This window comes from Eleutherodactylus coqui, unplaced genomic scaffold (assembly GCF_035609145.1).
Source record: "Eleutherodactylus coqui strain aEleCoq1 unplaced genomic scaffold, aEleCoq1.hap1 HAP1_SCAFFOLD_73, whole genome shotgun sequence".
NCBI lineage: Eukaryota > Metazoa > Chordata > Amphibia > Anura > Eleutherodactylidae > Eleutherodactylus > Eleutherodactylus coqui.
Genome location: NW_027102266.1, coordinates 76,886 through 148,974, shown reverse-complemented (window position 1 = coordinate 148,974; position 72,089 = coordinate 76,886). Strand labels below are relative to the sequence as shown.

Sequence of the window (72,089 nt, the reverse complement as noted above, 5' to 3'; positions counted from 1 at the left end):
AATTCTGAATGAATGAAGGCTGTAATTCTGGAAGTACTGATCAGGTGACCATGACCTGACAACCAGGATCGCTCATTCATCCACTGGAACAGCAAATGATTCTTCTCTTGGACGGGTGCAGTCACACAGCGTCCCACCCTGCGCCCCGCCACACAGCGCCCTCACCCAACAGGCAGCCGCACAGCGCATTCACCCTGCACGCAGCCACACAGTGCCCCCCAGCTCTACAGAGAGATGCTGCAATGAAGCAAGCATTATCCTCCATTTGCTGTGACAACAATTCTGAAAGAATGAAGGCTGTAATTCTGGAAGTACTGATCATGTGACCATGACCTGACAACCAGGATCGCTCATTCATCCACTGGAACAGCAAATGATTCTTCCCTTGGACGGGTGCAGTCACACAGCGTCCCACACTGCGCCCCGCCACACAGCGCCCTCACCCAACAGGCAGCCGCACAGCGCATTCACCCAGCACGCAGCCACACAGCGCCCCCCAGCTCTACAGAGAGATGCTGCAATGAAGCAAGCATTATCCTCCATTTGCTGCGACAACAATTCTGAATGAATGAAGGCTGTAATTCTGGAAGTACTGATCATGTGACCATGACCTGACAACCAGGATCGCTCATTCATCCACTGGAACAGCAAATGATTCTTCCCTTGGACGGGTGCAGTCACACAGCGTCCCACCCTGCGCCCCGCCACACAGCGCCCTCACCCAACAGGCAGCCGCACAGCGCATTCACCCAGCACGCAGCCACACAGCGCCCCCCAGCTCTACAGAGAGATGCTGCAATGAAGCAAGCATTATCCTCCATTTGCTGCGACAACAATTCTGAATGAATGAAGGCTGTAATTCTGGAAGTACTGATCATGTGACCATGACCTGACAACCAGGATCTCTCATTCATCCACTGAAACAGCAAATGATTCTTCCCTCGGACTATAAGGGGGGTGCAGTCACACAGCGTCCCACCCTGTACCCTGCCGTACAGCGCCCTCACCCTGCACCCCGCCACACAACACCCTCACCCTGAACCCCGCCATACAGCGCCGTCACCATGCACCCCGCCACACAGCGTCTACTAGCTGTACACCCAGCCAGCAACTTCATTTGGACACCCACACAGCGCGCCCCCCCAGCTCTACATGTACAATGCCCACCACCATCACACTATCATCAGCGGCTCTGATCCAGGGTTCTAGGACTGATCGCCTTTTCCCGGGGTCAAGAAGGAATTTTTTCCCTGTGACACAAATTGGCTAAAAGTGTCGAGGGATTTTTCGCTTTCTTCTGGATCTGCAGCCTTAGGGAAGCCATAACACTAAAATGTTGAAAACCTTAAATAAATAAAGTCTTTTATAATTGATACTTCTCTTAAGTTTTTATTTTGGAGCATGCGAGAATTTATTTTCTGGTGTCTAATTTCTGGTGAAGGCTGATTTTAGACAATACTTTCTAAATAAACCATTTCTTAAATTTATGGAATTGAATCCAAATACATATGGGTGAGAAAATGGTTGTTTGCAGCAAAGTTGTAGCTAGACGGAGGTCAGGGAGGGATCAGAGGGGGCATGTGCCCCAGGTGCCAGGGGGGGGGGGGCCTTGGTGAGGTATGTAAATGAGGGATGAGAAAGGGCATGTGCCCCAGGTGCCAGGGGGGCCTTGATGAGGTATGTAAATGACGGATGAGAGGGAGCACGTGCCCCAGGTGCCGGGGGAAGCCTTGGTGAGGTATGTAAATGAGGGATGAGAGGGAGCACGTGCCCCAGGTGCCAGGGGGAGGCCTTGGTAAGGTATGTAAATGCAGGGCAAGTGCAACAAACTGAATATTTGCCCCATGTGAAGGCAATTACAGCTCTGGTTTCCACAAAGATATGAATATTAACACGTAAGCCACAAACTGCAGTGCAGCCTGTACGGCAAGCCCAAGGGAAGATATTGTATGTGTAAACCCAGGATCAGAGACACTTGAGATGATCACAGATCCTGGGCATAACCAGACAACCAACCCATCATGTCCTCCTTCCTGATGTGAAGCGATACACTGATTAGTAACATGTAGGGTGGTGAATCCCAAGTGGTTCCCCATTAAGAAAACAACTGCAACCACATTTAGTGTAAACAACGCAACTTTACTAAATGCAACCGCCAACAAGTGGTACAGAAACCTAAAGAAAAGCTTAAACGTTGCAAGCTTATAATACGAGAAAGACTGTTTGTTCTCCTCTACTCTGTTCCTGCTTACTTCACAGGAGCCCCCGTAGAGCATGTTGCTTCATAGAGGCCTGATTGTCCTATAATCCCCAATAGTGTCCACATCCCTAAATTAGGCCACTCCCACTAGCCAATCAATCCCATGATACAGCTCTTCCCCAGCACGCATGCTCGCTATCTCTGGCAGTTCCATAGGGATGTAGAAGAAGCAATGTGTATGCTTGACCGCCACTCCATTCATCCATGAAAAACAAAGGACCCCAATTCTTTTCATTAGTAGGTGTACTAGCAACTGGACCTTCACTGATTAAACACTTATTCCCTCATCCTGTGTATAGGGGATAAGTTATAATCTTGGTAGAACCCCTTTAAGGCCCTGGGACCAGAACTGAACTTCATGTGTAGCAGTAAGGAGAGCTCTAAGGCCTCATGTCCACTAGCTAAATGGAATTGCGGAATCCGCAGCGGATTTTGCCCATAGGGAATCATTGGCCATCCACGGTCCGTTAAATTGAATTTTGCACCTGCGGATGGCATTTTAAAAGAATTGCATTTTTCATGCGCGGGAGAAAAAAAGCGGCATGCTCGATTCTGCCGCGCATTCCGCGCGGATCGGCAACATTGCTATCACATTGATAGCAATGTGTGCGGATATCTGCATGCAAAAAAAATACCACTTAAAGCAAATCCGCGGCAGATTCTGCGCGGATTGTATTTTTCAAGTGGACATGAGGCCTTAGGCTTTGTCCGACACTTCTATGTACCCAGTTGTGTGTCCGCATGGCCTCAGCTGGGGTGGTAGAGATGGCCATAAACATTATATATAAGACGTTTAGTTCAAATTAGTTTTCCATACTAAAGCATTTCAACCTTTTTAAAAGTTACCTTATCTTAACATTTCTCACCTGAACCCATAAAAACATTAAAAGAAGTGCAGGGTAGTTCTGTTGCTGAACTGGAAATAGCTGAACCCACAGAAGCCCTGTGCAACATATAATCACTTTGGTCAAAACTCCCTAAACCACTTAGGGGCACCTCACAGTGTGAAGTGAAATACATTTGAACCCGTTCTTCTACCCTAAACCACCAGGAAAACTAGGAGATAAATGTACGAGGCTGGGAGACCGACCACCGGGACCTCCAGTGATCACGAGAATGGCAGTACCCTAGCCCCCTTGTGAATGGAGTTATACTGCTAATGTGTGAGCACGGCTCTATTTCCATGGAACTGATAGATAGCCAACCATTTACTACCTTGTTCAAGCTGCAATTGATAAAATATCAATATATATAGAATATATACATCAAAAGTATATGTAAGGAATATGTTGGCAATTAAAGGGTTATTCCGTGCTTTTACCATTGATGACCTATCCCCAGGATAGAGCACCAACAGTCAACCAGCGGGGATCCGCCGCTCAGGATCCCCGCTACATTAGTTTATCCTCTGGCTCACTGTCAGTACAGCGGGGCTGGATATAGTCATTGGTAGTCAAGGCTAGAAATGCAATAGATGGCTTCCCCCCTCACCAAAACCAACAGGAGCGATGCCTCCCATTTCACCTTTGGCTCTGACTGCAATGAGAATCCGGAAGTGTAATTGAAAGCATCACTCCCACTGATCTCAATGGGAATGAAGCCACCCACCACACTCCTGACCCAGACCACCAATGACAATGTCCAGCCTGCTGCACTGACAAGCCGGACAATCAGCTGATCGGCGGCGAATCGAAGTGGCGGACCCCAGCTGGTCAACCACTGACAACCCATCCCGGGGACATCACATCCTCAGCATTAGCCTGCAATACCCCCTTATAGTGGAAGGATTGATTTTGGGACCCACTGACACAAGAGAAAGGACAATAAAGCAGACAGAAGTATTAAAAACAAATAAAAAGGTCCCTTCCATTTCTGGTCTATAGCGGTCCCCAAAAACTGCCATCGCTCTAGAGACCCAGAGCCCATTGTAAATGAAGCCCTGGATTTCTATCGAGGCAGGAGTCACGTCAAATCAGGGTAAAGGTCCCAGGCATCTCATCAGATCCATAGGCGAGCCTGCTGCCCATATACTCTCAGCCCGTCTTATATACTATTTACAAAAATGGTCTACACGCTCGTGTGCACATAGACATTTTATTGTTCATCGTGCTGACTCATCTTAATTCACTATTACCACTGGGGCCGCTATGGGGGGTTGGGGGGCACTATTACTACTTGGGCAATTGTGGGGGTCGCAGTTACTGCAGAGGCCACTGTGTGGGGGGTCACTATTACTGCAGAGGCCACTGTGGGGGGGGGGGTCACTATTACTGCAGAGGCCACTGTGGGGGGGGGGTCACTATTACTGCAGAGGCCACTGTGGGGGGGTCACTATTACTGCAGAGGCCACTGTGGGGGGGGGGGGGGTCACTATTACAGCAGAGGCCACTGTGGGAGGGGGGGGGGTCACTATTACTGCAGAGGCCACTGTGGGGGGGGGGGGTCACTATTACTGCAGAGGCCACTGTGGGGGGGGGCACTATTACTGCAGAGGCCACTGTGGGGGGGGGCACTATTACTGCAGAGGCCACTGTGGGGGGTCACTAAACTGCAGAGGCCACTGTGGGGGGTCACTAAACTGCAGAGACCACTGTGGGGGGAACACTTACTGCAGAGGCCACTGTGGGGGTCCCTTTGGGGGAACACCATTACTGCAGAGGCCACTGTGGGGAACACTATTACTGCAGAGGCCACGGTGGGGAACACTATTACTGCAGAGGCCACTGTGGGGAACACTATTACTGCAGAGGCCACTGTGGGGAACACTACTACTGCAGAGGCCACTGTGGGGAACACTATTACTACAGAGGCCACTGTGGGGAACACTATTACTGCAGAGGCCACTGTGGGGGGGGGGGGGTCACTATTACTGCAGAGGCCACTGTGGGGGGTCACTAAACTGCAGAGGCCACTGTGGGGGGTCACTAAACTGCAGAGACCACTGTGGGGGGAACACTTACTGCAGAGGCCACTGTGGGGGTCCCTTTGGGGGAACACCATTACTGCAGAGGCCACTGTGGGGAACACTATTACTGCAGAGGCCACTGTGGGGAACGCTATTACTGCAGAGGCCACTGTGGGGAACGCTATTACTGCAGAGGCCACTGTGGGGAACGCTATTACTGCAGAGGCCACTGTGGGGAACGCTATTACTGCAGAGGCCACTGTGGGGAACGCTATTACTGCAGAGGCCACTGTGGGGAACGCTATTACTGCAGAGACCACTGCGGGGAACGCTATTACTGCAGAGACCACTGCGGGGAACGCTATTACTGCAGAGGCCACTGCGGGGAACGCTATTACTGCAGAGGCCACTGCGGGGAACGCTATTACTGCAGAGGCCACTGCGGGGAACACTTACTACTGGGGCCACTGCGGGGAACACTTACTACTGGGGCCACTGCGGGGAACACTTACTACTGGGGCCACTGCGGGGAACACTATTACTACTGGGGCCACTGTGGGGAACACTTACTACTGGGGCCACTGTGGGGAACACTTACTACTGGGGCCACTGTGGGGAACACTTACTACTGGGGCCACTGTGGGGAACACGTACTACTGGGGCCACTGTGGGGAACACGTACTACTGGGGCCACTGTGGGGAACACTTACTACTGGGGCCACTGTGGGGAACACTTACTACTGGGGCCACTGTGGGGAACACTTACTACTGGGGCCACTGTGGGGAACACTTACTACTGGGGCCACTGTGGGGAACACTTACTACTGGGGCCACTGTGGGGAACACTTACTACTGGGGCCACTGTGGGGAACACTTACTACTGGGGCCACTGTGGGGAACACTTACTACTGGGGCCACTGTGGGGAACACTTACTACTGGGGCCACTGTGGGGAACACTTACTACTGGGGCCACTGTGGGGAACACTTACTACTGGGGCCACTGTGGGGAACACTTACTACTGGGGCCACTGTGGGGAACACGTACTACTGGGGCCACTGTGGGGAACACGTACTACTGGGGCCACTGTGGGGAACACGTACTACTGGGGCCACTGTGGGGAACACGTACTACTGGGGCCACTGTGGGGAACACGTACTACTGGGGCCACTGTGGGGAACACGTACTACTGGGGCCACTGTGGGGAACACGTACTACTGGGGCCACTGTGGGGAACACGTACTACTGGGGCCACTGTGGGGAACACGTACTACTGGGGCCACTGTGGGGAACACGTACTACTGGGGCCACTGTGGGGAACACGTACTACTGGGGCTGACGCCAGGAGCAGCGGCACGAGACGGAGGTACGAGCGGGGGGCTGAAGGGGACAGCGGAGCAGCTCAGCAGCCGATACCAGCGCCGAAGCAGGTGCGGGGGCAGCAAGGAGAAGGCCGGAGCGCAGTAGCCGGCGCCAAGAGGCCACCAGGAGTCCAGCGCCAGCAGCAGCGGAGGGGACCAGAACGGAGCAGCTGAGACAGGAGGGCAGAGTGAGCGGCCGCCGGGACAGCGGGTGACGTCACCAGGAGGAGTGGAGGAGCTGATAAGTATCTTCTGTGTGTGTTTGTGAGCTAAGTGTGTGTCCTCTGTGTATCTGGTTATTTGTGTCTTCTGTGTGTGTGTGTGTCTGGGGGTCTAAGTGTTTGTGAGGGGGGTAAAAAAAAAAAAAAATTTGTGACCGGTTGTGCATAAGTCTCAGCGGGTAAGAGGTTGCGTGAGAGCGGCAGCGTGAGTAGTTGCACAGAGGCAGCAGCGTGTGAGCGGTTGCAGCAGTGGGTGAGCGGTTGCAGCAGCGGGTGAGGGGTTGCAGCAGCGGGTGAGGGGTTGCAGCAGCGGGTGAGGGGTTGCAGCAGCGGGTCAGCGGTTGCAGCAGCGGGTCAGCGGTTGCAGCAGCGGGTCAGCGGTTGCAGCAGCGGGTCAGCGGTTGAGCGGTTGCAGCAGCGTGTGAGCGGTTGTAGCAGCGTGTGAGCGGAGTGTGATCAAGTCTATCTTCACTACTTCCACAAGTAAATTGTAGATCCCCATTAGGATGAGCTCCATGTCTGGCAATGTCATCCAGTGTGCTACTTGTGCAATGTATGCGGTCCTTGATCAGCCGATCGAGGGGGGCATACTGTTGCGCAAGATGCGTGCACGTCGCACATTTAGAAGCCCAAATTCTGGATCTAAATGGGCAACTGGCAACACTGAGAGCCATTGACATCATGGAAAGGAGTTTGGTGCTCACTGAGCAGACACTCGCTGGGGTAGAGGCGGGGGCGGATGGTAGTACGGAAGTGCAGGGGGAGCAGGCAGTCAGCTGGGTGTCAGATAGAAGGAGGCGTAGAGGGAATAGATGCAGGGAGGCTGGTCCTGAACTGGCACAACCCAACATGTCTGCAACGTTGGCAGATGAGGGCGATGCCATTACAGAGCCAGCACCGCTGCAGCACGACATGCCCTCTGAACGCCAGGGGGATGACTGCTCCAGTGAGACGGGGATGGGGAGCGCAGGGCAGGCTAGACAGGTTCTAGTGGTGGGGGACTCAATTAGGGGGACAGAGAGGGCAATCTGCCATAAAGACCGGGATCGTCGAACGGTGTGTTGTCTTCCTTGCGCTCGAGTTCGACACATCGCGGATCGGATTGACAGATTACTGGGAGGGGCTGGTGAGGATCCAGCGGTCATGGTGCACGTTGGCACCAATGAACAAGTTAGAGGTCAATGGAGGGCCCTCAAAAATGATTTCAGGGACTTCGGGTCCAAGCTTAGGGCGAGGACCTCCAGGGTACTTTTCTCGGAAATACTACCTGTACCTAAAGCCACACTAGAAAGGCAGCAGGATCTTAGGGAGGTAAACAAGTGGCTCCGGAGTTGGTGTAAGAAGGAGGGATTTGTGTTCCTGGAGAACTGGGCTGACTTTGCTGTCGGCTACAGGCTCTACCGTAGGGACGGGCTGCATCTTAATGGGGAGGGTGCAGCTGTGCTGGGGGATAAGATGGCTAGAAGGCTGGAGGAGTGTTTAAACTAGGGACTGGGGGTGGGGGGGGGGGGGTAAAATGAGAAATAGTGGGGTAGCCAGTGTAACTAGCGATCCGGGTCCAAGCAAAGGGAATGGGGGGGGTCGAGCAGGGGGTGGGGTTAGTACAGATAGAATTGATAGATCAGCCATAAGTACGAATAGCAACAAAACAAATTTAAAAAACAAAAAAAATTATATAAATTGTATGACCACGAATGCAAGAAGTCTGATTGGTAAAGTGGGTGAGCTTGAAGCGAGAATGACTGATGAAAACTATGATATAGTCGGAATTACGGAAACATGGCTTGATGATAAGTGCGATTGGGCGGTGAATTTGCAGGGGTACAATCTCTTCAGAAGAGACTGAAGGAACCAGAAAGGGGGAGGGGTATGTCTGTACGTCAAATCGAACTTGAAGCCGAGGCTACGGGAGGATATAGGGGTAGGAGACGAACAGGTGGAATCTCTGTGGGTAGAAATACAGGGAGGAAAAAATAACAAAATCCTGATAGGGGTCTTCTATAGAGCACCAAAAGCAACAGAAGAAACTGAAAACTTACTACTAAGGCAGATAGAAGAGGTGTCAAAGCGAAACAAAGTAATTATCATGGGGGACTTTAATTATCCAGATATAACATGGGAGAACGAAACCTGCAAATCTCACAGGGGTGATAAATTCTTGAGAGTAATTAAAGACAATTACCTGAACCAACTTGTGCAGGAACCAACAAGAAGGAGGGCCATTCTGGACCTAGTACTAACCAACAAACCGGACCGTATAAAGGGGGTGCAGGTTGAGGGGCACTTGGGGAACAGTGACCACAATATAATCAACTTCCAGCTGTCAATCAATAGGAAGCCTTATCAGGGAGTGACAAAGAAACTAAACTTTAGTAAAGCAAAATTTGATGAGCTTAGAACTATCGGTAACATTAATTGGGACAACATCCTCAAAAATATCAGTACGGAGGACAAATGGGAAAAGTTCAAAAGAATCCTAATCGCCTCATGTGAACAGTTCATTCCCTTTAAAAATAAAAGAAACTCAACTAAAAGGAAACCAATGTGGCTCGACAAGACGGTAAGCGGGGCAATAAACGAAAAAAAGAAAGCGTTCAAACTACTAAAGCAACAAGGCAGCGAAGAAGCGCTAAAAACATACAGGGAAAAAAACAAAATATGCAAAGATATGATCAAAACTGCCAAGGAGGAAGCAGAAAGACGGATCGCCAAAGAGAGCAAAAACAACCCGAAGCTATTTTTCAACTACATTAACAGCAAAAGGATTTGCAGGGAGAGCGCTGGCCCTTTAAAAAACAATGCAGGAGAAATCATTGATGATGACGAAGGGAAAGCAAATCTACTAAACAGTTTCTTCTCAAGTGTATTCACAAAAGAAAAGGAAATGCCACACGAGATGCAGGGGAATAAAATGAACCCCTCACAAAAGATCTCATACCTAACGCAGGAGGAGGTGCGGAAGCGGCTAAAGAAAACTAAAATTGATAAATCGCCGGGCCCAGATCGATTACACCCAAGGATACTAAGGGAACTAAGTGACGAGATAGCTAGGCCACTATACCTAATATTTCTAGACACTATCAAGACCGGTGTAGTACCATTGGATTGGCGCATTGCCAACGTGGTTCCAATTTACAAAAAAGGGAGCAAAAGTGAGCCTGGTAACTACAGGCCAGTAAGTCTCACTTCAGTAATGGGAAAAATTTTCTAGGGGATTCTGAGAGACGCCATCGATGAGTACCTCAAGGAGAATAAGGGAATAACTCCTCACCAGCATGGATTCATGAAGGGTCGCTCATGTCAGACAAATCTGATCAGTTTCTACGATGAAGTAAGCTCTTAGCTGTACCAGGGAGAATCTATTGATCTTGTATATCTGGACTTCTCTAAAGCCTTTGACACCGTGCCACATAATAGGCTAATATACAAAATGAGGCAGCTCGGACTAGGCGAAAACGTGTGTAAGTGGGTAAAAAATTGGCTCAATGATAGAAAGCAGAGGGTGGTAATAAATGGTGCGTACTTTGATTGGACCACAGTCGCTAGCGGGGTGCCACAGGGTTCAGTATTAGTCCCCACTCTGTTCAACATATTTATCAATGACATGATAGAGGGGCTGCACAGCAAAATATCAATATTTGCAGATGACACAAAATTATACAGCATAATTAATGCAACGGAGGACAATGTGCGGCTACAAATGGACCTGGATAAGCTAGGGGCTTGGGCAGAAAAATGGCAAATGAAGTTCAATGTTGAAAAATGTAAGACTATGCACATGGGCAGGAGAAACGGATGTCACAAATATTCACTTAATGGGGTACCACTAGGGAAAAGTGATATGGAAAAGGATCTGGGGGTATTAGTGGATAATAGACTAAACTGGAGTAACCAATGCCAGTCAGCTGCTGCAAAGGCAAATAAAGTCTTGGGGTGCATTAAAAGAGGTATAGGGGCGAAGGACGAGAACATTATCCTTCCATTATATAAGGCACTTGTCAGGCCTCACATGGAATACTGCGTACAATTCTGGTCACCGGTGCTCAGGAAAGATGTCACAGTGCTTGAGGGGGTTCAAAGAAGGGCAACTAAACTAATACATGGAATGACGGGACTGGAATACCCAGAGAGGCTATCCAAATTGGGACTATTTACTCTAGAAAAAAGAAGGTTAAGAGGCGACCAAATAACCATGTATAAGTACATGAGGGGACAACACATGAATCTCTCCCGCGATCTGTTTACACCCAGGACCACGACGGTAACAAGAGGACATCCGCTACGATTAGAGGAAAGTAGGTTTCATCACCAACATAGAAGGGGATTCTTTACTGTAAGAGCAGTTAGACTGTGGAACTCTCTACCGGAGGAAGTGGTGATGGCAAAATCCATAGAGGAGTTTAAAAGGGGACTTGATGTCTTTCTGGAGAAGAAGGATATTACAGGATATAAATATTAGGTTAAGTGTCAATCCGGGTATACAGGCAGGTAGGAACTATTAGGGGTTGATCCAGGGAACAGTCTGATTGCCATTAGGGAGTCGGGAAGGAATTTTTTCCCCAAAAGGGCTAATTGGCTTCTGGCCTTGGGTTTTTTTGCCTTCCTCTGGATCAACACAGTAGGATAGACAGGCTGGACTAGATGGACATTGTCTTCATTCAGCCTTACATACTATGGTACTATGTTACTGTGGAGAACACGGACTACTGGGGCACTGTGGAGAACACGGACTACTGGGGCCACTGTGGAGAACACTTACTACTGGGGCCACTGTGGAGAACACTTACTACTGGGGCCACTGTGGAAAACACTTACTACTGGGGCCACTGTGGGGAACACTTACTACTGGGGCCACTGTGGGGAACACTTACTACTGGGGCCACTGTGGGGAACACTTACTACTGGGGCCACTGTGGGGAACACTTACTACTGGGGCCACTGTGGGGAACACTTACTACTGGGGCCACTGTGGGGAACACTTACTACTGGGGCCACTGTGGGGAACACTTACTACTGGGGCCACTGTGGGGAACACTTACTACTGGGGCCACTGTGGGGAACACTTACTACTGGGGCCACTGTGGGGAACACTTACTACTGGGGCCACTGTGGGGAACACTTACTACTGGGGCCACTGTGGGGAACACTTACTACTGGGGCCACTGTGGGGAACACTTACTACTGGGGCCACTGTGGGGAACACTTACTACTGGGGCCACTGTGGGGAACACTTACTACTGGGGCCACTGTGGGGAACACTTACTACTGGGGCCACTGTGGGGAACACTTACTACTGGGGCCACTGTGGGGAACACTTACTACTGGGGCCACTGTGGGGAACACTTACTACTGGGGCCACTGTGGGGAACACTTACTACTGGGGCCACTGTGGGGAACACTTACTACTGGGGCCACTGTGGGGAACACTTACTACTGGGGCCACTGTGGGGAACACTTACTACTGGGGCCACTGTGGGGAACACTTACTACTGGGGCCACTGTGGGGAACACTTACTACTGGGGCCACTGTGGGGAACACTTACTACTGGGGCCACTGTGGGGAACACTTACTACTGGGGCCACTGTGGGGAACACTTACTACTGGGGCCACTGTGGGGAACACTTACTACTGGGGCCACTGTGGGGAACACTTACTACTGGGGCCACTGTGGGGAACACTTACTACTGGGGCCACTGTGGGGAACACTTACTACTGGGGCCACTGTGGGGAACACTTACTACTGGGGCCACTGTGGGGAACACTTACTACTGGGGCCACTGTGGGGAACACTTACTACTGGGGCCACTGTGGGGAACACTTACTACTGGGGCCACTGTGGGGAACACTTACTACTGGGGCCACTGTGGGGAACACTTACTACTGCGGCCACTGTGGGGAACACTTACTACTGCGGCCACTGTGGGGAACACTTACTACTGCGGCCACTGTGGGGAACACTTACTACTGCGGCCACTGTGGGGAACACTTACTACTGCGGCCACTGTGGGGAACACTTACTACTGCGGCCACTGTGGGGAACACTTACTACTGCGGCCACTGTGGGGAACACTTACTACTTGGGGCCACTCTGGGGAACACTTACTACTTGGGGCCACTGTGGGGAACACTTACTACTGCGGCCACTGTGGGGAACACTTACTACTTGGGGCCACTGTGGGGAACACTTACTACTTGGGGCCACTGTGGGGAACACTTACTACTTGGGGCCACTGTGGGGAACACTTACTACTTGGGGCCACTGTGGGGAACACTTACTACTTGGGGCCACTGTGGGGAACACTTACTACTTGGGGCCACTGTGGGGAACACTTACTACTTGGGGCCACTGTGGGGAACACTTACTACTTGGGGCCACTGTGGGGAACACTTACTACTTGGGGCCACTGTGGGGAACACTTACTACTTGGGGCCACTGTGGGGAACACTTACTACTTGGGGCCACTGTGGGGAACACTTACTACTTGGGGCCACTGTGGGGAACACTTACTACTTGGGGCCACTGTGGGGAACACTTACTACTTGGGGCCACTGTGGGGAACACTTACTACTTGGGGCCACTGTGGGGAACACTTAGTACTTGGGGCCACTGTGGGGAACACTTACTACTTGGGGCCACTGTGGGGAACACTTACTACTTGGGGCCACTGTGGGGAACACTTACTACTTGGGGCCACTGTGGGGAACACTTACTACTTGGGGCCACTGTGGGGAACACTTACTACTTGGGGCCACTGTGGGGAACACTTACTACTTGGGGCCACTGTGGGGAACACTTACTACGTGGGGCCACTGTGGGGAACACTTACTACTTGGGGCCACTGTGGGGAACACTTACTACTTGGGGCCACTGTGGGGAACACTTACTACTTGGGGCCACTGTGGGGAACACTTACTACTTGGGGCCACTGTGGGGAACACTTACTACTTGGGGCCACTGTGGGGAACACTTACTACTTGGGGCCACTGTGGGGAACACTTACTACTGGGACAACTGTGGGGAACACCTACTACTGGGGCCACTGTGGGGGGGGGTCACTATTACTGCAGAAGCCACTATGGAGGGGTCACTATTACAGCAGAAGCCACTGTGGGGGGGGTCACTATTACTGCAGAAGCCACAGTGGGGGGGGGGGTCACTATTACTGTAGAGGCCACTGTGGGGGGACACTATTACTGCAGAGGCCACTGTGGGGGGGTCACTATTACTGCAGAGGCCACTGTGGGGGGTCACTATTACTGCAGAGGCCACTGCGGGGGGTCACTATTACTGCAGAGGCCACTGCGGGGGGGGGGGGTCACTATTACTGCAGAGGCCACTGTGGGGGGGTCACTATTACTGCAGAGGCCACTGTGGGGGGTCACTATTACTACAGAAGCCACTGTGGGGGTCCCTTTGGGGGAACACTATTACTGCAGAGGCCACTGTGGGGGTCCCTTTGGGGGAACACTATTACTGCAGAGGCCACTGTGGGGGTCCTTTTGGGGGAACACTTACTACTTGGGGCCACTGTGGGGAACACTTACTACTGGGGCCACTGTGGGGAACACTTACTACTGGGGCCACTGTGGGGGGGGGGGTCACTATTACTGCAGAAGCCACTATGGGGGGTCACTATTACTGCAGAAGCCACTGTGGGGGGTCACTATTACTGCAGAAGCCACTGTGGGGGGACACTATTACTGCAGAGGCCACCTCTTTAAGACTCATCACATCCCCCATGTACTGTCTGCTGCTCCTCATCACATCCCCCATATAATGTCCTCTCACCTTATCCCATCCCCAATATACTGTCCTCTTCCTTCATCACATTCCCCATATACTGTCCTCTCCCCTCATCACAGCCCGCATATACTGTCCTCTCCCATCATCACATCGCTCATATACCTTCCTCTCCCTCATCACATCCCTCATATACTGTCCTCCCTCATCACATCCCCCCCATATACTGTCCTCCCTCATCACATCCCCCCATATACAGTCCTGCCTCATCACATCCCCCATATACTGTCCTCTTCCTTCATCACATCCCCCATATACTGTCCTCTCCACTCATAATATCCCTTATACTGTCCTCTCTCCCTTTATCACATCCCCCATATACTGTCCTCTCCACTCATAATATCCCTTATACTGTCCTCTCTCCCCTTATCACATCCCCCATATACTTTACTTTCTTTCTCATCACATCCCCACATACTAACCTTTTCCTTCATCACATCCCCCATATAGTATCCTCTCTCCCCTTATCACATCCCCTATATGCTGTCCCCTCCCCTTATCATATCCCCCGTATACTATCCTATTCGCTCATCATATCCCCTATACATCACAATTATCATATACTGTCTTCTCCTTTCTCATCACATTTCACATATACTGTCCTCTCCCCCCAATCACAGACCCCATGTTGTCCTCTCTCCCTTTATCACATCCTGCATATACTGTCTGGTAATGATTTACCTTGACGCCACTGGAAGTGGTGAATTTACACCACTGCTAGGCTGCTTGACAGCCTCATCACATCTCCCATATACTGTCCTCTCCCATCATCACAGCCCCCATATACTGTCCTCTCCCCTTCATCACATCCCCCAAATACTGTTTTCTCCCCCTCATCACATCCCCCATATACTGTCCTCTCCCCTCATTACATCCCCCATATTCTGTCCTCTCCCCTCATCAGTGAACAACTGGACGATTCTGATCCAGTCGTTCATTTTCTGCTTGCTTTTACATGGAACGATTATCGTTCAAAACCCCGCGGGAGAAAGCAAGCTACTTCCTAGTTGTAAGAGGCACAAGCTACTTACTATTGACATCGTGTGACATTAGGCCAGTCTGTTGGTTGAACGCAGATCTTAGGAGCGAAAATGTCCAAGTCACCTAAAAATAAAAATAAAAAGTGTTAGAATGGGAGTACACAGCTTTATTTTTGTGTATTGGATGTGGATTTGGAGCCTTCCTTAGCAGCTCCTACCATTAACAATGGTTTACTGTCTTTTGCAGGTCACTTGGAATACCATTCACTGATCATACCTATGAAGACTGCAGACTAATGCTAACAGCTAGAGACCTGACTTTACCCATGGAGGCTGGGCTTGTGGAGTTCACAAAAATCAGCCGGAAGTTAAAGTGAGAAGCAGTTGTTCCCTTTTTTTTGTATAAAAGTTGAATTTGAGTTCTCATTACTTGACTCAATTTGAGCTAGATGATGAGCGCAGGTCATCAAGATCTGCGCTCATTTAAATAGTCTTTACACAGGCCAATGCAGATTGTATGGGAGATGAGTAATCCTTAATACTACCATTCGACCCAAACACACTTTCATCATCGTCGCCACCTATTGATGCATGGAGGTGTGTTGCTGATTGATTTTTGTTAAAGGCTTCTGCAGGCGAGCGCAAGCACAAATATGCATGCTCCTGCGCAACGTATTTGGGCAATGAAAGGCTTACATATATTTTTTTTGTTCATGCGCTAGCAATACTTCATGCTGTCATCAGTCACCCAGCCCCCAGTAATCATCCATAAATAGTCCATATGTGTGGCCAACAAAATTGCACGACATCTGTGCACTGCGAGACACACCAATCTCACAAGAATATGAATTGCAGTGTGGGAAAAAAATCGTGGCATGCTCTAACTCCTCACACTCCTCAGAATGCATCGCCACAGCTTTAATGCCTCGCATTGCTCTTGCATTACATGCAATGTGCATGCGAGTGCGATGCAAGGTTGCCATTTAAATCAATGGAAAACGCTTCCGATCCTCTATCGCACCTGAAATTCGTGCAAGAGGATCGGAACTTCACCAATGTATTTATGCCTGAGCAATGCCTCATGAGCGCGGTATCGGGCACCTTCATGGCCCGACGTCTCACTCGTCCTTGTGTAGGAAGTCTAATGCAAAAAAATAACATGGAAGTTTAAACAAAGCCACAGGTTTCTGAAAAAGTTTTTTTTTGTGCCGCTTGACTTTTCTTTTCAGTGTACAGATGCCTTGGTCTTAAGCTTGACTCTTAGCGCGGCACACCGTCATCACGTTGCATTATCAGGGTGGTTTACTGACACTTGGAATTGATTCTAATGGGTTTTGTTGTGTTAAGATAAGAGAACAATAGGTTTGTCATGGGCAAAAACTTCCCAAATCTTTGAATAAGCTCTTTGCTTTAGACCGCCTTCACACTGGCGAGAAAATCATGCGAGACGCACAAATATAAATCCCGTTCTTTTGAATTGAGTCCTACACATGAAGGATGTTTTCCCGCATGGCACCACAATGCACTGCAGGTAACCAACTGCAGCATGTTCTATCTTGCTGCATAAACTTACATAGCAGTCCCATTGTTTTCTATGGGGCCGGCGGCAGCAATGCGCCACATGCTAGGCGCACACGATGCAATGCGAGGTCTCCCATTGAAAACAATGAGAGAAACTCTGCGATCCTCTGCCACGGCTATTAGCTATCCTCCGGCACGGCTACTTACCCGAAGTGATGCGAGGCGGTTTTGAGATAAAAATGCCTCACATCCGCGGGGAAATCGCATGTCGGGGAGCGAGTGATTCACGGCCCGATATCGCACTCGTCCGTGTGTTGTTAGCTTTTATAGTCGGGGGATAGATCAGGTATACACGCTGACTTTTATAGTCGGGGGATAGTTCTGGTATACACGCTGACTTTTATAGTCGGAGGGATAGTTCTGGTATACACACTGACTTTTATAGTCGGGGGATAGTTCTGGTATACACGCTGACTTTTATAGTCGGAGGGATAGTTCTGGTATACACGCTGACTTTTATAGTCGGAGGGATAGTTCTGGTATACACGCTGACTTTTATAGTCGGAGGGATAGTTCTGGTATACACGCTGACTTTTATAGTCGGAGGGATAGTTCTGGTATACACACTGACTTTTATAGTCGGAGGGATAGTTCAGGTATACACGCTGACTTTTATAGTCGGAGGGATAGTTCTGGTATACACACTGACTTTTATAGTCGGAGGGATAGTTCTGGTATACACACTGACTTTTATAGTCGGAGGGATAGTTCTGGTATACACGCTGACTTTTATAGTCGGAGGGATAGTTCTGGTATACACACTGGCTTTTATAGTCGGGGGATAGTTCTGGTATACACGCTGACTTTTATACTCGGAGGGATAGTTCTGGTATAGACGCTGACTTTTATAGTCGGAGGGATAGTTCTGGTATACACACTGGCTTTTATAGTCGGGGGATAGTTCTGGTATACACGCTGACTTTTATAGTCGGAGGGATAGTTCTGGTATACACACTGGCTTTTATAGTCGGGGGATAGTTCTGGTATACACGCTGACTTTTATACTCGGAGGGATAGTTCTGGTATAGACGCTGACTTTTATAGTCGGAGGGATAGTTCTGGTATACACACTGGCTTTTATAGTCGGGGGATAGTTCTGGTATACACGCTGACTTTTATAGTCGGAGGGATAGTTCTGGTATACACACTGGCTTTTATAGTCGGGGGATAGTTCTGGTATACACGCTGACTTTTATAGTCGGAGGGATAGTTCTGGTATACACGCTGATTTTGTAGCCTAGATGAGCTGTGAATTGAGGTGAATATATATTTTGGCAAGTAAGTCAATGGACCTAAAAGAGGAGTCAAGGCAGGAATTACCTACTTGGGGCTAATGCCCACGGATGGATTTCTGCCGCGTTTCATGAACCCAATAGCTTACTGCCTTTAAATGTTCACGCAGCATGAAATAAATCGTGGCATGTTCTAATTGCGGAAAAACGCGCAGCTGGCGTTCATTGCAGTCAATGGAAGCCATGCATCACGTGATACTTCCGCTGTGAGCACAGCGGAAGTATCGCATGATTACGCGGTTTTTTTTCAGCCTCACTGCGGCTGTAGATCGCTGCGCCTATGTGAGTCCTAAAGAATATTTAACATTAAGCAAAAACTAGTGCCAGATTCTTGACAAGCACACACGCTAGCGCTAATCTCTGCGCCAAAACTATGCCAAATGATTGTGCCCCAATACGTTTACCTTACTTATATTTGTTACTGTATTACTTACTTTCAACAATTTGTTTTCAGCCTAAAATGGAACAATTTTGAGAAACAGCTGGAAGTGTACGCATCTATTGCCGACTTGTCAAAGGGAGGAAGGATTGGAATAGAAGAGTTTGCCAATCATCTCAAGCTGCCGGTGTCGGATCTACTAAGAGAGCTGTTCGCACTGTTTGACCGGGTAAGTCTTATATTATAAGGCTTACTATAAGATGTCACAACTTGAGACGTGTAACTTTTGGGAACTTGGTAGCATATAGTGTTAGGCTGAAAAATGACTTGTGTCCATCTAGTTCAGCCTGCTATCCTGCAATGTTGATCCAGAGGAAGGAGAAAAACCTAATGAGGCCGAAGCCAATTATACTCACTTTAGGAAAAATATTCCTTCCCAACTCCAATCTGGCAATCAGAATAATCCCCGGGTCACGGACCCTTCTGAAGTAATCAGTGACTATAACATATTATATTGTAACGCCCAAGAAAGGCGTCCAGGCCTCTCTTGTACGCTTATCATGTTCACCATCACTACATGCTCAGGCAGAGAGTTCCATAGTCTCACTGCCCTTACAGTAAAGAACCCCCTTCTATGTCGGTGTAGAAACCTTCTTTCCTCTAGACGTAGAGGGCGCTCTGTTGGCACAGTCCTGGGTATAAACAGATGATGGGAGCGATCTCGGTATTGTCCCCCGATATATTTATACATAATTATTAGGTCGCCACCCCCCCCCCCAACCGTCTTTTTTGCTAAACTAAATAACCCCAATAATAAAACTTCAGTCTTGTGCAAAACTCCACACTGATCATGATCATATTATATCTGTTTAATGGCCGAAGCTCATTTTTCCTGATATAATGCTCCAGTCCCCCTCTATAGACAGACATTGTCCTTGTATTCGGTAATTTCGGTGTTGTCATTGAAATAAATGGAATGCATGCATGTCCTCCATTTCTGTGGGGACAGTCAGGACCGCCATACTCAGGACTCGTGGGAACCCCAGTGGTTACACCCCACTGATCATAGAGTTACTCCCCATCTTCTGAGTAACTTTAGATCTCTTTATATCTTGGTACAACCCCTTAAAGCACATCCTCTGGTACTGGCCAAACAATGATGGCTGGACCGCTTTTTCGACTACCTGATGCATACTGTGTGCATGCAGATCTCACTGGCCAGAGCCGCTCATGTGGGCAGCACTAGTCAATCACAGCAGGCGTAGTGTCTTAGGGATCCGGCACACGGACGTATTAACACGTGTGGATAAAATGTACATGTGCAAAATGCAGAGACGCATGGGTTCGTACACATTATCCTTTTTTGCGTGAGCAGAAGTCTATGCGGGGTGGACAAATGTACAATGGGATCCGTGAAAGAATGCGCATTTAAATCAGGGCGGGCGTGTGTCTTGTGCCCATGTGAAGATGCTCTGTGCATGCAAACACGCTCACAAATGCCTTGTGCTAGCAAAAACGCATACGCCCGTGTGAAGCCACCCTTAGACTCAGGCCTCATTCACACGGGTGTATTTGCGCTCCAGATTACGCGCTTAAGGGTGCCCACCCACTAGCGTTTTTTTACTGCGAAATTCGCAGCGTTTTTTTTTTTCTGCAGGGGTCTTTGGGCTATGGGACATGCAAAGCTAAAATCGCAATCGCGATATCGCGGTAAATCGCGATTTTGCGCGATCGCGATTTTTACATTACAAGTCCCATAGACCCCCTGCAGAAAAAAAAAAACCTGCGAATTTCGCAGTGAAAAAAAAACGCCAGTGGGTGGGCACCCTTATACGGATAGCATAAACGCCATTGATTTGTGTTAGGGCAATCAGACTTGTGTTTTTCACATGTGTATTTTACATGCGTGAAAAAAAAAATCGCAGTACGTCCCGTTATGGTCTGTATTACTGATCGAAATTGTTCATTCAAATCAATTAAATTCAGTGAATCTGTGTGAGATTTTTGCGCTTTTTTTTTTTTGTGTGTGTGTGAAAAATTGTAGTTTTATACACCTGCAAAGAAAACCACAAGAAAGACCAAATACAGAGTGAGGGCGGTTCCAGATGAGTGCGGGCACAACTACACTCGGCAGTACGGAGCTGCGGTGTGCCTGAACGAGGGGAATTTCTTCCCATTCGTTGGGTTTTCAAACTCCTCGTCCGAGTGCAGGAGTTTGAAAATAACCGCGAGAAGTCTGATGATGGTTTTGTGGTGCGACTATCTTCCCCCCTCATGTGAAAGCTCCCTAAGGGCTCCTGCACACTGGCGATCGCGATATCGTGGCAAAATCGCTACTTTTTTCCCCGCAATTTTTTTGAGCATCAGCGCTGCTTTTTTCCCCCAAAACATGGCTGCCGTTCGCGATTTATGAGTCAATTGGACTTTCTAATGTTAAAAAGTCATCGCATGGAAATCACAAGTTGGTGCTTTGCAATGTGATAAAAAGGAGGCGCCATAGGGAAACATGGGAGATAAAGCGCAGAAAGATAGAACACGCCGCTATTTTTTTTTCTTGCAACATCGAATGAGTGAAAACATTGAAAATGTTCTAATTTTGACGCCACATAGACTTTTATGGGAGACTATGCGAGCCAACCGGCAAAGGGAGGGGGGACGGTGTTTAACATCCCTGTGGGGATAAAGGGAGTCCCTACGGGGATGTTAATCTCTTTCCCCCTTCCTTTGCCGATGAAGGTCGTCCCAAGCTGCAGGGATTCCCTTCATCCCTGCGGGGATTCCTTTCAGTGAGGTAGATGGGAGATGCGATGCGAGAGCTCACCCAAAGATAGGACGTGCCGCGATGCGGGAAAACATCGCTCATGTGTATGAGCCCATTCAAAAGAATGGACTTCACATCCGTGCGTGTTTTGTGCGCATTGCATCACACAGAAATTGCACAAGTTTCTCGTTCGTGTGAATAAAGCCTTAGGCCTCATGTCCACGGGGAAAATCAGGCCCGCTACGGATTCTCCATGTAGAATCTGCAGCGGGTCCCTCCTGCCCCGCGGACATGAGGGCTGAAAATAAGAATAAATGAGAATTAACTCACCTCCCATCCGCTCCGTTTCTTCTCTTCGTTGCGGTGTCATCTTCTCTGCGTCGCGGCCGGATCTTCTTTCTTCGGCTCGGCGGATGCGCATGATGACGTCGGTGACGTGCCCCGCGCATGCGCCATCCCGAAGAAAAAAAAAAGATCCGGCCGCGACGGAGAGAAGATGGCGCCGCCGCGAAGAGAAGAAACGGAGGGTGTGAGTAAATTCCGAATTTTGTCTCCCGCGGATCCGGACGGCTTCCATAGGCTTCAATAGAAGACCCGCATGAAAATGGAGCATGGTCCAGATTTTTTCATGCTCCATTTTTTTTAAAATCACTTTTATTGACGATCCGCGGGTATTTATCTACCCCGCGGGTGGTCAATGCATCCCTATGGGGTGCGGATCCGCGGGCAGGAGAAGAGTTAAAATCCGCTGCGGATTTTAATTCTTATTTTGCCCGTGGACATGAGCCCTTAGAGATCAGTGAGGGCTCTTTCACACGAGTGCTTTTGCGCGCAGAGAATCGGCTGTGGGAACTGCAACCACTGGTCAATTTTCACCGCTGGTTGTGTCCCTCTCAGGTGTGAACAGGGCCGCCAGTGCAGAAAAGGACACTTACCTGCGCAGGAACGCTCACAAGACGAAGTGATTGCGCTCCATTTTAGAGTGGAAATGCGTCACACACTCGCGTGATTGCGTCACGCGCGTGTGAAGGAGTGCTAAGGGCTTTACATGGGCGTATGCGTTTTTGCACGCAGTGAACAATTTTTTTTTTACGTGTATTTTACTGTCATTTCTGTGTCACAGGGCCTATTCATTTGCGTGCTGCAAACGAGCCCTCCCCGACTTAAATGGTTATTTACCCTAGTGAGTTCCAGGTGTGTTATTTTTCTCGTGGAATTGAACAGCGTATTGCACGCACATTTGCGCACTCCCTATAGACTTTAAATGCACACAAAAGTAGAGCATGCAGCGGTTTTTTCGCATTTGGGCAAAAAAAAAAAGGAAATGAAAACCAATCCATTGAAATCAATGGGTTTTATTCTCTGCGTATTGTGCTCAGAAATTTTGCGCATGCTAACACACGCGTGTAAATGTCCATGTGCAGGAACTCCTGGCTTCACATGGGTGTGTTTGCGTGCGCATTTACGCAGCGAATAGAACCCTGTAGATTTCAATGGGTTTGTTCACAAATGCGCGTTTTCACAATTCACGCAAAAAATATGCAACATACTCTATTTTGCGGCATTTTTGCACACCAAAAGTCCCCATAGAAGTCAATGGGGATACACAAATATGCATGTGATATGCCAGGAGGTGCGTGATACGCTGCGTAATTGCGCAGGAAAGGAACGCATCCAGAACTCGTTAGACTAATTTCAATAGCTGGGAGCAGCGGTGGGTATTTTTCTGAATGCACAAAAGCCAGCAAAATATCTGCAGATGCGAATACACATACGCGGGCAAGCGCAATATCGCTATTAGAAAATCGGACTGATATCGCACTCATAAAGCTGCTTTCATACAAATGTTTTCTCGCAGATAAACGTCGCCCACAAATCGCCGCCATGTGAAGCATTGGACTGCAATGCATTCATTCACACGGGCGATTATTACCTCCCCTCCCGCACAGCATCAAAATATGGGCCATGACCTATCTTTTGCCGAAAATCGCAGAGAGGGGGAAGGAGTTTACCGCCGCTTGTTGCAGAAGACGGCTGGTTTCTATTTAGCTATTAAGGCTTAATAGAAGCCATTCTGCCGAGCGCGGCAGCGGAGTCCATTTACGCGATGCAGCCCTGTGAATGGACGAGACAGCGCTAATTCCAAAAGGAATTAGATTGCAGCAATGCTGCGCTGCCGCATTTCTTCCACGCGATGCTTTTGCGTATAAATGCAACCCTTGTGTGAAAGAGGCCTAAAGCTGCGCTTTTTCAGCTATTTTGTATATACTGTGCACGCTACTTTCACGCGAGTGAAAAAAAATCATATATTGCTCCAATATGACAGAAAAAACGCATCGCATATAAATCACTTGCCAAGCCAGTGAGACACAATTTTTCTTTTCATGCACACAGAATTGAAGGCTTATTCACACGGGCGGATTTTTATCAGTATTTTGTGAGCCAAAACCAGAAGTGGAGAGAAAGTCTAATTGGGAAGAGTTTCATTTCTTCCGTATTTTGGGCCGCTCCTGGTTTGGCTCACAAAATACTGATGTAAAAGGCGTCCTGTGAATAAGGCCTAAGGCTTATTCAGACTGGCACAGGCGAAACTACGCTCGGCAGCACGGGCAAATCATGCGTACAAATCACGGGCAGGAAAGGAGGTGGTGAAAACAAAACCACTGAAATCCCATAGAGATCCGCGGTTTTGTTTTTTCCCTTTATACGGTTGTGATTATAAGGGGACTAAAGTACATTCGTGTGAAGGAGCCGTCGGCGCAATTTTATGCATATGAGAGCGCATTTGCTTACCCCCCTAGACTCTAATGGAATATCAGGAGCACAAATGCACGTAAAAATCATTGCGGTTTCTGTGACCGCTTTTCTGCACAGAAATCAGCGTGCTAAATCGCCGTGTGAAAGAGGCCCTAGGGCTTCGGCAGACGAATGTACGCGACAAGACGATTGTCGCAGTGGAGCGTATTTGTGCATAAACAAGGTTTACAGTAATCGGGTTGCACTCACAATGCCAGTTCACACGCACGATACCTCCTTTCCGTGGCATACAGTGCCGATGTAAAGCTTAATAAGGGCCGGCGGTCATCTTCTCGCTGCGACGTCCGCTGGGTCACAACCCTTCCCTGTCATGCAGAAAGATGAGGTGAGAAACACGCTTATGAGAATGAACCTATGGAGATCACAGGGAGCCGTGCGGGTGTCATGGCAGCCAGGGGCCTTCTGAAAGGCCCCAGGACTGTCAAAGCAGAATGCTTATCCAGGCATTCTCGTGGGGTGGCTTGGTAGACTGCCTGTCAATTCGCAGTATGATGTAAGGCTATGGCATTTCATCATATTGCAAGAGCGATCAGAGCATCACACGCTCATGTTCACTCTGGGACAAAAAAAAGTGAAAATAAGTTTTAAAAAGTCTTACTAATTATATAAAAAAATAAAAGGTTATTTTAATTATTAAATAGAAAAAAAACAACTGTGCTTCCGTAAATGACCAACCTATCAAAGTAGCACATTATTTACCCCGCACAGTGAACGTCATCAGGAAAGAAAAAAAAACACCAGAATTTTGCTTTTTGGACACCCCGTCTTTAAGAAAAAAATGTAATAAAAAGGGATGAAAAAGTCACATGTGCTCCAGAATGGTACCAACGGAAAACTACAGGATATCCTGCAAAAACAGAGCCCTCACACAGCTGCGTCAACGAAAAAATAAAGAAGTTATGGCCGTCAGAAAATGGCGGCAGAAGATAATTAAAAAAAATTAAATATCTTGGAAAAAATAAAAGTAGTACGGCGAAAAAAGAAAAAAAACTACATAAATTTGGTAACATAGTATTCGTACTGACCCATAGATTAAAGCTATCATGTCATTTCCGTTGCAGTGTGTACACCGTAGAAACAAGATGCACCAAAAGATGGCGGAATTTCATTTTTTTTTCCACTTACAATTTTTTTTCAGCCTGCAAAAAACGAGCCCTCAGACAGCGACGGCGACGGAGAAATACAAGTTATGATTTATTAGAACGGGGGAGCAAAAAACAAAAGGGCCCGGTTAAGGGCTCATTCACACGAGGACCTACGTGTGCAAAAATCACGCACGTAAAAAAACCTGCAGCTATTGGAACCGACGGTTTTCTATGCGAACGTTCAGATAAAGAAATGTTACATGCGCAAAAAACATCTGAACGATCCCGTAGGAAACCATTCCTCCTAATAGTCGCGTGATTTTTCTGCGGTGATTTTTGCACGCGTAGGTCCGCATGTGAAAGAGGCCGTAGCCTTTACTGTGTCATGAAGCCCATTGTTCTCTATGGCCACGTAATTTACGCTATAAATACACAATTACACTGCGCATGTGCGGCGTTTATACGCGCCATTGCAAAGCGACAGAGCTTGAAAATTAAACAAAACCAGGAAGTCTGCGCACGACAGTGTGAGCGAGATACATCGTCATGCGCAGTGCAAAACCGCTGCCATACGCAGCGATAGGCCGGCTCCACAGCGGCAACGTGCAGCGTTTTACGTTTACGGTCGTGTGCGCCGGACTTATAAATCAGATCATATACAGGCCGATTCCCTTCCTGCAAAACCCACACGTGATAAAATCATGCAATTTTTGCGCCATGCAGGAGCTAGTAAAAATGCAGAATTATGATTTTTAATGCTTTCCTTCACATCTGCAATGTTTTTACTCATGCGATGTTGCGTGAAAAAAAAAAATCACGGGATGCCCTATCTTTCTGCGTTTTGCGTTTTTTCCCTATACTGGCTCCCTTTTACCGCATCGCAAAGCACGACCGTGCAATGCATTTTTAACATTACAAAGTCTTATTGACTTTTACGCAAAAATTACTACAAAATTGCGTGAAGAAAAAAAAAATAAAAAATCACACGAGAAAATCTTAAGCGACATTGATCTTTTTGTGAGAGAAAGCAGCACTGACGCTCAAATTGTGGGAAAAAAGACGCGATTTTGCCGCAATTGCCAGTGTAAAGAAGCCCTAAGACCACCTTCACACGACCGTATGTGTTTAACGGTCGCCCCAGATGAATGAATCAAGTCCTGATCTGTATTCGCTGCCGTTTGAATGTAAAAAAAGCACGCAGAAGCGATGAAACCAGCGATCGCTGTAGAATCCTCAGAAGGTCGATGAACGCCTAGTTGGGGTGAGCCTCCTTCTTTTCCCTGCGTTGTACGCCGGTAACTCCCTGAAGACCTGTCTTTTCACGTGACATATAAAATGCACGACTGAAAACGGGCGCGTATGTCCTATTTTTCAAGGCGCAATATTTTAAGCGTCAAAAAATTGTTCGTCAGACCGAACACCTTGGAATCCAGCGCTTCGCGGGGTCGTGTTTCATGTTTTTTTTTCTTTTCTAACAGCACTAAAGGTCGTCTAAATAAGCCCGTAAACAGATGAACGCGGTTGTGGAGCTTTTTGCGCACGCACAACATGAAGAAGCATAGTTATTGATCTTAATGGTTTAATTCTGACGACCGTGTTTCTCGCGTGCGAGAAAAGATAGGCCTTGCCCGCTTTCTTTGTTTTTTTTTAACGCACGCGATTACACGGGTTTGAACAGTAAACAAGACTTCTAACGTGTTCATGCACCAACACCCTCCATTGCGGTGAGCATATTTGTGCATCCGCTTGTCTGCTTAAGCCCTAACTTTGTACTCTTTTGCCTCATTCCCTCTGAAGAGTGCAGAAAATGGCGCCTGCAGCATCCATGACCTTTTGTATGTGAATCTGCATATAGCCGGCCATCTGCTAGTGTGACACCAGTGATGGCGGCAGCCTCCCGCCATATCACGTCTCTGAGGCTAGTTACACACAGGCGGGCGCAATTTTTGGCCCGATATCACGCTTATCAACTTTTTACTCCGCGGCTGCGAGGCGACTTTCAGCCAAAAACGCTTCATATTGCTTCTGTGAAATTCCGATCCTCTGGTGCGAGTCTCACACATAAGAGCGGATCAGAAGTGTTTCTGGTTGATTCCAATGGGAATCATCGCATCGCACGAGAGCCATGCAACGTATTTAAGGTCCCATTGAAATCAATGGGCGAGGCAGACTGAGGAACGCGGGAAAAAAATACGACCTGCTGCGTTTTTGTTTTGTTTTTTCCCCCTCACAGCATCGCTCGTGTGTATGGACATAATACATAATTCATATTCACACAAGTTTTGCGCGTCTCGCAGCCTTCATAGATATATTCTGACACTGATTAAATGGAGCCGTTTGCCACGAGATGCTCACCGGAGTACATGTCTGTGGCGCACACCTGTCTAGCGGTCGTGTCACGACGTCAGGGGAATGGCGCACGTTGCTGAGAGTTGATGGTCTGACAGACATGGCGGGAGATTTATGAAGGGGGATAAAACAAAAACTGTCCTAAACAGAGCTGAGGGAAAGCGAAAGCTGCTCTGTGATTGGTTGCCGGGGGCAACAGCCTGCGGGCCGCCTCAGGCATCAGCATCTTCCTCATGAGGAGCCAGACAAAAATGGAGAAGTTACTGAGGAACATTCGGGTTTCCTAGCGAGTGAATCGCTCTGTAGTTCTTAATAGTTCACAGTACAGAAGGCCGGCAGACGCCATCTTGTTATATAGACCCTTCTATTCCACTGATTATGGCGATCGGCGGCCATTGTCTGACAACAGGGGAGAAGCAGTGTTAGGGCCGCTCCCTCACAAGCGGTTTTATACCATGTATTACGCACGTTTTTCATGCCCGCGTACTACTCTGCACTGAAGCTCTACATATTTCATGGGGCCTCACATTAGCGTTTTTGCACCATATTTTACACGCAGCGTGTCCCATTTTCGGCGTTTCGGCACATATTTCGCCCACTAAATCGCCCTTTGAAATGAATAGGGGGCGTAAAAAACGTGGCGACAACATCCTATTGTTACTGTACAAAATGCGTCGTAAAAACGCGGGCAAACGCGCACAAAAACAAAATGCATAAAAACGCAGCTCTGCGAGCAAAACACTTGATAAAAGACGCTCCGTTTTTACAGACACTTGTGTGCGCCCCCGAGGGCTCCGTCACATAACGTGTTCACGCCTGCGAGAGCTTGACGTCATTGCGCTCTGAATAGAGTGCTACCACATCCTCTCGCGAGTGTAACCGCGCTCCTATCCGGTACTGTTGTGTGAATGGCATGAAATACGCAAATAACGTCCGAGTCTCAATCGTGGCAAATCTGCGATAATACGGTGCGTACGGGCGAACGTAAAAATGCATACGGTCGCGTGAAGGCGGCCTAATTAGACATTTCAATAAGTGTGAATTTTTTTGCAGATGGGGGGGGGAAGCATAATTTGTTCCACAAATACACGGCGCTAATGCGTGCACAAATACGATCCGTAAACGATGTGGGCTGTTGTGCGAACATGTGCACATTCTAATGTACTTTCCACATTGCCTTTCCAGTTCACATTGGCGCGGGATACACCCGTGATGGTATTGAGCCGGCTGGGCAGCCTAATTAGTCTCCGATGTTCTCGTATAACACCGCAAAAATCGCACGATTTTCGCATGAGGCATTAATAAAAAAGCACATTTTGAAACCAGTGAGCCAGTGAGCCTGCGTTTTATCGTGTTGCGATGCGATTTTAACATTAGAAAGTCCCATTGACTTTTGCGATAAAACGTTGCGTCATTTTATCGCACGCGGCGGCAATTCAATGCGGGATTTCTCTCTAGAAAAAAATGTACACGCGATTTTGTAGCGCCAATAGTGCTATCACCAGTGTGAAAGGGGCCTAAGGGTGCCATACATTGCCTCGCCAACTATATTGCCCAGCATGCTTCCTATGTCTCTACACACCAAGCGGCTCTGTAACAACACAAGGATAACGTTTGATTTCTTAAACCCTGTCACACTGAAGGGGTAGTCCGGCTTCAGAAAATAAAGGTTATTTTCTGTATAACAAAAGAGTTATGCAATTTTCCAATATTTTTTTCTGTTTCTCACATATGTCAAGATCTCTGCTTGCTGTCACTCAATTGAAACTTTTTTAGGGGGTAAAAATCTGGTTATGTGGTGGTGGGCACACAAGTGTATGGCAGATACAAGACACATAACTGTACGGACGTTCATCACATGACCTGGAATGTTTCTTATTAAAATGACAGCAAGCTGAGTTCTTAAAATCTCTGAAGATCTGATACAGAAAGTATATTGTGAAGTTGCACAACTTTTCACTATGCAAAGAATAGCATTCATTTTCTGAAACCAGAACACCCTTTTACAATAGTAAACATGGATGTGAAGTGTTGAAAATGTCAAACCGTTTCATTTAACCCCTTCCCACCCCATGATATATATATATATATATATGTATGTCACGGTAGGGATGGGGTTCGCACGAAATGCCGTACGTGTACCATAATGAGATGGCGAGAGCTCAGGACTGAGTCAGCGCCAACTGCAGGGCAGTAACGGATAGCGGAAATACCTCTATCATAGGAATTACAGAGAACTTTGATTTCAGCTGTTAACTAGAGATAAGCAAGCATACTCGCTAACGGCAATTGCTCGAGTGAGCATTGCCCTTAGCAAGTACCTGCCCGCTCGAGACACAAGGTTCGGGTGCCAGCGCGGGGGAGCGGTGAGTAGCGGCAGTCAGCAGGGGGAAGCGGGGGGAAGAGAGGGAGAGAGAGATCTTCCCTCCATTCCTCCCCGCTCTCCCCCGCAGCTCCCTGCCCGCCGCCGGCACCCGAACCTTTTGTCTCGAGCGGGCAGGTACTCACTTAGGGCAATGCTCGCTCGAGCAATTGACCTTAGCGAGTATGCTCGCTCATCACTACTGTTAACCCTTTACAGGCCGCAATGTAAGCTACCAACAAAAGAAGTGAGCTCCCTCTTTAATGTCATTGGCCCTCTACCATCCGGTTGCAGAGGGCCGATGGGTCGTCATAGCGTGTTATCTTTTTTTTCCTATAATCTGAGCAATCATTGAATCATAGGTTAAAGTACCCTACCTAGAAAAGAAGCAAAATAAAAATTTAAATCCATGTAAAACAAGTATTTTGTGTGCTTTCCCTTTTTTTTGTAAAGGAACGAAAAAAAGATGGAGTCAAAAATGTTTTTGTTTATTTCGCCCCCCAAAAAGATGTAATAAAAGTGATTAACCCCTTGCCACGACATGGTACTTAGCTCCACAGGGCGTACAGTTACACCGTGAGGATAGCGTGAGATCCCGCGCTATCGCACTCTGTAAGGCTGGGGTCACACGGGACGTATTCCCGGCAGAAATTTCTCGGTTTTGCTGTATTGAAAAAACATGACATTTCTGCTGGATAAGCATAGCTCCAAAACCAGCTGCACTAAGCCGCGGGTTTTGGAGCAGCTTCGCCGCACGCTTTTCTGTTGCGACCAGCTTTTCCATAGAGGAGCGGGGTCACAATGGAAGACAAAAAATTGACATGCTGCGTCCCGGGAATGACATGCAACTCTGCCCTCATCTATGTCCTGATCAACGGAACTACCTCAGGATAGGAAATAAATTAACTCATCAAACCCCTTCACAGCCGAGTCCCTTGCACTCATGCACATATAAGGCTAGGTTCACAAAGGACTGATTTGGCGCGGAAATTTTGTCCAGAATTTTTCTGTGGCAAGTCCGCCTGCGGCCGCTAATCCTGGTATTAGCCAGCCATGTGGACGAGATTTGTCAAAAATCTTGTCCACACGGGAGAGCCAATCAGTTGCGGCAAAGCCGGCAGAAGCTGGCGCTGCGGCGCAGATTTCCCGGGCGCAGCATGTCAATATTTTTTTCTGTTGCAGCTGCGCTCTCCTCTATAACGGAAAAGCATGCGGCTAAGTGCCGCGGGTCTTGAAGCAGCACTTTCCCAGCGGAAATCTTGCAGTTTTTCGCTGCGGCCAATCCACGAGGTTTCCGCTGGGAATACGTCCCGCGTGACCCCTGCCTAAGATGTACTGAGAGCCTTCTTAAATGAGCCGGGCCTACTTCCAACATGAGAGCCTGATTGGAGTCTTGCCTTTTTGCAGGACATTCTCTATTTCCTGGATGCAAGGAATTTGTACTGATTTCTGACTAAAACAACAATCTGTGGATGAGAGCGGCACCATATGAGCCCTCATGTCGGTACCCACACCGCTCCCTTTACTTTGATTCCCATTAAATGTAAAACCCACCCCCCTTCTCGCATCCCAGATACTGCGGTGCCCCGATTTATAAAAAATGTTTGTTTCCTCTGGTTATCATCATTCTATTCTGATTCTTTATATGAAAGTAACAGTTATAAAATAACAAGTAATTATAAAACCGATCTGATTAACAGCAGCAGCCGCCTCAACCACAGACCCCGTGCCGTGGTTACCTCAGAGGTGACAGACCCCGTGCCGTGGTTACCACAGAGGTGAGGGACCCCTGTGCCGTGGTTACCTCAGAGGTGAGGGACCCCCGTGCCGTGGTTACCTCAGAGGTGAGGGACCCCCGTGCCGTGGTTACCTCAGAGGGTGACAGACCCCGTGCCGTGGTTACCTCAGAGGGTGACAGACCCCGTGCCGTGGTTACCACAGAGGTGAGGGACCCCTGTGCCGTGGTTACCTCAGAGGTGAGGGACCCCCGTGCCGTGGTTACCTCAGAGGTGAGGGACCCCCGTGCCGTGGTTACCTCAGAGGTGAGGGACCCCCGTGCCGTGGTTACCTCAGAGGTGAGGGACCCCCGTGCCGTGGTTACCTCAGAGGTGAGGGACCCCCGTGCCGTGGTTACCTCAGAGGTGAGGGACCCCTGTGCCGTGGTTACCTCAGAGGTGAGGGACCCCCGTGCCGTGGTTACCTCAGAGGGAACGGACCCCCGTGCCGTGGTTACCTCAGAGGGAACGGACCCCCGTGCCGTGGTTACCTCAGAGGGAACGGACCCCCGTGCCGTGGTTACCTCAGAGGGAACGGACCCCCGTGCCGTGGTTACCTCAGAGGGGACGGACCCCCGTGCCGTGGTTACCTCAGAGGGGACGGACCCCCGTGCCGTGGCTACCTCAGAGGGGACGGACCCCGTGCCACTCCTGGTTCTGGCCCACAAAAAAACAAACACAAAAAGCGGCGAGCGGATCGCCCCCAACTGGTTAAACAAGTCCTTATATGCACACGTACCAGGTATACCACCTGGGTACCAGAGATCTCACCAACTTGTAGAGCTTCACCTGTACGCTGTGCCTGCAGCAGCACAGGACTTGGTTTGTCATCTAGTGGGCACTGTTCCCGCTGGTGTTGGCATCTGGTGGGCACTGTTCCTGCTGGTGTTGTCATCTGGTGGGCACTGTTCCCGCTGGTGTTGGCATCTGGTGGGCACTGTTCCCGCTGGTGTTGGCATCTAGTGGGCACTGTTCCTGCTGCTATGTCTCAGTTGCCTCCGATCGGATGAAGGTAAAAGATGTCTCTCTCCTTCCACATTCGTTTCGCTGGTGGTATTCTACTGACAAGTCCTCCTCAGATACAAGCGTTCACACAATGTCCTCTGCCTGTTCTGCTCCTCCTGGCCGGCGCTGCTGACAAGTCCTAAGCTGAAGCGCAGGGAATTCCAGACATCTGTGAAACTATTCCTCCCCATCCAAACAGGGAACTGTTACTTGGGTGCTGCTTCCTTTCCAGATCATGGCCCCACATCTCTGCACCTCCATATCTCACTGCTGCTCCTCTGTTTGTTCCTCTGGGCCAATCACCAGCCACGGTCAGGCCACCTGATTCTGCCTGACAACCACAGCCATTTCCCGCCATTTTTCTTCAGCCAATCATCTGCCGCTGCCAACCAGTCCATCACTGGGCAGAACTCACTCTCTTCCATCTCATCTGACCCAGTAATGACCTTTGTAACATATCTTGGTTAACCAGAAAACCTCCTCCATGGAGGGTGACATATCATCCATCCATCATGTACATAAAGCTCCCAGATCCCATGAGGCTTTCCCTCCTAACTGTCCCTTAAGCCTTACAATATAGTCTATGTACCGAAAAAAATGGCACTAATAAAAACTAAAGTGCGCCACGCGAAGAACAAGCCCTTATACGGCCGCGTCGCCGAAAAAATAAAAAGCTACGGCTTTTGAAGAATGGAGGTGAAAATCAGCCAAAAATCGTTACGTCCTTAAAGCTCCATCCATGGGGAAAAGGTTTTCATTGTGAAAAACCCTAAAAAAATTATAATTTTGATATTGTGGTAATTGTATCGACCTGCAGAAAAAAAAGCTGTGTTAGGCTAACTTCACACGGGCGAGTGCAATATTGGGCTGTGAATCATGGTCCAATATCGTACTCGCCAACATGCGACTTTTTCGCAGATTTGAAGCGTTTTTATATCAAGACCGCGGCGATGGATTGCGGAGTGTCTACCATTGTTCTTAATGGGGAGACCACACATCGCCCTGCGTGCACCTAGTACGTGGTGTGTTGCTGCCGCCGGCCCCATGTGATGAGAGGGCACGCCCAAAGATAGGACGTGCCGCGATTTGTTTCCCGGGATCTCATCGCGGTGCAATGCGATGCACGATAAAATCGCTTTTGGTTATGACCCCATTCAAAAGAATGGGGTTCATATTTTTGTGCCCCGCACTGCACAAGTCTTTGCTTGATTCTCTTGGCCATGTGAAAATGGCCTCATTTATACTAGATAGTGAATGCCATAAAAAAGGCTGATGTGTTCTTTTACTCTATCCCCTACCAAAAAAATTAATAAATTATAGAATACGTAAGTACCCCAAAATGGTACCAATAAAAAAAAAAACTACAGCTTGCCATACAATAAACAGGCCCTCAGGGCTTTTACCCACTAGCGGCTTCTTTTTCTCACTGCAATTTCGCTGCATTTTTTTTCCAAATATCAATGGGAGTTTCCAATGTTAAAATCGCAAGTTTGCGTTGTTGCGATTTTTGTGCGATTGTGATTTTAACATTAGAAAGTCCCATTGACATTTGGAGAAAAAAAAACGCTAGTCTGTAAAAGCCCTCATACTGCTATATGCCGACAGAAGAAAAAAAATATGGCTTTTAAAATAGAAAATCCCAAAGAACCGTTGTGTCTTTAAGTATCGAACAAGGCTGCGTCCTTTACGGGGTTAACTCAACTGTATTTAATTTCTTCTTTTCTCTGTTACAGAACAAAGATGGCACCATAGACTTCAGAGAGTATGTGATCGGCATAGCAATCCTCTGCCATCCTGCCAATTCTGAGCATACTATCCAAATGGCATTTAAGGTACGTTATTTTATCTTGTGCAACGGTAAAAATGATTTCTATTTTTCAGTACTTTAAATAATGTATTAAAGCTAGAAAAGATATTATTGAAGAATCTTCTACTTTCACCACAGTCTGAGTCTTTTTGCCCTTCAATGAAATATTTGGAAAACTCTTGAATTCATTTGCATTCTTGGGCTTTCCTTCATCAGAGGATAGGGGTCATCGTCTTATGTACTCAGTAAGCATAAAATGTGACTGAGAGTGTTGTGGTGGGCCAGGCATTGGTTCAGGATGGGCACAGTCCCTGGGAGGAGGGTTGCCCAGTTGGAGTAGTGTTTGTTCAGACTCAGCCTTGGCTTGACATCCGCGTCTCCATCCTTTCTGGGGAATCCGAATCTCCCAAACCCAAAACTCAGAAGTAAGGAAAGTCACTCTATTTTGGCCGGTCCCACACGGATGGGTCGGATTTCGCATGCGGGTGCCTGCTGCGGAATCCGGCCCTGACCGCAGCCAGCATCCGCGAATACCTTTTCTTATCGTCGTTTATCTGTACTGCAGGTGGCTGCCGCGAGCTGCCGTCGGTCATGTGCAGCACAATTTTTTTTTCAAATGTTTGTTCTTCCCGCGCCGTCACTAGGCGATGACGCGGGTACCAGTGACCTATTCGCAATATCTATTCGGATGGGCTGTGGGTCGGACGTCTTCCATTGACTTCAATGGAAGCCATCCGTGTGGAATTCACACAAGAATGGATCGTACTTCGATTTTATTTACGCTCATGTGAATGGACATGCTACTGCTCTATTCTTGTTAATGGATGCGGAATACCGCAGATCATCTGCGTGGGTGAGTATTGCGCATTCCGCAATCTAAATCCGGTCATGTGAGACCGACCTGAGGATGCCTGAGGCTCGATACAGGAATTCCGGTTCTCCAAACCTTCCTTTCTTATAGCTGGCTCAGCGATATTTAGTTTACCACCAGCCCTTTTGAGAATAACCGTTGTCGCTGGGTATGGGTAATGCCTTCCAGAGGAGAGGCGTACAGCATGTCCACCATGTCTCACTCTTTTTGTCTACTTTTGCCCAAAGATAGTGCAACTTCTCCTTCCTGTGCGCTACCAAAATGACTTCCCTCCCTTTTGAGGCCTCCTTCAAATGACTGTATTTGCGAAGGCATTTCCGCACACAAAAGTCGCACAAATAACGCGAGTAAGCAATGCATTTGCGTTCAGAGGAACGTCTTTTTTTCCGCGCAAAATATTTACGTGAGAAAAAATAAGACGTCCTCCATCTTTCACGGCCGTATATTTTATACTTTCGCTGTGTAACACAGCAAGCTGCCATAGATGGAAAAGGGGGGGGGGGGGGGGCAGTTACCCTGCGTGCAACGCTTGGAAAAGACAGCTCGCCCTAATTAGGCATTTCATTACCATTCCGAGCATTTCTTCCAAATGTTGCCAGCAATTGCTTCAGCGTGTTTTTTACATGCGTGCTGCAGTGTCCGGGGTGAATATCTTTAAAAATGCCAATAACAGTCGGGAGTCCATTGTGTCAAAAATTCATTCATGCAAATATACGTTGCGTACAGGCGAACGTGTATACGCATACGCTCGTTTGACTAACCCCATAAAGTCATAAACCCATCACAGGAAACATCATAAAAGGAGGTGAGAATCACACTTCTAAAAGGGTAACTTGGAGGGAAAACCCCCTCGGGCTAGTTCCACACGGGCGAGTGAGATATCGCCACGAAAATATCGCGGCAATATTGCATACGTGCCCATGAGATGATTAAGCATCAGCGATGCTTTTCCTGACAAATAATCTCACATTGCATCGCTGCCGCTTGCAATTTTCTCTTGCGGTAGACATCAGAGGTGTCTAATGTTAAAAACGTATTGCATCACACAAAAATCACAAGTTCGTATGTTGCAATGCGATAAAACGAAAGCTCCATTGGGAAAAAAAAGATAGGGCAGGCAGCAAATTCTAAATCTTGCAACATCGCATGAGAGAAAACATCGCAGATGTGAATGAAACCATTGAAAAGCATGGGTTTCCTAATTCTGCGTTTTCACTCGCATTGCGCAATTTTATCGCCCATGTGAAAATAACCTTTAAAAAAGTGTAGTGGAGAGGGGAGATGGAGCAGGACAGTGGTTTGTATGCGGCCAGTGACTTGAGTAACACAGGGACTCGTCTCCAAAGCATTTAAAATGGTCGACTGTGGTTGTATCTTTCTTATCACACTTAGGGCTCATTCACACGGGTGTATTGTCACTGTGTATTACGCACGCATATTTCCTGTATGTAACACACGGTGAACGGAGGCAATAAAAATCTATGGACTTTCACTCTTCCATTCACACCTGCGTGTGGTCACTGCGTATTGACACGCAGGAGAAATTGCAACTTGTTCTATTTCTCCGCGTATCAAACGCAGTCCTTGAATTGGGTGCATATGAAACGCTGTCAATACAGAACAGGGCGGGTATTTCAAAAGGAAAAATAAAAACCACACTGTACATGTCCGTGACATCAGATTCGCAGCCCTACACAATCTCTGCCAGCAGAGTGTATGGGCGTACAATTTTGGAGTATACTTACAGTGTTGTACGCATATGCCCATGTGAATTAGCCCTAATAGCGCGATGACAGCTCTGGAAAAAAACTACTAAGAATCTACATAGATTCAGGCCTTGTTCACACGAGCGTGGTTTTAGTGCAGAATAGGCGCGTGGAAAAAAAACCTCATGTAATAGAATCAATGGTTTCCTATAGAAGCGTTTAGCTGAAGGAAATCTAGACACGCAACAAACCTTTAAAAATAGGAGATGCACCGTTGCAATACACGCATCTAAGGTCTGTAGTGCGTGAAAAGATAGGACTTGACCTATCTTTGGTGCGTGATGTATGGGAGTTTCCATAGACTCCTGTGGTAGCTGGATAACACGCAACACGCAGCTCCAATCGTGTGAATGGGCAATTTCACTGCTAATTAAGCTGGAGACTTGATAGCTGGAAATCGCCCGTTCACGCTATTTTTTGAGCAGTTAGTCGCAATTTTTTTACGCGCCTTATCTGCACTAAAACCACGCTCGTGTGAACGAGGCCTAAGAACAACATTGCCTTTGTTATTTTAGCAGGGATGAGTGGGTCTAAGTATACATCAGGGTCATCAGTAATACCTACCGCGTTTCCCTGAAAAGAAGACCTACCCCAATAATAAACCCTACCCAGATTTAATTTTTGGGAGGCAAGGGGGTTGTTTGAAGTATAATCCCTCCCTCGAAAATTAATCCTAGCTACAATACATGGGGGGAAAAAAAGCAATATTCACCTAGTAGACGGCATTTGGGTCCCTCTTGCTGGGCTGCAGCGCTGTTGCAGGCTTTCGTGTAGTCCTGAACGCCGCCAGAGCATTTCTTCCTGGTAGCAGGGCTTGAATACTCCGCCTCCAGCCAGTGATTGCTCTGATTGGTTCATTGAGCACCGCATCAAGCAATCAGAGCCGGCGTTCGATTAACCAATCACAGTCATTCAATGATGTCATTCAATGAATGGCTGTGATTGGCTATAATCAAGTGCCAGCTCTGATTGGCCGACGTGGTGCTCGATGAACCAATTAGAGCAATTGCTTGCTAGAAGCGGGGTATTTAAGCTATGCTACCAGGAAGTAATGCTCTATCAGTGTCCAGGAGTCCACGGAGGCCTGCAGCAGGGCCAGAGACCAGCGTGAGGGACCCGAACACAATCTACTAGGTGAGTATTATAAGACACCCCCTGGAAATAGTGTGTCTTTTGGGGCAAAAATTATATAAGACAGTGTCTTATTTTGGGGGAAACACGGTACATATTCTGTTTTATACAGTTGCATCATCACTAATGTAAAGATATAAAAAGTCAATCTAGTATGACCAATTATCATGGAGTGTTTGTAATGTCAGAGAAGAAGGCAAAAATGTTATTCTGTGAGGCAATTACAATAAGAGTCTTTTTACTATAATTTATATGGCAAGAAGAATATAGCCATTAATTAGTTACCTACTAGAGATGAGCGAGCATACTCGTCCGAGCTTGATACTCGTTCGAGTATTAGGGTGTTCAAGATGCTCGTTACTCGTAACGAGTACCACGCGGTGTTCGGGTTACTTTCATTTTCTTCCCTGAGAAAGTTGCGCGCTTTTCTGGCCAATAGAAAGACAGGGAAGGCATTACAACTTCCCCCTGCAACGTTCAAGCCCTACACCACCCCCCTGCAGTGAGTGGCTGGCGAGATTAGGTGTCACCCGAGTATTAAAATCTGCCCTCCCGCGGCTCGCCACAGATGCCTTCTGACATAAATCAGGGAAAGTGCTGCTGCTATAGGGAGACCGTTAGGAGTTATTTTAGGCTTCAAGAACCCCAACGGTCCTTCTTAGGCCATAGAAATCGCAGATCGCACCTATGTGCGATCTGCGATTCCTGTTCTCTTCTCTATATGCGCTTAATGGGGCCGGCGGCAGCAGCGCCGACCCCATTGAGAACATATAGAAGACAAATCATTCTTCTCTGCACAGCTGTAACAGCTGTGGCAGAGAAGAACGATGTTTGCCCATTGAATTCAATGGAGCCGGCAATACAGCAGGTTCCACTGAAAGCAATGGGCTGCCGGCGATCGCGGGATGAATTGTCGGGAAGGGCTTAAATATATAAGCCCTTCCCTGCAATTCATCCAGAAATGTGTTACAATAAAAATATATACCGGCGTATAAGGCGACGGGGCGTATAAGACGACCCCCCAACTGTCACCTTATACGCCGGGAATACAGCAGAGCAAAGAATAAAAATCATTACTCACTTCACCGGTGCTTCTGCGGTGCTCCTGCAGGCTGTCGCTCCCTCCTGGTCCCCGGCAGAGCATTGCTTTCTCTACGAAGGGCTTTAAATCCCCGCCTCCAGAAACACACGTGCCTTCAGCCAATCACAGCCAATGACAATGATGTCATTGAATGGCTGTGATTGGCTGAAGGCACGTGTGTTTCTGGAGGCGGGGATTTCAACCACTGCGTCCAGAAAGCAATGCTCTGCCGGGGACCAGGAGGGAGCGACAGCCTGCAGCAGCACCGCAGAAGCATCGGTGAAGTGAGTAATGATTTTTATTCTTTGCTCCGCTGTATTCCCGGCGTATAAGGTGACAGTTGGGGGGTCGTCTTATACGCCCCGTCGCCTTATACGCCGGTATATATTTTTATTGTAACACATTTCTGGATGAATGAAAACCTTAGCGAGCATCGGCGATATACAAAAATGCTCGAGTCGCCCATTGACTTCAATGGGGTTCGTTACTCGAAACGAACCCTCGAGCATCGCGAAACGTTCGTCCCGAGTAACGAGCACCCGAGCATTTTGGTGCTCGCTCATCTCTATTACCTACGCAAAGTATTGCGGATAATGTATTACTAAGACAAAGAAAGGTAAAACTATGCTCTCATTACTAGGCCTGTTTAGTACATCCCATGACTTTTATTTTGCTTGGCAGAAGCCGCCTGGCATTGGTTGCTTCAGTTCAGCTATTTTCTACTTTCACAAAGCAATTTCCATGTTTTTTTATTAATAATAATTTATATAGCGCCAACTTCTACTGCAGCACTTCACAAGCTGTAAAACTAAATCAAAATTGAATAATGACTGAGGGCGCTGCTCTCAAGACTTACAATCTATAAGAAAATTGGGGTGACACGAGGAAAAAGTGTTTGTTCTGTACAATTGTCCATGTTCTTCCAAATAGTGTAGTATAAATAAAGCTGTATGGGCCGATCACCAGCCGGTATCTGCATATCCATGTGGCAGCAATAATGCATTGGCACGCTGTTTTTTTTTTTCTATCACTGAGAAAAAAACTATTCATATATACAAATCTAAATTGTCCACGGTGTTGCGGTATCCTGTGGCGAAGCCCTGCCGCGGGAGCCGCCGCCCGAGAGCAGGGGCTGCTGCCGAATCTCCGCAGAAAGTACTCGTACTCAACAAAAATAGGAACTCTTCCTCTTCTAACCCAATCGTCACTAGCAAAAGTCCAAAAACCCAACAGATCACATTGCATTCTCATTCACACCACATGGCATGTGAGTGTAAGACCATTTTTTTAACGATCTCATAGAAACTAATTGGTGATTCCATGTGAGGAATTGTCCAAAGATTTCTCAATCTCGCAGCATCGCTGAGAGAAAAACACATTGAAACCAATGCGCACATTGAATAATACACATGAAAATAGAACATGCTGTATATTTTTTTAGGGGGAAAATGAAATGCGCACGCAAAATACACTTGTGAGCGAACCCATTAAAATCAATGGGTTCTATTCACTGCGTGTTGCATACACTGCGCAAATGTGCTTGTGTGAATAAGCCCTTAGTTTGAGGAACTAAATATACTGTAGACAGAGGGGACAGGACTGAAACCTTTCATTACATTAAACAGGTTGTGTTGCCGTGACAACATCCTTTAAAATGAAAATGGCGCAGTGATCCGGTTTGCCTTCTGAAACCCCCAGTGATCCACAGTTAGCTCTAGGGGAAGTTGTGGCCAGCCATATAGGTCCTTCTGTAGTATTACGACCAGCGTAGTTCGTACCGCTCTGCTTTGGCCCATTAGTGAGGGCTGTCACAAGTGGAAGGTCCCCATTTTATGATGTCCCGTAGGACATACGGGAAGGCTCCAACCAAACCCTTGAAGGGATTGAATGATAGTTGGTTCTCTTTCTACAGCTGGTAAACCAAAAATAAGGGGGGGGCACAAGGTAACTTTAGAAGATCAGAGAAAATTGTTTTACACTGAAAAAAACAGCTTCCTCCCCATGTGATAAGCACTTTACCAAGGGTGTAAAAACATCAATGACAAACCCATCAAAAAGGACAGAAACCAAATCACAGGACTGATGGGGAAAACGGGGCAGACTAGTTGGATTCTGCAGCTGTATTTCTCTTCTGGCTAATCTGTGTGTTGGAGTATTTTCTGTATATTTCATGGCTACGGTTTCATGTCTATTAAAAAGTCCATGTTTAGCCTTTTTACCCAATCACCTTGCTTTAATCCATTCGACTTTTAGTTTTATTTAGAGCGATATAGCTTTCTATTTATGGAGAGTCCGGCTGCTTTTTCCATATAATATACCTAATGATAACCTGAAGGTTTGGGTGACCTTTGTTTCTAATGTGGTAATACCTGTTTAATCTGGACCTTCCATCTGTTGTCTGGGCAACCTTCACACATTGCTTTAGGCCTTCAGGCAGGTAGGTTTTTTTCCTTCTAGGTAATGTGCATTTCCTTTTCTTCAAGCATTAGAGACATACCGAGTCGCGCACTGAAGTATCAGGCGGGCATAAATTCCATAGTGCAAAAAGAATCCTAGACTGTGATGCACAAGGTAGGACTGACACCTTTACATAAGGCACACGGCTGAAAGTGTCTGTATGTAACTCATGGGTACGCCCATCCTATGCACAGGCCCTATTGGAGTGTAATGGGGGTCTGACCATGTAGACTGGGTGGTGGATGGAACTGGGTCCAGAAGTAGGAATATTCCAGAGGTGGATAAAACATACCTGCAGATGGCAGGGGCTCACTGAGCAAACTTTAATTGCTGCAGGCAGGTAATCACGTTTCGGTCAGGCTGACAGCCAGGGAAACGCTTTCATCTACCTCGGTAGGATGAAGATACAATCACCTGGTACACTTAATAAGGCCGGCTGCACAACCGTATTTGAATCGCGGAATCCGGAGCAGGCATCTGCAGCAAATAACTTCCATAGCATGTTATGGAAAAGCGCTTTTTCTGCACACGAGCGGAAATCAATTGTGATTTGTTTCCGCTTGCGGTGGAAAATTTGCAACATTCTCTATTTTTAAACAGATTGTGCGCGAACGGCTTCCATTGAAGACGGCGAGCCATGCGGGCCATCCGCTGTACAGAAGAGAAGAAGAAATGAGAGGTACGTGTGAACGCTGGCCGGGAACAGGGTGCCCGCAGTGGAATCCGCAGTACAGAAGAGAAGAAATGAGGTACGCGTGGATGCCAACTGGGAACAGTGTGCCCACAGAGGAATCCGAACTGCAGAAGAGAAGAAATGAGGTACGTGTGGATGCCAGCTGGGAACAGGGTCTCGGCAGCGGAATTCGCACTACAGAAGAGAAGAAATGAGAGATACCCGTGAATACTGGCCGGGAACAGGATGCTCGCAGCGGAATCTGCTGTACAGAAGACAAGAAAAAAAAGAGACTTGCGTGTGGGTGCCAGCCAGGAACAGGGTGCCCGCAGCAAAATCCACAGTACAGAAGAAAAGAAGGAATGATGGGTACCCGCAGATGCCGGCTGGGAACAAGGTGCCCGCAGCGGAATCCGAGGTACAGAAGAGAAGAAGAAATGAGACGTATGCGTGGATGCCAGATGGGTAAAGGTTGCCCACAGCAGAATCTGCAGTACAGAAGAGAAGAAGGAATGATGGGTACCTTTAACCCTTTCCAATCCACTGTCTGACATCTGAAGACATTATGATTTAAGGCTATACAGCTCCGATGTTGAAAGACGTCAGTCGGGGTTGTCTTACTGTATATTGCCAGCCCTTTCTGCTGTCGGAGCCTATCCAACATGTCAACTAATTCAGTACTAGCTTTAGCCAGCAGATAGCGCCGTTTATATAACGGCAGAAAAAGAGTAAGCAACCTAGGAAAACCAGGATACAAATTGGATTGAAAAGGGTTAAATGCCAGCTGGGAACAGGGTGCCCGCAGCAGAATCTGACCCGCTCGTGTGCAACCAGGCTAAGTCATGACTCTGCGAAGCGACACATAAAGAGGTCAGGTCTGCTGGACTTCACGCCGGACTACTGCAAACAGCAGTGCGTCTTCTCTATTTACACTACTGCATACTTTGCGAAAAGCTTCACTCCTAGAAACTCAGTACCCCATGCTGTGACGTCCGCCCCACTGATATACCTGGGCAACGCCAAGTCTCTTAAGTCCTGGACTCTTCTCAGCTACATGTAAAGAGGTCTGCTGGACTTCACGCCGGTCAACCACAGGCAGCAGTGTGTCTTGTCCTCCATGTACATTACTTTGTACTTCGCTAAAAGCTTCACCGAAAGAAACTCCCCATGCTGTGATGTACATCTTCCTTATATACCCCACCGGGCAACAAATTCAACTTCCTTTTCACTTACAGCAGGGTCTCGCCAGCCTGCAATATTACATTACCACATAACAAAACTTATTAACAGGATTGTCAAACCTTTTGGCATCTCTGGGGCAGAGAAGAGGAGTTGTCTTCGGGCGAACAGTAAATACACAATCACTAACAAAATCTGATAAACAAAACAGATCTGTGCATAATTTTCGTGATATCTGCCATCACAGATAAGTAAAAAAATCCTCCCATAATAATCCTAATCTTCAGTCATCCTAACAACCCCCATCATCCTCCACATAACTCCCATAGTCCTCCACAGTACTCCATACAGCTTCCATCAACCTCCACAGTCCTTCACACAACCCCAATCATCCTCCAAATAACCCCCGCTGCTGCAAGGCCATGCATGCAAGCCTAGACACAGAAGCCTGTGCAGACTCGCATGCAGTTTACAGCCATGGGCCCATTTCTGACAACAGGGAACACAGCGTTGGCCGTCCACTATGAGACCACGTCTCTCGTCCTCACCTTATTACTGGATTGGCAGCAGTCAGGACTTGGAAGGACAAGGAGAATCACACTGGACCTGGAGTAACTCAATCACAGCAAATGCCAGGTACCGCAATGCCACTGCCAGGTACCACCTGCGGCCTCGCCTCCTCCAGATGCAGCCTCCCCTTTGTGTGCCACATTAATAGCCATCCTGGGCCACAGATTCTACACCCCTGCCTTATAACCTAATGCTACTGATAAACACCAGACTTTATAGTAGTCATGCACTTACCTTGAAAGGTAGCAATGCCACCTGTTAGATTTCTTTGCACAATCATAAGGAAAACAGTAGATCTTAAAATGGTTATCCAGGGTTAGAAAAGATGTTGTGTCCCCCCCCCCCCAAACAAAGCAAAACAAAAACAAAACAGCCCATTCATTGTCTATGACCCTGCACTATGACTGATACTGTAGATTAGGCCCATGAACTTGAATGGGAATGCACTGCAAAACAGACAAGAGTGGTGCTGATTGGAAATAAAGTGGCCTTCTTTCTCTAAGGGTGCGTTCACACGAGCGCATAAACGGCGCGTTTTTGCGAACAAACGTATATACGTGACCATCTGAGGCAATGGTTTCGAATGTATTCGTTCACATGGGCGATTTTACGGCGCGTAAAAACGGCAACCCGAAAAAAAAACGGAACATATGCGACCGAAATACGCGCCAACGCATATTCGATGGCCGAAAAGATAGTTTGCAAAGTAGGAACAACCGAAAATACGCTTTCTAGCTCTGTTCGTGATCGGTGAAAAACGTTCTCTCGGGCGATTATACGTTGCGCTCGTGCGAACGTAAATACGCCTACGCTCGTCTGCCCGCACCCTAACCCTTGCTAGCCTTAGGTCCTGTACACATTCTCCAGTCCCCGGACTTGGATGTGACTGCAAGAGGCTGATCTATCCCTCAATCTTGCACTCGCCTTACATTCAGGATGCAAACTGAGCATAAAATGCCCCTCAACACACCCCAAGATTCTTGCTGCCATCATTTCTGATGCCAGCACACATGACTCTCCAGCAGACAGGGGCTTAACACATCAAAGGCGATAGATTTAGAGCCACGAGGACTAAGCTTATTCAAGTTATCACATGGGCACGAGTGCAATTATGTGCGCATTTACGCCACATATTTGCAGAATTTATGTTGCATACTTGTATGTGCAAATGCATGTCTTACTTTACTACTTGTGTGCACAAATTGTGTGCATTTGCGCAGCAAAACCAACATGCAACCATACTCCTATTCATTGAAATGGGTAATTAAGTCTAATAGTTCTATATCTGCTATTTGCCTGTGCAAATCCACAGGAAGATAGAGCATGCAGCGGATTTTGTTTGAAAATTTGCACGCAAGATATGCGCACGTGAACGAACCCATTGAAATCAAGGCGTTCTATTCATTGCATATTGCGCACAAAGAAAACATGGCAGGGTGGGTGAAGATTCTGGGTCTCTGGTTTTTGCACTCACCTGCCAGGTTGTTCTTCTCTCTCCCCCATCTCACAAGCAACTCTACTCTGCCTGGTGCCTGGCGTCTGGCTCCTCCCACATTCCCGGGGATTGTGATGCCTTGCAAAAAACTGCTAGAATTTAGTTTTGCAAAAACTGATGCACTCTGCAAAACTTGCTGAAGATCTGCTTGGTAAAATCACATCTCTTCTGTACAGTTTAAAGGGGTTGTCCCGCGAAAGCAAGTGGGGGTATACACTTCTGTATGGCCATATTAATGCACTTTGTAATGTACATCGTGCATTAATTATGAGCCATACAGAAGTTATTCACTTACCTGCTCCGTTGCTAGCGTCCTCGTCTCCATGGAGCCGTCTAATTTCAGCGTCTAATTGCCCGATTAGACGCGCTTGCACAGTTCGGTCTTCTCCCTTCTGAATGGGTCCGCTCGTAGCTCCGCCCCGTCACGTGTGCCGATTCCAGCCAATCAGGAGGCTGGAATCGGCAATGGAACGCACAGAGCCCACGGTGCACCATGGGAGAAGACCTGCGGTCCACCGTGGGTGAAGATCCCGGCGGCCATCTTAGCAAGGTAAGTAAGAAGTCACCGGAGCGCGGGGATTCGGGTAAGTACTATCCGATTTTTTTTTTTAATACATGCATCGGGTTTGTCTCGCGCCGAACGGGCCTATTGAAAAAAAAAAAAAAAACCTGTTTCAGCGCGGGACAACCCCTTTAACCCTTATAATTGCAGAACCTTGCATAAGCTCAGGCTATGATGAAATATAAGTACAAACAACATTCTGCAATGCAAAGTACAAGCTATATTGTTCTGGATTATGATTTTCTCCAGCAGGCTTTGGGGTATTTTGTCGCTTCCGAATTATATCGTGTGCACACATCATCGAACCAGATCAGACACAAGTGCTGGTCTAAAACTGGGAGAGTCTCTACAATGTGTAGAGGCTCAGGCTTTTTATTATAACACATGACAACCGCCCTTCAATGGGCGTGCAACAGATTACATCAGTAACATATAAGATTCTCATTCGTCGGATCATATAGCATCCCCCACCTCTCTGCCCACCCTCTCCAAATGCTGATGTAGTATGGACTTTTGTCCTAGCTGAAGTCAGCTCCGTGTAGTGATGAATCATTGTTTAACTAGCCTGGGTGAGGAGAGGAAGGGGGCCTAGGTAAACACTCAGTATTGAACACAGGATATACACATAACACTATAGCCCTCTATGCAGGCAACCTTAAGCAGTTTCTGTGTATGTGGCAAGTCTTATCAACATGTGCTCAGGCTGAAGGAATTCCTTTGTTGTAGAAGTTTCAGCGTGGGGGGCAGAGCTGGGGATTCATCCAAGATAGATATATATATATATATATAGATATATATATATATATATATTGCTTGTATATAACACTGTGATTTAACTCTTTCCTTATGCAGCAGAGTTCCACATTAGGCTGAAGTCATTACAATAGCATAATACACTTGGGTTATACAAATCGATAGACATTTTATAAATAATCATCATGTCTATCACAATCCCCCCTTAAAATGTCTATCCTCTAACTCTCTATCTAATTTTCACAGTTCTCTGCGCGTGAGCCTATAACTGGAGCGCGTTGAAGGTTCGTTTTAGAGTCTTCAAGGGGGTGTAGGACTTGTCCACTCCTTCTGGGGATGCATCCAGCAAACTCATGGTGGGAGCGGCTTTTCCAGCATCAGTTTCACAGGTCTCTCTGACACAGGGGATAACACAGCAGACTAGAACAGAAAAGATAACCATCAGTTCACATACAACAGCAACGCCCGTCTGTGCCAGGATCCTTTACCACCCGCTCATCCATGGCGAGTGCTGGTCCCAAAAGTTAGCTCTTTTTAGTTAGTGCGGTCAGCTTCTTAATGGCAAGTGCGTCTTTACCCGCGGGTCACGTGTCGTCTAGGATGTAGGTACAACAAGTCTCCCCTATCATCTTACAGACACTCCCCTTTTTAGCTAAAGTCATATCTAAGGTCATTCTATTTTGAAAAGTCATAGTCGAGGTAGGTCCTATTGGTCGACTAGTCCCTATAAGGCGACTCTAGTATAATTTATAAACCACTGCTAATTATAATAAACATAATTAATCCAATCAACGTTTATTTACCCTAATGATCAGGAAAATGGACTCGAATCTAGTTTTAACTTGGTCTCTATTTTTTTAAAACTTGTCAGGTACCCCCCTTGGCTATCCTATGACGTCAATGTACACGTGTAGATCAAAACTACCACCAGGGGTCTCTCTTCTCGCTCTAGTATAATGTTACAATACTAGTAGTATGCACAGGTACGCACGGCGTGGGACTCCCTAATCTTCACCCACACCAATGTCCCTCCTGGAGATAGTCCTAATGGTGAACACGTCCAGGTCGCCTCACCCTTGCGTCAGGGTTTTCCCACTGCCCGTAAGTCCCTACTCCTAGGAGGGGGGGGATCCCTACCTCACCTCAGAGGGAGGCCATGGATTCCCTGGGCTCATTTCCGGGCATCCATACCCTCTATCTGTACAAGTTAACACCCCACAGGGTGTGCCCTCGCCGGAACCTAAGGTCTTCTGCACTATCCCTTGGCAAATGGGAATTCCACTGACAATCCATCTTAGGAGATCGGGGCAGGCGCAGTACTAGTACATTTCTCCTTTCCTTTGGTAGCGTATGTGGTTGGCATTATCGGAACTGGCTCTTCATCCTTTTTTAAACAAGGGAAATATTGGTGAGTTCCCCAAAAATCTCCCTCTACCCTGCCTAATTGCCTGGCAGGTGTAGTTTCCAGGGTAGTCAGTAATACTCTCTCCGGTGCAAAACACTTAAGTAGTTATAGAGTATTCCTTCTTCCATTTCTCACGGACAGTGTAATTAGCGGAAATGTTCGTGAAGAGACTAATAAACCACTCTTCAGCATCTACAGGGAGATTTAGGGGGACCATCCCCGAGTGTAGTCGGGCACTACCGCACATGCAACAGTTAGACTTGTTGCTCCTGTTAGCATTGTACCTCATCAACTCCAACCAGAGATTCTGGTCAGAGTAGCCAGTCGCTACTGTCAAGGTGTCCTCAAAAGGTAGGGTCGGCTATGATCATCATGTTCGTCAAGGTCTTTATCTTACGGCGGAGGGGGTTAATTATGGGCACGGGACTAAGTGAAGGCTTCCATTCGGCTGCATCTACCATACCCCTTATTTTAAACTTCCCTAAGGGATCTGTCTTCCCATACAATGTGTAGAGGCTCAGGCTTTTTATTATAACACATGACAACCGCCCTTCAATGGGCGTGCAACAGATTACATCAGTAACATATAAGATTCTCATTCGTCGGATCATATAGCATCCCCCACCTCTCTGCCCACCCTCTCCAAATGCTGATGTAGTATGGACTTTTGTCCTAGCTGAAGTCAGCTCTGTGTAGTGATGAATCATTGTTTAACTAGCCTGGGTGAGGAGAGGAAGGGGGCCTAGGTAAACACTCAGTATTGAACACAGGATATACACATAACACTATAGCCCTCTATGCAGGCAACCTTAAGCAGTTTCTGTGTATGTGGCAAGTCTTATCAACATGTGCTCAGGCTGAAGGAATTCCTTTGTTGTAGAAGTTTCAGCGTGGGGGGCAGAGCTGGGGATTCATCCAAGATAGATATATATATATATATATATATATAGATATATATATATATATATATATATATATATATATTGCTTGTATATAACACTGTGATTTAACTCTTTCCTTATGCAGCAGAGTTCCACATTAGGCTGAAGTCATTACAATAGCATAATACACTTGGGTTATACAAATCGATAGACATTTTATAAATAATCATCATGTCTATCACAATATATACTATTATGCATGTGAAAAATATGCCTTATGCAACCAAACGGCAACTACCATAGTAATAGTGACCCCCCCAAAGTGGTCTCAGTAGTAATAGTGACCCCCCTCTACAGTGGTCTCAGTAGTAATAGTGACCCCCCTCTACAGTGGTCTGAGTAGTAATAGTGACCCCCCCCCCCCACAGTGGTCTCAGTAGTAATGCTGACCCCCACTACAATGGTAATAGTGACACCCACCCCCACTACAATGGTAATAGTGACACCCCCCCCAGTGGTCTTAGTAGTAATAGTGCCCCCCCAGTGGTCTTAGTAGTAATAGTGGCCCCCCCACAGTGGTCTCAGTAATAATAGTGACCCCCTCCCCCAGTGGTCTCAGTAATAATAGTGACCCCCTCCCCCAGTGGTTTCAGTAGTAATAGTGACCCGCTCCCCCTCCCACAGTGGTCTCAGTAGTAAGTGACCCCCCTCAGTGGTCTCAGTTGTAACAGCGACACCCCGCCTCCTCAGTGGTCTCAGTTGTAAGAGCGACCCCCCCCCCCCCGCGCGTGCGCAGTGGTCTCAGTTGTAATAGCGACCCCCACCACAGTGGTCTCAGTTGTAATAGCGACCCCCACTCGCAGTGGTCTCAGTAGTGTCAAGTGTGTGTGCCTGGAACACTTCCTCCCTTCTCCTCTAATTTCACATGAGTATTAAGGGTGCATTTACGTTTGCTTATACGAGCATAAATGCACCTTTAATCAGAACTGAGAGCATCATAAGGCTGCCTTCCACGGGCGAGGATCCACTTGTGATAAATCGCCCGCGGATCACGCTATGAAAAGCTTTCCATAGGCTAACTATGGAAAGCACAGCCCGACATCTACGAGCTTCTACGCTTGCGGGATTGAAATTGTGGCATACTACAATTTGCCGCAATTCTACACGGTGAGCTTATCTATTAGATAGGCTCATCGCAGAGACCTGTCAGTGCTCCCCCACCCCCTCCTCCCCTGGAGCGGAATATCGCTAGCGATATTCCATCACGGCCGTGGACAGGCAGCCTTAGACCCTCTGAATTTAGAGTAGTAGACCTGTAGAAAGGCTGGAACAGTTGTCTATCTTACGGGCGCATAAATGTACCCACAGTGTGCTTCTATGAAACTGGCCGTAACGAGATTTTCTGCTCTATATACAATTAACTCTTAGTCACCCAATAAATAAAAAGTTCTAAAACTTTATAATGTAATTTCTCACCATTTACAAGATATTAGTTTGCTGTCGGTGAATGAGAACTCTTTTGTGTACATTAGAAGGAAGCAAAGCTGTCCATGACCATACATTGCCTCTATTGGATCAGATGATGTTCTTAGTCTGTAAGGGTTTTAGCAGGCCCAGAACAGTTCTACTTGTTATCAATGTCACCACAGAGGGCTATTTTGCCCTCTCTTTGGAGTTCCTAATGTACAACAAAGCTTTTTATGACCTCATAAAGGAAAATTGTGTGCAAATTTTTTTTCTATAAAAATTAGTAAACACATCTAAAATCTACAAAGAAAACCCAAAGTTACTATTGGGTTAAAATAAAAAACCTGCCAACCCAAACCATAACCCGACACTATATGTAGATACTTCAAAAATCAACCTTCACACATTGCTTTAGGCATTCAGGCAGGTAGTTTTTTTCCTTCTAGGTAATGTGCATTTCCTTTTCTTCAAGCATTAGAGACATACCGAGTCGCGCACTGAAGTATCAGGCGGGCATAAATTCCATAGTGCAAAAAGAATCCTAGACTGTGGTGGACAAGGCAGGACGGACAGCCTTACATAAGCCACCACGTCTGAAAGTGTCTATATGTAACTCATGGGTACGTCCATCCTATGCACAGGCCCCATTGGAGTGTAATGGGGGTCTGACCATGCAGACTAGGTGGCAGATGGAACCGGGTCCAGAAGTAGGAATATTCCAGATGTTGATAGAACATACCTGCAGGTGGCAGGGGCTTCACTGCGCAAGCTTTAATTGCTGCAGGCAGGAAATCACGTTTCGGTCAGGCTGACAGCCAGGGAAACGCTTTTATCTACCTCGGTAGGATGAGGGGCACAAGCGGGATGAAATTACAATCACCTGGTACACTAAATAAGGCCGGCTGCACAACTGTATTTGAATTGCGGAATCCGGAGCGGGCATCTGCAGCAAATCACTTCCATAGCATGTTATGGAAAAGCGGTTTTTCCTGCACACGAGCGGAAATCAATTGTGATTTTCTGCTCGTGGAGGAAAAATCGCAGCATTCTCTATTTGAGATGGCTTCCATTGAAGACGGTGAGCCATGCGGGCCATCCGCAGTACAGAAGAGAAGAAGAAATAAGAGGTACGTGTGAACGCTGGCCGGGAACAGGGTGCCCACAGTGGAATCCACAGTACAGAAGAGAAGAAACGAGAGGTACGTGTGGATGCCGGCTGGGAACAGGGTGCCCGCAGCGGAATTCGCAGTACAGACAAGAAGAAATGAGGTACACGTGGATGCCAGTCGGGTATAGGTTGCCCACAGCAGAATCCACAGTACAGAAGAGAAGAAGGAATGATGGGTACCCGCAGATGCCGGCTGGGAACAGGGTGCCCACAGCAGAATCCGCAGTACAGAAGAGAAGTAATGATGGGTACCTGTAGATGCCAGCTGGGAACAGGGTGCCCACAGCCGACTCCGGCTCGCTCATGTGCAACCAGGCTAAGTCATGACTCTGCTAAGCAACACATAAAGAGGTCAGGTCTGCTGGACTTCACGCCGGACTACTGCAAACAGCAGTGCGTCTTCTCTATTTACACTACTGCATACTTTGCGGGAAAAGCTTCACTCCTAGAAACTCAGTACCCCATGCTGTGACGTCCGCCCCACTGATATGCCTCGCCGGGCAACGCCAAGTCGCTAAGTCCTGGACTCTTCTCAGCTACCCATATAGAGCTCTGCTGGACTTCACGCCGGTTAACCACAGGCAGCAGTGTGTCTTGTCCTCCATGTACATTACTTTGTACTTCACTAAAAGCTTCACCCAAAGAAACTCCCCATGCTGTGATGTACATCTTATTTATATACCCCACCGGGCAACAAATTCAACTTCCTTTTCACTTACAGCAGGGTCTCGCCAGCCTGCAATATTACATTACCACATAACAAAACTTATTAACAGGATTGTCAAACCTTTTGGCATCTCTGGGGCAGAGAAGAGGAGTTGTCTTGGACTGAGTGGTAAATAAACAATCACTAACAAAATCTAAGGCCGGCTGCACACGAGCGTGACGGGCTCCGCCGCGGAATATTCCGCGGCGAAGCCTGTCACGGTGCCCCCCAGAGACCCCATACTTGCCAGCGGATCCGATCTCTTCGCTCCCGCATGACGCTTCCCCGCCCACCGCCACCGCATCACGACACACCCACCGTTCGTGGTAGGCGGGAAAGTGTTTTCACGGTATCCTCCGCTGTGTTACAGCAGGAGATAGCGTGAACGGACGGCTTCCATTGACTGCAATGGAAGCCGTCAGCGCGTACACCCGCGGCAAATAGAGCATGCCGCGGGTGAGAACGGGAGATTTCACGGTGCGGAATTCCGCACCGTGTGCCCTGAGCCATTAGGTTCAATAGAACCTAATAGCTGCGGGCAACGCAGCGGATTTTTGCTGCGAATTACGCAGCGGAAATACGTTCGTGGGAAGGAGGCCTTATAAGCAAACAAAACAGATATGTGCATAACTATAGGGATATCTGCCACCACAGATGAGCAAAAAAAATCCTCCCCTAATAATCCTAATCCACAGTCCTCCTAACAACCCCCATCATCCTCCACATAACTCCCATAGTCCTCCACAGTACTCCATACAGCTTCCATCAACCTCCACACAACCCCAATCATCCTGCAAATAACCCCCACTGCTACAAGGCCATGCATGCAAGCCTAGACACAGAAGCCTGTGCAGACTCGCATGCAGTTTACAGCCATTCTGACAACAGGGAACACAGCGCTGGCCGTCCACTATGAGACCACGTCTCTCGTCCTCACCTTATTACTGGATTGGCAGCAGTCAGGACTTGGGAGGACAAGGAGAATCACACTGGACCTGGAGTAACTCAATCACAGCAAATGCCAGTGCCAGGTACTGCCTGCGGCCTCGCCTCCTGCAGATGCAGCCTCCCCTTTGTGTTGGGCCACATTAATAGCCATCCTGGGCCACAGATTCTACACCCCTGCCTTATAACCTAATGCTACTGATAAACACCAGACTTTATAGTAGTCATGCACTTACCTTGAAAGGTAGCAATGCCACCTGTTAGATTTGTTTGCATTTCTTTGCAAAATCATAAGGAACACAGATCTTAGAATGATTATCCAGGGTTAGAAAAGATGCTGTCTCTCCCCCTTCCCCCCAAAAAAAACCCAGCCCATTTTTTGTCTATGACCTTCCACTATGACTGATACTGTAGATTAGGCCCATGAACTTGAATAGGAATGCACTGCAAAATAGACAAGAGTGGTGCTGATCTGAATTAAAATGGCCTTTTTGTTTAATCCTTGCTAGCCTTATGTCCTGTACACATTCTGCAATCTCAGGACTTGGATGTGACTGCAAGAGGCTGATCTATCATTTAATTTTGCATGCACCTTACACTCAGGAAGCAAACTGAGCATAAAATGCCCCTCAACACACCCCAAGATTCTTGCTGCCACCATTTCTGATGCCAGCACACATGACTCTCCAGCAGACAGGGGCTTAACACATCAAAGGCGATAGATTCAGAGCCACGAGGACTAAGCTTATTAAAGTTATCACATGGGCATGAGTGCAGTTATGTGCACATTTACGCCACATATTTGCAGAATTTATGCTGCATATTTGCATGCGCAAATGCATGTCCTACTGTACTTTTTGTGTGCGCAAATTGTGTGCATTTGCGCAGCAAAACCAACATGCAACCATACTCCTCTTCATTGAAATGGGTAATTAAGTCTAATAGTTCTATATCTGCTATTTGCCTGTGCAAATCCACAGGAAGATAGAGCATGCAGCGTATTTTGTTTGAAAATTTGCGCGCAAGATTGCGCATGTGAACGAACCCATTGAAATCAAGGGGTTCTATTGATTGCATATTGCGCACAAAGAAAACATGGCAGGGCGGGTGAAGATTCTGGGTCTCTGGTCTTTGCACTCACCTGCCGGGTTGTTCTTCTCTCTCCCCCATCCCACAAGCAACTCTACTCTGACTGGTGCCTGGCGTCTGGCTCCTCCCACATTCCCGGGGATTGTGATGCCTTGCAAAACTGCTAGAATTTAGCTTTGCAAAAACTGATGCACTCTGCAAAACTTGCTGAAGATCTATCTGCTTGGTAACCAAAATCACCTCTTATCTGTACTATTTAACCCTTATATTTAAGCATAGCCTCAGCTTATGCAAGGTTCTGCAAGTATAAGTACAAACGATATTCTGCAATGCATACCGTACTACAAACAATATATATTATTATGCATGTAAAAAAAATGCCTTAGTCCCCCTGCACATGGGCAGAAATTCCACGGCGGGATTTCCGGCAGAATTTCCGCCCGTGGAAGCTGCCATAGGATTGCGTTAGAAAACACGCAGAAAACAAATCAAAATGTATTAGAAAAATTGCATAAAATATAGCAATTGGGCCATATCTGTCTGTTTTAATAGCCTTACAAATGGCGAAATTGCAGAAAAAAGTATCATTAATGGACCTGTTAACGCTTATAGAACAAAACTGGTAGTTCTTAGATAAATGACATTCTGTAAAACATTTGTAAGTCATATGAGTATTACTGCTGTGCTTACATAAGACATACGGGGGGGGTGGACAAAAATATGGAAACACTGTACAAAATGCATGTTTAGGATTATAATCCATATTTCAATAAGAGATATAGAGACCAATTTTAAGTGGAGGTAATAGGACATATATGCTGCTGGGCAAAAGTGAACATCTGCCTGAGCAACAAGGTTCCTTTAATCAGGAGTTTGAGCCACTCAGCTTCTGTTACCAGCTGGCTCCCAAAACCACCCAGAGCAGGGCAAGAGGTAAAGTAAACACAAATTTAGTGGAAAGCTCTCCACTAAGCAGGGGCCGATAGGGCAGCTCAGTGCTAATGATTAAAATCCTATGCATTTCGTTCAGTGTTTCCATATTTTTGTCCACCCTTGTACATGTGGTTGATCAGACGTTCGCTCAAACCCTGGATCCAGTTTATTTGTGTAAAGCACTTGCTATAGGCTTGTAGATGATGAGTCCTGCAGTTGTTTTTTTCTCTTAGGCCGAGGCGAATCCACTTGCGGACGGTAATCCCGGGATTAGCCAGCCATGTGGACAAGATTTTTCAGAAATCTTGTCCACATGGGAAGGCAAATTCATTGCAGCAAAGGTGGCAGAAGCAAGTGCTGTGGCGCAGATTCACTGGCCACAGCATGTCCATTCTTATATTTTTTTCATTGCGGCCGCGCTCTCCTCTAAGTGCCGCGGGTTTTGAAGTAGCGCTTTGCAGGCGGAAATCTCGCGGCTTTTCGCTGTGGCCAAACTGCGATATTTCCGCCAGGAATACGCCGTGTGGGAACCCAGCCTTAGGGCTCATGCCCACGGCCGTGACTGACTCCGCCAGCGGAATATCACAGCGCAGTCCGCCACGCCCCCTGCACCCCACCACAAAACCTCCATACTGACCGCTCCGGATCCTCTGTACACGTCCCGCATGGAGGGCCAGCAGGCATTCACAGTACAGTGCATGACGTGCCGGCAGTGTCAGATGACGTGGCCAGCGGTGGGCGGGGCCATGTATTTACAGTGGGCAGGGCCACGTATTTACAGTGGGCAAGGCCACGTTGTCTACAATGGAAGCTGGCCACGCATATTCCTGTGGCATTTAAAACTCCGCTGCATGAACATTAAGCTATTAGGTTCAATAGAACCTTATAGCTGCAGGGCAACGTCGCGGAGTTCCGTGGGCATTAGCCCTTATTACTTTTCTCTGTCTCTGTACAGGTATAATAATCACATACAGCTGAGTCTGAAGTAATTACAACATATATCACATGCCATTATAATGTTTTGCTTTACCCTAGTTATTTGATATTGATGGCGATGGCAGCATCACAGAAAATGAATTCAGTTCCCTGTTAAGATCTTCACTTGGCGTTCCAGACCTTGATGTTTCCAAACTTTTCCAGGATATGGATGCTGATGAGTCAGGAAAACTCTGTTATGGTAAGAAAGACCAGAACTAATACATTATCATCACAAAATGACACATTCAAAGGGGATCTGTCATTAATAAGGAGGAATCCCTCCTACTGGCCATGTCTGTGAAGAATGGAAGACCGGACAGTAGTATAAGCATGTGAGGGGAGTTGTCCCACTGTGCAGAAGTCTTGAGAGATGAAGCACATTTTGCAGCAAACTATAACAATGTTTACTTTAAGTTGTACACAATAAACATACAGACCCTTTAAGGGTTGGTCCAGTGGTAGGCTTCTGATGGTCTGTCCTCAAGATGGTTATCAATAGTAGACTGGAATGGGCCTGCTGCATGGGATTCTCACCAATATGCTGTTCTCTGGGCTGGTGAGTTTGTACACTGAGCTGATATTACCAGGAAGCAGACTGCTTCGTTCCCTGGCTACTGCAGTGGAAAAGGGGCTGTCTGCTTCCTGCAAAAATTGGCTCAGTGCATGAGAGCAGTGGACCAGAGAACAGATGATGAGAGGTAGTCCCAGGTGGCAGACACCCACGGATCTGCTATTGATGGCGTTTCCTGAGGATAGACCTTCAATAGCTTACAATTGGACACCCCCTTTAAGTAGCATATGTTTTCAAATGTTGTAATACAGTTTTAAATCCTTTGTCAATATAATTCGGAACACTCAACTACACAGGCTTAGAAATCTTTTTAATGCTGTATTTGCTAGCCAGTCTTTGTGGAATCAACCCCTTAGTGACCAAGCCTGTTTTCGCCTTAATGACCAGGCCAAATTTTGCAAATCTGACACGTGTCAATTTAGCATGGAAAAACACCAGAAAGGTTTTGCATATCCAAGCGATTCTGACATTGTTTTTTCGCCACATGTTGTACTTCATTTAGGTGGAAAAAAAGACCGATAGAATTTGTGTTTATTTATTAAAAGCGCCAAAATTGGGAAAAATTTTTAAAAATAGTCATTTTTTCACATTTCCAACTGCAATATCTCAAATATGTGTAAACATAATATAGAAATTTTTGCTAAGATATATATTTCCATCCGTTTACTTTATTTTGGGCGCACATTGGAAAAACTTTCGTTTTTTTTTTAACCATTTAGGAGACGTACAAATTTAATATTACTTTTCAGCATTTTGAGGAACAGTTTGTTTTTCTACACCAAGCCAAGATTGGAAAGGCTCATAGAAGTCAAAATGATAGATACCCCCACAAATGACCCCATTTTTAAAACTACACCCCTTAACGTATTCACTAAGGGGTGTTATGAGTGTTTAAACCAAACAGGTTTTTTTTAGGAGTCAATGCAATTTAGAAGAGAAAAACTAAAATTTCATATTTTTGCAAATATGTCATTTTAAAGGCAGGAATTATTTCTATAGTACACATGAAAATGAGGATTTGCACCCCAGAATGGATAAGCCTGTTTATCCCGTGCTCAGAAACATACCCATTGTGGCCCTAGTATTACGCCTGTATGCACAATGGGGCCCAAAATGAAAGGAGCCACCGGTGGCTTTCAAAACAGAAATTTTGCTTGAAGGAGATTTAGGCCCTATTGCACACTTGTAGAGCCATTGAGTGACCAAAACGATGGAGAACGCCCACAAGTGACCCCATTTTGAAAAGTAGACCCCTTAACGAATTTATCTAGGGGTACGATGACAAACGCAATCCTATGCAGACGGCCGCAGTTTGGCCGCGCGGCAAACAAACCACGGCATGCTTTATTTCTGTGCGGGGCTCGTAGAGCAGAAACGTCACTGTCCGGCCACCGGCTCTGGTCTGCGCATGCACCGGCTGCCCAGCAAGCCGGCACATCAAACAGCTGGAGCTGCGGGCGCAGGTGAGTACGCGCCGCTCTCTGCAGGCGCTCGGGTCGGATCCCGCGGCGAGAAACCTCGCAGCCGGATCCGACCCACCCATCTGCAGGCGGCCTAACACAGTCAAGTTACTGGTCTACTTGCAGTCTTTATGATGCTAGTCTATCTCTCATGGACTGCTCAAACCAACAAGTCCCAGTTCAGAGCTACGGTACCATGGTCCAAACTGTCTATGCATTCTCTTCCTCAGGACAAGAGGTTCTAGTAAATTTTCTCACTCACATTGTTTACCAGTATTAGTGTAGTATGTCTTCATCAGAAGTGTGGGCGTGACCGGGCTGAGCTGCAGGTAACGGCTAGGTCACGCCCACAGCTCCCGATTGGCTGTGGCACACATACACCTTCAACCTGGGGTTAACAATGGGAGTCACTGCTCTAATGCACCCTGCAGCTGATGCAGCAGGAGGCTAGCTATCACTGACAGCTGGCTCCCGCTGCCAGAGCTCGTCACTGTGGGGGCTGATAGCAGAACAGGACGCCTGTATCTGGAATCCTCTTGCCATAACAACCCATCGGCAGTACACGATTTTTATCTCGGGGGTCCGATGACAAAAACAGAGGGAGCTGCCTCCCTCTAAGAAAACCCTTAAAGGGGTTGTCCCGCGCCGAAACGTTTTTTTTTTTTTCCCAATAGCCCCCCCCCCCCGTTCGGCGCGAGACAAACTCGATGCAGGGGTTAAAAAAGAAAACCGGAGAGTGCTTACCTGAATCCCCGCGCTACGGTGACTTCTTACTTACCTGGTGAAGATGGCCGCCGGGATCTTCACCCTCGGTGGACCGCAGGGCTTCTGTGCGGTCCATTGCCGATTCCAGCCTCCTGATTGGCTGGAATCGGCACGTGACAGGGCGGAGCTACAAGGAGCCGCTCTCCGGCACGAGCGGCCCCATTCAGAAAAGAAGAAGACCGGACTGCGCAAGCGCGTCTAATCCGGCGATTAGACGCTGAAAATTAGACGGCACCATGGAGACGAGGACGCTAGCAACGGAACAGGTAAGTGAATAACTTCTGATAACTTCTGTATGGCTTATAATTAATGCACAATGTACATTACAAAGTGCATTAATATGGCCATACAGAAGTGTATACCCCCACTTTGTTTCGCGGGACAACCCCTTTAACAGCGTCTCTATGATGCACCGAGCTTTTGGCAGCTCGGTGAAGGTGTGTATGCCACAGCTAATTGGGAGCTGTGGGCGTGACCTGGGCATTACCTGTAGCTCAGCCTTGTCATGCCCACACTTCCGGTGTAGACATACTACACTAATACCCTGTTTACCTTCACCCAGCCTCTTCCCCACAGCAGGCGTCACAGAACTTCACTTGTGACTAATGACTATAGGTTGCATCAACTTCTGTTTGAACCTCACAATTCTCTTGCGCACTTTATCAGCACAGAAAACGCAACCCTCAGCTGTGCACCACACCCTGCCTATCATACCCCAACAGGCACCTTCCCACAGAATCAGACTTGATCCACTATTCATCCATCCAACACACATACTCTGCGCAGCACGATACCCGGGGAGAAACACCAAAAAAATGACTGGGATACAAACTAATCCTATGACGTCCATGGAGGCTATGACAGAGACTATCACACTTTCTAACTGCATGGCCACAAACAATACTCATCATCAGTCAGGCAGTAATCATCAGCCGAACTCTCATGTCAGCAATTACATCAAACAGTTGTATAATACACAATTACAATATCCAATATACCTCTGTAGTTATGTAATAAACAACACAGTATTTGCTATGATAAACCTGAGTATTTCCTTTACTAAACACTAACATCTGTGTAATAAACCATATTTTTCCCATTAAATATAACATTAGTATCACTTTTCTTCATATACATTAGTGTTTGCATTAGTTTCTTCACTTTTAGCATTAACATCACTCCTCTAACTATGCTCCATTCAACAACATCATTTCTACAAAAGCATTCTATCTAGAGATGAGCGAGCATACTCGATAAGGCAAACTACTCGAGCGAGTAGTGCCTTATGCGAGTACCTGCCCGCTCTTCTCTAAAGATTCGGCTGCCGGCGCGGGTGACAGGTGAGTTACGGCGGTGAGCAGGGGGGAGGGGGGGGGAGAGGGGGAGAGAGATCTCCCCCCTCTTCCTCCCTGCTCTTCCCCGCAGCTCCCCGCCGGCACCCAAATCTTTAGAGACGAGCGGGCAGGTACTCGAATAAGGCCCTACTCACTCGAGTAGTTTGCCTTATCGAGTATGCTCGCTCATCTCTAATTCTATCACCAATGACATTTGACTATCCAGTCTGCGTTACCTTTTCACATCCCACTTACATACAAAGCATTAGAGGTCATACAGATCATACACATTTTCCAAATGTGTATAAAAGAAGAGGAATATATGGCAAGGACAATACATATATTTTCATTAATCAAATGCCTCCCTCTGCAAAACCATTCCCCACACAATTCTCTCCCCAGGGGATATAACCCAGCCTAACACGTGATTATTATATACTTACTAATGGAGGAGTTCAGTGTCTTGTAATTTCATGTCCCTCTCTACTTAGTATGCCAGTTCTTTACTTTTATAGACCTTCAAATGTATCTATGAAAAACATTTTATTTGGAGTGTTAAATGGTGAGAGCTTTAAAATCCCTTATTTTAGAGGTGTGGTAGACATGGGAAGTATTCAAATGGATGCCCATATATTGCAAGATTGCCCCATTTGTCTGGCTTTAAAGAGGACCTGTCAAGAGGCCCGACATACCCGTTTTGGTAAATAATTGTATTCCCCATTATTGTCGCGACCTTGGAGCAGCTTTACTTATAGCTCTTTGTTGTACTATTCCTTTATTGTTCCTTCCACTTCTATGGTATGAATAGCTTGACCACTTGGTGTTACTAGTTGGGGGTCGTGTCCCTAGATATTCTCACACTATCCAATCAGTGCTTGACAGAGTCAGGTTGTGTAGAGCAATGGTCCCCAACTCCAGTCCTCAGGGACCACAAACAGGTCATGTTTTCAGGATATCCTATAGAAAGAACACCTGTGCCAATGTCTGAGGCACCAACAATAATTACATCACCTGTGCATCACTGAGGAAATCCTGAAAATATGACCTGTTAGCGGTCCCTGAGGACTGGAGTTGGGGAACCCTGGTGTAGAGACACACCCGTTTCACAAGAGGAATAACAGAGGAACAGCACAACACAATGTTATAAGAAACTATGTTCTAAGATGTTTCATGAAGAATAAAAGTATTAACTAAAATGGACAAGTCAGGAGAGCTAACAGGCCCCCATTAACCCCTTAGTGACCACTCATATGTGTTTTTACATCCTGGGTTTCCGGGCTTTAATCCCCAGGGCTGTAAAAACATGCTTGCCCTGGATATTAAGGCCCCGGGGTCTGTGTGGGTGACAGCTCCCTGCTAAAGGTTGCCGGAGGTTGCTGATAGCCTGTAGTTGTGATGGGTCACACGATTGTGATTATGCAATAATGGCGATCGCATAAAAGTAAAAGAAAAGTTGGAGAAGGTTAAAGTTTCATGTCCCCACACGGATTGGATCCATAGGAAGAGCTGAGAGTCCTTCCAGGACCTGACACAGTCTTCTGCACATGTGCGTCGGTTTTCAAAATGGGGTAATTTGTGGGGTTTCTCCATCATTTTGGCCACTCTAGGGCTCTACAAATGGGCAATGGGGCCTTAAACACTTTCAAGCAAAATTTCTGTTCTGAAAGCCACCAGCTGTTTCTTTCGTTTTGGGCCCCATTGTGCATACATATATAAGATTAGGGCCACAATGGGTATGTTTTTGAACACAGGACAAACAGGGGTATCCATTTTGGGGTACAAATCCTCATTTTCATGTGCACTATAGAAAAAAAAACTGTCTTTAAAATGACATATTTTCAAAAATATAAAATTGTTGTTTTTTTCTCCTCTAAATTGCATTGACTCCTGAAAAGAAACTGTGGGGTCAAAATACTCAAAACACCCTTCGGTGAATATATGGGGTCAAGTGTGAGGGTATCTGTCATTCGGACACCTATGAGCCTTTGCAATCTTGGCTTGGTGTAGGAAAACAAAATGATTCTCAAAATGTTAATGTTAAATTTTGTATGTCTCCTAAATGGTTAAAAAAAACAAAGGTTTTTCCAATGTGCTTCCAGAATAAAGTAAACAGATGAAAATATATATCTTAGCAAAAAAGTGTACAGTATGTTTGCACATATTTGACATATTGCATTTGAAAATGTTAAACTGACAATTTTCTCAAAATCTTCCCAATTGTGGTGCTTTTAATAAATATACACAAATTCTATTGGTCTGTTTTTACCTAAATGAAGTACAATATGTTTCTAAAAAACAATGTCAGAATTACTTGGATATGCAAAACCTTTTCGGAGTTTTTCTATGTTAAAGTGACACGTCAGATTTCCAACATTTGGCCTGATCATTAAGGCACAAACGGGCTTTAACACTAAGGGGTTGAACTATCAGCCAGTTTTCTAAACCAGACAACCCCCTTATACACTGTATGCCTTCAACCAAACCAAGTCTTTTAAATTTACTGCTGTCATAAATTAATGTCAGATTAATGGTGTTGTCCAACTGGAAACTATTGATGGCCTATCTTTATCCAATAGCAGATTGGTGGGGTTCCGCTGCATTGTATTCCACCAATCACTCTTTGCGGGGCTGCTTTGTTCAAGTACTGAGCTAATTTCTAAAATAAGCAGATAGCTTCAGTTTCACTGTAGTGGACCAGCTTGGTATTACAGAAAATGTTTCTAATTACTTTAATGGGAACCTTGGCTGCAATACCAAGCCTCACCACTACAGTGGGAAAGGAGCTGTCTGATTGCTGCAGAATTCTGCTCATTGCATTAGTGCACTGGCTTGGCAAACAGCTGATGGACAAGGATCCTGGGCGGCAGACACCCATTAATCTACTATTGATGGCCTATCGTAAGGATAGGCCAACAATAGTTTACAACTGGACAACTTCATTAACTATATATGCACCAACCTACAAATCTAGAAATACTAGAAGTACAGTAGGCAAAATATGTAACTTTATTATAAAAAATAAAGGTAGTACAGGTATGCTGAAAAGCAGTAGCCACGGGTAAAAATCAGTGTATTTTTTAGCTCTGTCTTCTATGGAATACCATGTTTGTCTGCCTCATGTACATGAGATGCTCCAATAATATGTTTATGGTTGTGCACCAAAATTCTTCATGGCTTATTTTAATTCTATTTCTATTTCTTGTAGAGGAGTTTAAAAACTTTTTCCTGAGTCATCCAGAATATTCAAAATTGTTTACAACCTACCTTGACCACCAGAAATATTACTTGCATGTACTGCAGCAAGAGGAAGAGGAAGACAAGAATTTAGAACCCTTCATAGCCGGAAACCAGGGCACCAACAGCAGCATAGAGGAAGCTACTAGTTCATCAGACAAAAAAGTAGACTGAATGAGACTAAAAAGAATAAGGATTTTTAAATAAAGTTGTGCTTTATATCTGTGTTAGGACGCAGGGGGCTTTTCCCCACTTTTTGCCTGTGTGATACATTACTCATTGAAGATGATTATCATAGTTCGCTGGTTTATATTTAGTTTCTCCTTTTTTGAAATTTAGGGAACCATGTCCACAATTAAAACCATAAGTTTTATGCAGAGCCCAATGCTGTCTCATTACGAGTACCCCTTTCGTTACGCCCTTTTTACTCTTTCTAGGCATATGGTTTTCTCTACTGGAGTTGTTCCAGATTATTCAAGTATTATATGGATGGCTCTGCATTTTAACGGCTTTAATTGAAAATATACAACAAGCCATAGTTCCTGGGGCTGGCCTCAGTCTAAATTCTTTTTTTAAGTGTTCTAATACACCTGAAACTAAAAGCAAAGGAACTTTGCATAAATTTAAAGGGGTCTTCCAGGAAGAATACTACTGATGATCGGTGATGATCGGTCATCAATAGTTGATCAGCTGGGGTCCGTAGCTTGGGGCCCCGACCGATCTGCTAAGTGGGCACATGCTGCAAATACAGAGATCGGAGCGGAAGTCTCTGAGCCGACCTCTGTGTAGTGGCTGGCACTTGTAACTGCAGTCACAGCTCACATTGATTTCAATGAGAGCCATGCCTGCAGTTACGAGCGCCGGCCACTAGACTGAGGTTGGCGCGGAGACTTCCACTCTGACCTCTGTGTATTTGCGACGCTGACAGCATGCGCCCGCTCAGCTGAACGGTCGGGGTCCCAAGCGGCAGACCCCAGCAGATCAACTATTGATGACCTATTAAAAGGACAGGTCAGCAGTAGTATTCTCCCTGGAAAACTCATTTAAACATTTCCTACCATTTTGTTTCTGCAGCTCCTATATAGTTCTATGTGTCTCTATGGTAAGAGACTACAGATATGCTCTGTGTAGTCTGATCCAGTTGTCATACATTTTTTCTGTCCCTTTTGTCATGATTATCTACTGAATGTACTTTACCAAGATTTAGCGGACATATATAAGGATGTATGGCATCAACAGAAACATCAGACAACGTAGGTTGTATTTGTTGTTTGTTACAAAGGGGAAGCATAGGTCTACATAGGAGCTGTAGAAAAACATTGTTTGCCAAGGTGGACATAGCCTTTTAGCACAACATAACCTTATGTCTGAACCCTACCAAATATTTCTCATTGTACTGTGAGGTCGACCCTAGTGAAATACATCATGTTTTTTTAAAATAAAAAGTGATTAAAAGATGTAAGTAAAGTGAATATTTCTGCATATTTTGTAAATTTACTGTGTAAAAGTATGATTCTCCTTTAACGTTATTATTAGAGATGAGCGAGTATACTCGTTTCGAGTAATTACTCGATCGAGCACCGCGATTTTCGAGTACTTCCGTACTCGGGTGAAAAGATTCGGGGGGCGCCGGGGAGCGGGGGGAGGCATGGCGGCGCGGGGGTTAGTAGCGGGGAACAGGGGGGTGCCCTCCCTCTCCCCCTCACTCCCCGCTGCAACCCCCAGTCACCCACGGCGCCCCCCGAATCTTTTCGCCCGAGTACGTAAGTACTCGAAAATCGCGGTGCTCGGGCGAAAAAGGGGCGTGGCCGAGTATGCTCGCTCATCTCTAGTTATTATTCATGGTGCCATGGTCCAAACGAAAGTTCACAAATTCCATACTGTGAAAGATATAGTTTGGTTCACTGACATTGGTTCACTCTGCAGATCCCTTTAAGGCCTTCAGAGAAGAACACACTGCCCTGGTCATGAACTGTGTGCTGACTTAGCATGTCATGCACACTAGTAATTAGTACAAGGATGTTTGCGCTGGAAACTATCTTTATTATGGAACCAGGATGCATTGAGATTGATGGAGTGCGTAGGGGTTATCCTTTCATTGTGTGATTTCTCAACATCTGCGAATTCCAATGTTTCTATGTCAAATGTGATATTTTGAGCTTGGGAAAGTCATTAATTTGCCAATAACGTATACGCCCATATGTCTTACCTATACCTTATTTGAATATGCCTTCCCTCATCTATATGTTAATTACGTCTTTCCTGTGTACTCAATAAAAGTTGGGTGCCTGGCTCGCCGAGCTCTCTCTGCCATTAACTACATTCGGATGTCGTGTCTGAATTCTGGTTAAGGGTTAAGTCACTAGTGACTCTTATATTCAATTTTACCTGATCTAGGTGTACTTCTTTAAAAATTCTTTAACAGTTTTGGAGGCCCCAGCGAGATGCTATACCTTTACACTCTTTTTACTGAACGGGGAGCAGCGGCCTTCTTCTCTTGGATGAAGCAGTTCCCCGGGGCAAGAGATTTCTCTTGACTTCTCCACAGAGAGGGGGTCGTCTGCGGTGTCAGTGTCAGGTGTACAGCTTCAGCATTTCTGAACTTGCTCCCTATCAGGTAAAATTATCTTTCTATTTGTTTGTCTTTCTTTGTCTTACTATAAGCAGCACAGCAATAGCTCTGCTACATATCATTTCCTGCCTTGTATTCATGCTTTAACTCTTCCTATCCCTACTGCTTCCTCGCCTTCCTGTGTCATTCTTCAGCTCTGCTACATCGTGTATTATTTTATATTAATGTTGTGCAGTATTACAGTATGATTACTGATATGCAACATCCCTGTGAGACAGCTCTTATTCCCCAGAAGACTGCTTTATTCTTTTCTGCACAATTACAGAAGATGAGCTTGAATGTAAATATAATTTTAACGCTTCAGAGAGAGATTCTGGTATTGACGCATAGATTTTCACTTGTGGTTGTGTTTTTATGCTCTGTACGCTTCCCTTACTCATGGTTTCAATACGACTCTACAGTTGTTGGCTACCGATAGAGTGTAGGTATATGTAACTGGGCTCTGGGATAGCCGCCCACTGACAGTTGCGGGACACAAGGTTTTGCACATAGCTAGATATCTGAAGACGGGACTGGCTCTCCCTGTTGGATTGCTATGGGTGTGATAGGCGGAAGGCCAAATTACCAAAAGCTGGCAGTCCTGACCTTAATGCCAGGCGCCAATTTTCAGCGATTGCAGAATAATTTCATCCAGTTTCCTAAGAGTGGGACCTCTGAATATGTCCTAGTGTGTGTCAGTATGGAATACCAGAGGTGATTGAGAGTGACAGAGGTATACACTTTACTTCTGGAGTATGTCAAGAGGTGAAAAAGGCCTTGGGAATAGAGCAGGCATTCCATACTCCATGCCACTCACAGAGTAGTGGTAAGGTGGAGCGGTTAAATGGATGTATGTAGTGATGTTTACGAGGGGGGAGAGAATGCTATGTGACATTCCTCTAAGAGTTTTGTTGTTAACACTAGTAGACTATTACTATGTTACACTACAGAAAGTTAAAGTAAAACTAGATGTTTTAATAATGTGCAATGAAGTAAGTTATGCAATAAGAGAATGTAAGTCTGTCTGATGGATCTGTTACCTTTAGGTATAGGAGTATGAAATATGATGGAAAATGACTGGATTTAGTTTTCTGCTGAGAATGGTTTGTTATTTGTGTGTTTGCACTGCGATTGTGGGTACATAGCTGATAGTCTGTTGGTTCTGTGCCAAGTGCACAGCAAATATTTCATCATGCAATCTCCTCTTTAACTGTCTTTATTATGTATGGTAATGTTTTAATTTGATAATATACGGTGGTTATTCACTGTATAAGTTTTTATGTTCATAACTGTATGTTTGTATTCTCCTACTACTCTAAAATGAATTTTACTTGTGTGCTGGTTGATGTTTGGATGTTACTTTCGCCTGTATAAGTGTGAGTACAGTTTTGCAATGTGAGCTTTGGGTGAATGCTTTGTGGTTCGTGTCTATATAAATCAGTAACGTAATGTTTTTTTTACTGGTTATGTAATTTTAAAGTTTTCATGAGAATGGTCTGTTACGGACTGGAGTGTTTATACTGTAACTTTAACTGAGTAGAAAACTGAAGCTCCTTTAATTGCTTGGCATACGTGCAAGCATTATATCATGACTATGTTCTTGTGTTTTCAGTGGGTGTACAGTATTGCTAGAAATACTACACAATCACTTATGTGAGTATATGTTTAAGGGTTACAAGTGCAAATTCCTCTCCAAAATCTGCTGCTCTGTATTTGGTTGCCTGGATTAAACTGGCTACTGTAATGTGTGGAACACTAGCCAAGGGTAATGACAGAGTGCCAAAGGATCGCAACCCGCGGCCAGGTGTCATTTTGGTAAACAGATTTTACATAGCAAATACTGAAGACAAAGTTCGCTACTTTTGACAGTTGCTATGGGACCCATGACCGATCAGAAAATATCCACGATGTGACGGGATCAGGGAAAAACTGATCAGGGAAAGTTCATGATGGGATCTGGTATGGGTGGTATATGAGGCAAAATACATGAGAGCAGGTATGGAGATTAAGGGAATTTGCACCTGGACAGGAATGTTAAGTAGAAATTCATGACTATATGATGTGTTCTTAAGTGAGTAAGTATGCAGCGGTTTAACATTTTGGAATACTCAGAAAATTAACCTCTGCTCCTCCATAGTATGCAAATGCAGACATTGTGGAAGGGGTGAAGGGGGGCATTCTATTTAACGGAAAAACTAGTAATATAAAAGATACATATATAAGCTATATATGCAATTTAAGATACGTGAAAATCCTACTGAGCTGAATCACAAGGGCTGCGATACATTCACATCCCGTCCACAGCCAAAGAAGGGCGTTACGGCTGTGGAGCGATGGGTTGCATGAAGGGCAATTGTCCACCATGTAGAAGCCAGACATAGGAGCGATGTTTGGCTATAGTACTCCCTCCCTAGCCGGCTGATCGATAATATGTAAACAGGACATACGTTCTAGTTTAATTGAATCTAATAAGAAGTGGGAGTTAATAGATTTTACTTGCTATAACATACAAAACCTTTGCAAAATCATTTAGTGGAGGTTCTGCTGATGATACTTATATCCAGCTGTTGGCTTCTAAGAACTGTCCTGTAAATCTAATGAGTACGAATGTGTGAAGTCCTATTAATGCAAGTATAATGAGGTATTGAGGTATGCTCTGATCATCTATATTTTTGCATTTGAGGTTTAACGGTCTAAACAACTGGCTGGACTCAAAGGGGTGGAGCTGGATGATGTGGAGAGAGGGAGTGTGCAGTGGGTCCCTCCCCCGAAAAGGAGGGTGTGAGGGAAGAACTCTGAAAAGGCTAGACTGACAAAGTATGAAAGTTGCTAATTATAAATGTATGGATGATAATGATAAATCTTAAGATTGTGTTGTAAACTTGATTATCTTAATTTGTGATGTTTATATAATTTTAAAGAATCATTATTGTTTGTTAAAAAAAACTGATTCATGAGTTGTATGTATAAAGTATATAGAAGTTGCTCCTGCTGTCATAGAAATAGATAGTTATTAAAAATATTTGTTTGCTGCAGTAGAAAGCTAATAGGGTCACTCTGGGCAGAGATTGATAAAGCTGACATATAGAAACTGGTTTCATCCATTTTTATGGACGGATGAAGAAGAGTACCACAAGACCCAGGACTGCGATTTTGTTTGTTTTTTTTAAATTTAATATGGACTGAACTATTTGCGATCAAGGTTATTTTGGACTGAATGAATTCATGAACTGAGTTATATCTGGCAGGAGATTGGAACTTTGCAAGTGTGATTTTAATTTTTATCTTCTCTAAGTGCCAGCTGTATCTCTCCATAGCTGTGACTATTCAACTGAGCCTGAAGAACTGACAAGTGTTTAAAACAGTGCCTAACTGCCAGTTGGCGACTAGTCAAAGGAGGGCTAAGCATTATAGCTCCTCCCTGGAGACCTGAGACGACCAATGGTGTGCAAAGGGCATGTGGAAGAGTGGAATCTACAAGGAACAAGGGGCTCTATAGTCACCTGTGAATACCTTACATCCATGGGTATGATGAATGGAGGAGATTGACTGACACCAGACTAACCAGGGAAAGTAGTAAGGACACAATAATTGCTCTGCTTCCCTGCATTAGAGACCCTGTATATTTGGGATGTAATTAAAAACAACAGAAGGAAGACCTCAAGATAAAGAGACATTTGTATTTCATATATGACTGTTTTGTTGTTTTATTTTTATATATTTATTTTTCATTTTTGCTTTTGTTTTTTTCTCGAGCCCAGATTTGACAGGATTGGTTTTGTGTTGCTAGCAAATGAAATTCTAGGGTGTAATAAATTTGATATTAGATTATCTGATTGTTTATGCAATGTATCATTGTTATGAAAAACATGCAGCATTTGAGAGAAACATTTAGAAGTTACCAATCATTTAATAACAGAATTATAAAATGTCAAAAAGGTATGTTCAAACTTTTAGTTGGAAGGTGATTTTATGTATTATAATCACATTCTTGATCCCATTATGTAATCCTGTTTTAGTTATAAAAGGGTTGGGTTCAGACACCCTGTTACCTGTGCCATCTCACAAGGACCTACACATCAGTTCGGAGAGGCAATGGTGAGTCTGGTAAACAGCGCTGGGTAACATCAGGATGTCAGCACGCTATTGCTAGGTTTGTGCAAGGATTGTGCCATTTGCACCTGCCAGAACGTTGGAAAAACTGTTAAGGTTGCACTTAAATTTTTCTCTAAAATTTTTCTCTTATACCTGTTTCAGTGACCAATAGATGCTGTTTTGACATTTTATGTAGAAAATATTGCGGCAGATTCATAAACATGTTTTCAGTTCTATTCCAGATCTATTATCATTACAAAGTACTCATAACCTGCAACCAGGAGATGGAAGGCCTTTACCAACTTTAATTACTTCTGTAAAGGAACAAAACAAAATATTTTACTTTCCTTCCTGTATTATTGGCAAGATTTCAATTGTGTCTAGTGAGCATGCATTGGATAAAGAATGCGCTAACAAAATCATTATGTATCATGAGATCATATCTAGAGTGAGAAATCTGTTTGAAGGTTGGGTATGCTGTCATGCCCCTTTGGTCGCTAAAGCGTTCTATTAGGAATTTATTAATGTTGAAGCTTATTCTTGGTGTTTATTTCCTAATACTGTGTTATTAGTTTATATTGCAGATGTGTTCATACATGGGATACAGATTAGGCTTCCAGGTGTTTATGCAGTATGTGGTAGTAAAGCTTACAGGTGGATCCCACTTGGAGCTGGAGGTACATGTACCCTAGCAAAATTGGAGCCGGCCACCTGGGTTTGGACTAGTGATGACTTTCCCTATCAGCATGTTCCATCACATATGTTACGTTCCAGAACACAAGGTACACTTTGCACATACACATTGGGCCTGGAAGGCTGGAGCAGTTCTGGGAGGACCAATAGGTATGATATTTAACTCATTAAGGAACACTCACATGATAGAGGCTTTGGGAGATGCTTTTGATAACATCACTGATACACTATTTGACATACTCGGTGTTCAAAATGAATATACTAAACAATTAATCCTAGTCACCAATCAACATACAGTGGTTCTAGACTATCTCACCGCCTCACAAGGAGGGCTATGCCAGGTAGTGGGCCCGTCTTGTTGTCACTGCATAAATCCAGCAGGAACATTGCAGATCACTCATGATTTGGAACAAGCAAGAAAAATAAAAGAGCTGTACTGTAAGGCTATTTCTGATGATGAGACTAAATGGCCAGA

General features: G+C 46.2%; 1 protein-coding gene across 1 annotated transcript; it reads left to right on the top strand.

The window, feature by feature from the left end:
- The first annotated feature begins 15,780 nt into the window (after positions 1-15,780).
- Positions 15,781-64,563, top strand: LOC136601610 (lysophosphatidylcholine acyltransferase 2-like). Its single transcript, XM_066588838.1, has 5 exons — positions 15,781-15,901; positions 18,856-19,009; positions 34,668-34,766; positions 56,909-57,050; positions 64,187-64,563. The coding sequence occupies exons 1-5, from the start codon at positions 15,825-15,827 to the stop codon at positions 64,387-64,389; spliced, it is 675 nt and encodes a 224-aa protein (XP_066444935.1). The 5' UTR covers positions 15,781-15,824; the 3' UTR covers positions 64,390-64,563.
- The last annotated feature ends 7,526 nt before the right edge of the window (positions 64,564-72,089 follow it).

Coding starts and splice junctions, on each gene's coding strand:
- LOC136601610 (XM_066588838.1), top strand. CDS start 15,825: ATGCTAACAGCTAGAGACCTGACTTTACCCATGGAGGCTGGGCTTGTG. Junction 15,902..18,855: donor AAAATCAGCCGGAAGTTAAA/GTGAGAAGCAGT, acceptor ATTTGTTTTCAG/CCTAAAATGGAACAATTTTG. Junction 34,767..56,908: donor CTATCCAAATGGCATTTAAG/GTACGTTATTTT, acceptor GCTTTACCCTAG/TTATTTGATATTGATGGCGA.